This window comes from Durio zibethinus, chromosome 25 (genome assembly GCF_047325235.1).
Source record: "Durio zibethinus cultivar Kanyao isolate XHJ-2024 chromosome 25, ASM4732523v1, whole genome shotgun sequence".
Lineage (NCBI taxonomy): Eukaryota > Viridiplantae > Streptophyta > Magnoliopsida > Malvales > Malvaceae > Durio > Durio zibethinus.
Genome location: NC_143186.1, coordinates 777,429 through 849,517, shown reverse-complemented (window position 1 = coordinate 849,517; position 72,089 = coordinate 777,429). Strand labels below are relative to the sequence as shown.

General features: G+C 32.2%; 2 protein-coding genes across 3 annotated transcripts in view; both read right to left on the bottom strand.

Annotated features, from left to right (window-relative positions):
• The window catches only part of LOC111276097 (nitrobindin heme-binding domain protein), an 8,972-nt gene extending 3,584 nt beyond the window's left edge, over positions 1-5,388 (bottom strand). Inside the window, exons 1-2 of one of the 2 annotated variants that reach the window (XM_022861910.2) lie at positions 4,966-5,388; positions 4,818-4,886 (exon numbers count right to left, since the gene is read on the bottom strand). In XM_022861910.2, coding sequence (XP_022717645.2) covers positions 4,818-4,886; positions 4,966-5,265 — 369 coding nt within the window. In that variant the 5' untranslated portion in view covers positions 5,266-5,388. The remainder of the gene's footprint in view (positions 1-4,817; positions 4,887-4,965) is intronic. The other variant, XM_089754508.1, reaches the window with a different exon arrangement.
• Positions 5,389-50,658: 45,270 nt separating this feature from the next.
• LOC111276660 (lysine-specific demethylase JMJ29-like) lies at positions 50,659-70,370 on the bottom strand. Its single transcript, XM_089754041.1, has 15 exons — positions 69,930-70,370; positions 69,746-69,844; positions 69,547-69,647; positions 69,333-69,432; positions 69,073-69,214; positions 68,692-68,755; positions 67,861-68,596; positions 67,427-67,756; positions 66,146-66,713; positions 65,823-66,013; positions 65,270-65,342; positions 65,103-65,188; positions 64,424-64,548; positions 59,759-59,783; positions 50,659-50,739 (listed from the first exon to the last, which is right to left on the bottom strand). Exons 1-15 carry the CDS (start codon positions 70,272-70,274, stop codon positions 50,659-50,661), a joined length of 3,066 nt encoding a protein of 1,021 aa, XP_089610167.1. The 5' UTR covers positions 70,275-70,370.
• Between the last annotated feature and the right edge of the window lie 1,719 nt (positions 70,371-72,089).

Below are 72,089 nucleotides of genomic sequence, written 5' to 3'. Positions count from 1 at the left end.
GAGAAAATTAGGGGCAACCCAAATTGAGGAAAAGATAAGAAAGGGCCATTTGAAATGGTTTGAACATGTGAAACGTAGGCATATTTATGCACCAATCAGGAGAAATGAGTTTCTGAATTTGGGAAAAACCAAAACTTCTAGAGGTAGACCATGAAAAAAGTAGATGCAAGTAATAAAAAAAGATATGATGATTAAAAAAGTAGATGAAAAAGTTTGTCTGTGACAGAAATGAGCAGCGCAAGAAGACTCAAAACTATGATTTAACATGATTCCATTTTTTGACCTTTCATGCAACCGACCTCAGAGCTATGGGATATAAAGCTTAGTTTGCAGCTGTTATTATGGGATTTAAGATTTAAAGTTTGTTGTTGTTATTGTTATACTATTTTAGCTACTGCATTAATTTTTCTGTTCTGTTTTAAGTTTCGGCATATAGTTTAGGTTCAATTTTCAGTTTCTGCATCTCTAAAATTATTCTGCATTTAATTTAAAGTTTCTGCACTTAGTTAAATTAATAATTCTGCATTAGATTTAAGATACTGCATGGTTAAATTAAATTCTGCATGGTTTCTGTTTGCTGTTTTTAATTCTGCACAGTTAAAGTGGACTATTTTAGGCAATGTTGCAATTTTCGATTTCTGCATATTGTTTCAATTCTGTTTTCAGTTTATGGTTTAAGTTTCAGTTGCTGTTTTAGGTTGTTAATTTGCTATTACATTGCAATTTGTTACTGCATATAGGGTTAAATTAATTTTCTGTTTTCAGCATTAGAATTAATTTTCTGCACTTAGTTTCAAGACTGTTTTTATTTTCTGCATCAATTTAATTTACTGTTTTGCATTGACAGTTTTGGTTTCTGTTTTTACATTTTAATTTCTAGTTGTAAGTGCTGTTTTGTTCGGTTTAAGTGCTGCTTAATTTTAAATTCTGTTTTACATGTTTTTAATTCGGTTATTAGGGCTGTTTGGGTTAGTTAATTATTGTTTTTATTGCTGTTTAAGTTGATTAATTTCATTTTTAATTTACTGTTTTAGTAGTTTAATTTGGCTCTTGCATAATTAGGTAGGTTAAGTTTAACTTCCGATTTTTCTGAATATAGTCTAGGGTGTTCAATTTCGGTAATTAATTTGACTCTTTTACAATCTCTGTAAAAACGAATCTTACTCGCACTATAATTACGTGTCACAATCCGTGCACTTGCGGTCATAATCAACAAGAATGCATTAAATTTGGGAAAATCAGTCAACTTCGATTCCATCATAGAAAGCAAGCATAAAGAAGCACCAAAAGGTGATACAAAGAGGTAAGGCCTAATGAGATAATGCAACACGATCTGTCTAAAACTGAGAATGTTGGGACTGTGGAAATTGAACCAATAAATTGGGAGACTAAAGTGCTTAGTGAAGTGCTACCTAGTTAAGATTCCATTGAATTTATTCTTCCAAATCTAGGAAGCAAGCTCATATCTATCAAAGCGAATGAGGAATCTGGTGAAAAGTTTTCCATTGACTTCATTATCCAATGCGTTTTCAAGAATTTTATGGCACATGAGAAATTTACCATTGATAGTCTATCCATGGTTCTGATCAGGGAAAAAATTCTTATCCTCCAACATTTCAAAAGTCAAGGTTGAAAATCTTAAATAAAAGGAGAACAATGCAAGATGAAAAGAACTTGCACAAGAGATTTAATTACTTAAGATTTAAGTTTGCTACTTTGTTATATTTGTGAGCCTAGTTATAATTCTTATACATATTTGTGATATATTATTTGGATTATCTTCATATTAATTTGGGCTTTTCTTATTTTCCAAGAATTAGGGCAACAAGATTATATGCGGCACTCTACATTCATATTACAATATAGGGTGTAGCCTACTAGCATCTTGCCATATGCAAAGCTAGTCAGCCCCCAACCTCTTCCATGTCCTTTTAAGTTTTGGAGCTTTTTTTTTTTTAATTAAAACCTAAAGCCACCAGAGGAGAGTCCTTGGAGTAGAGTTTTAAGAAGAAAATTGTCATCACCCAAACATGCTTGCTGCGATATATATCTAATGTGAGTGTGATTGTTAAGACCCATATAAGTTTTTTAGTCAATCAATACTAGCAACTTGAGCTTAAGTTTTTAAGGGCAATGTGGTTTAGGCTCGAAAAGTTGTTGGGCTAGTGGTGCTTGGACCCAAGACATTTCAATTAGTATTAGAACATGTGCCAGCCCAATGCAGGCTTCCATAGCACACTGGTGAGATCTTGGTCCTATAGAGTGGGCATTGTCTGCAATTGTGATCTATAGCATTTATAACGTTGTCAAAGATTTTAGTGGCTAGGATTGCAATTTGCCATCCCACATCTCATATGAATGTGATTGTTAAAACCCATATAAGGGTCAAGTCAATCACTACTAGCACCTTGAGCTTAAGGTTTTGACGGCCACATGGTTTTGGCCCCAAAAAAAATGCAGGGCAAGTGGTGCTTGGGCCTTGTTACATATTACCCTTACTCAAGAGAGTAGAAAATTTTCATAGCCTGAACAACCATCTTGAAAAGATTAACTTACTAATAACAACCTAAGGAGAGATAAACACCAAACTAGTTCACAAAATGAAGAATTACATAAGGTAAATGCTAGAGATAAGTTCTAAAGATAAGCACTGATTAGATAAGGACTCCTAGAGCCTATCACTTTATCATTCTAGCCATCTGCATCTACCCACCATGATCCCTACTCTCATGCAAGGCCTTGCAACCACACAACCATCCTGCTAGCAGGTAACATACTTTAAATTATTTTAGTTTCTAGTAGCTTTAGATTATAAATAATTGGGAACTTTAAAATGTTGATACGATATTTCCTTTTCCTTGCTTCTTTATAGTTTCCCTTTTCCCTCTAAGTCTCTCCTGTCCCCCAATTTCCTCTCTTTATTCAACATTAATTCTGTTTCTCTACGTTTTCACTTGTATCCAACATGCTGTTCCAACTATTTCACTATGTTTTCTTTTAATCATTTAATGATGTTTTGAACACAAATGCTAACTGGTCCTCAAAATGGTAAAAGTTGTTCAACATAAATCAATTTTATTTGTTAAAATTGCAATTATCATATATTTTGCAACTGTTTTAATTCCCGTCCAAATACAACCTTTTTGTGCTAGCTTTGAAATCCTAGCAGCTTAGATTTTCCCACCAATGTCATTATTTGTCCTCTCCAAACCAATGCAAACCATATCAAATTAAATTTGGATCCTACTTGGTTTCTATATGTATATGCAATTGATTAAATTTTCTAGCCATCCTTCTCACCCTCATAATTGGTTATAATTATCATCCCTCAAGTGATGCCACAAGCATGAACCATATATATGAACTCCCTGATGACATCCCTTTTTATGGTTAAAATATGTAACCACAAAATTGAGATCATTAGAGAGATCAACTGTGCAACTTAGAAATCAAGCACAGGCTATGTTAATAATTTCATGGCAATAAAATCAAGGAAGGTGGTTAATCTCCACGGCATATAACTCAAAATCAAGTGAAACATGCACATAATTTAGTAGGACAACTATTTTAGATCGAAGGCAATCCCCATGGCAGTTTCAAAAAGGCTAACTGCATAGATAGTGCAACAACCTTGTCAAGAAACTCAAAAAGAGAACTAAATACATTTTATTTGAATAACTTCAGTAAGATTAATTTCAAGTAAATACAAATCATAGGCTGCAAGCAAAGAAAAAAATAAAAAAAAGGGGTAGAACTAATGAATGCAATGAGAAAAGACACCGTTGCTTCCTCCATCAAGGATGAGTATATGGAATTATGGATAACAAATCATGTGCAGCATAGTGGAAACTCATACTTTGTCTAGAAGGATATGTAAGAAATCATCAACCTCATTTTTGAATAAGAAAAGGGGAGACTCTACCTTAAGATTCCATTACATAAGAAGTTATATGGGAACAAGAATCAATAAAGAAATTTTAGCTATTGCTTCTGTTAAGTAATTATATTTTAGCATATTAACTCTCTGTTAGGCTAATGCTTTACCCTTTCCTATTTTTAAGTGCATAGATAGTTCTTGAGTTAGATAAACCTTCAATAAAAAAGAAAGTCCTACTCCATAACTTTTTTTTTTGGAACTATCCTACCCCATAACTTTAATAATCCATTACTTGGAACATTTGACATTGGTAACATATGTTTATACAGAAAAGGTAAAAGGATGGGTATTCTTTGATACACACTCAAACATTCCAAATGACTATTTGTAATATTTCACAAAGCATCTAGTCTGACATGATAAGAGCATCCATAAAAGTACCTAAACCTATGACGGATTAATGAGCACAAAGGAATGTCCCCTGGTTTCAACAGTTCTTTTGTCTCAATCACCAGAAAAGATTGTCAACAAGAAGTGAGGTAAAGGATTAGGAAGACAAAGTTTATCATTGCTGGAACTGACAGACCTTTGGCCGAAATCTAGTTGATTTTATCACCCAGCATTATTCCCCTCTGTGAAATAGTTATTGCAACTAAAAAACAAAGGCCAGCGTGTTAATATGTCTAAGGGGCAGTGCATGTGATGCCAAAGAAGGAGGTTTTCGTTCAAGATTTAGAATTTTCAGCTGCTGAAAATGGCAAGCAATATCTCAACCTACTGCACATAAAACTTGAACCCAGCCTTGCTAAAGAAATTTATTATCCGAAATTGACCAAAAACAAATTCAAGGAAGAAAGGAATAGAGACACAAACAGCACATGTGCCTGAGAATTGACAATGAGTAAAAGGAAAAGATGAATGGGTTTTGTTACAAAATTACCTTGGAAGCATTGGCTACAATCTGGCTTTGAAGCTTGATCACTTTGTCCTCTGCATTGTATGTCCCCTTCTGAAATGGATAAAACATAGAATGAGAGATAAGTGAATGTTAAGGTTAGAAAAAAGGAAGAGCAAAGAGAAGAGAATACAAGAACTTCAGCAAGGCCAGTGCTCTGAGCAATGACAACTTCAATGGAGCCATCAGGTTTGGGACGCCAATAGCCGGTCTCAGAGTGCATGGGCTCACCAGAATTGAGGTTCCAGGTCTTCTGGGAGTAGGCTATGACGGGCTTCCCAGATGCAGAGTGAGAGAAGTGAAGCTCTTCGCCATAGCGGAAGGAGTTGATGGTGGGGTATCCTCCTTCACCTTCCCCTCTCCATCTGCCCAACAAGTAGGACAGCGGCGCAACTGCTGGGTGAATTGTGCAATTCTCCTTCTCCTCATCCATGCCTTTCAAACTCTTTCACTTTTTTTTTTTTTCGGGGGGGGGGGGGGGGGGGGTGTGGTGGGGGGGCTACAGACAGACGAGTGGGTAAATAAAACTATGAAGTTGCTGCTCTACTGCTCTGTTTTGGCGTACATACCACGCCTCCCTTGTTCTTAAGTAATATTAGAGGGTGAAATTCTTAATAAACCCTAAAAAATACTTTTAAAACCTCATTTTTAGTCATCACATCCGCTACTCTAAATTCAATTTTTCATAACACCCTCACATTCCATCCTCTCCCCCCTCACACCCCTCTCAATTCTCTATTCCCTAAAAATTAACCTAAAATCTAACTTAGATTCAAGGGAAATAAAAAAAATCAAGTTATAAAACTTCTAATTAAAAGTAATTCATTTTTTTATTTTAATTTCATTTGATTTTGTCTTTAATTTCAAAAAAATTTGGGTAAAATAGATGCTACAATTCATAGCTTTCAGAAATATATTTCTGAAAGTTCTTCTAAGCTTTTGAAAATAAATTCCAAGGAAACGCATTTTTGAAAAACTATAAAAAGTTTTTGGATATTCATTTTTAGAAACTCTTAAGAAAGCATTTAGTTCATAAAATTTTAGATTTCGAGGTGATACCTAAGAAAAAGTTTGATTTCAAGACTTTGCATTTTAGATTTTTGTTTTGGTTGGGGGAAATCTACATTTGTTAAATCATATATTTTTACCATAATGTCTTTGACAACCTTGAAAAAAATATTTTATTTCGTTTTTAAAAAAAAAACATAACAAATTATGCCTTTTTTACTAAGGTGAATGAAGGATTTTATAGATTTTTATAAAATTAAAATTGTACCAATCACAACGTTTATATATAAAAATACAGTAAGTAATTTGGAATTTGAAAAGATAATATAGGTAATTATGGCGTTTAATTAAATAAAACACCATAATTAAGCTCATTTAAAAATTTAAAATACTTAATTCCCGCGTTTCTTTTAATTAAATGTCATAATTGAGTATTTAAAATTTTTACTTAACTCAATTATGACATTTCTTTTATTAAATGTCATACTTGCCTAATTTGAAAATTTTACATTACTCAATTACATCATTTCTTTTAATTAAACATCATAATTGGCTCTTATTTAAAACCATAAACCTTTTCACTTTCGACCTTTTTATTTATTTTACAACTAAATTTTCAAGTAGCAAATGGAGCGCCAAAACTAGAAAATCACTCTTCACATCAACTAATTGTTGAATTCTCCTTCACCATCACCACTCTTGCCAAATATCACCTAAACCCTCACCATTATATCTCCCTTACTGCCACCACCGTTGTGTAGCGTAACTCTAGTAAGTGTATTGTTTTTTGTTTTTTTCTTTTATTCATGGTTTAATATGTCTGTTTGGATTATTTGTACTATGTTTGCAACATTAATTTTTTCCACATTTGGATTATGTCATTGGATGCTTTGTTCCATATTTCCTGTTGTTGGTTTTATGTGGTTGGATGCTTTATTCTCTTTCCTATACACAACATGTATTCTCAACATGAAGTTTTTTTGTTCCATAGATATATGTTTACATGTTAAGTATATTTGTTGATTATATATGGTTGGATGCTTTGTTCCCTAATTGCAACTTCTATTCACAACATGTAAAATATATTTGTTGACTTGGATTATGTGCTTTATTCGGTGTTATACATGCATAATATATATGTTGATTTGGTTTGTTTGTTAGATGGTAATACTATTATGATCAAAATCATAAGATAGTATGACTTCAGAAAAACATATATCTCCTTTTACTGAAAATGAAAAAGAAGTCTCAAGTGATACATCCACCTTGAAAAAAAAAAATTAAGGGACGTGGTAAATTGCTTAAAGTTACTTAGAAAAAAATTCATGTTGAGTTCAATCAAGATGGGCAGCTTGTGTTAAGTGGAGGTATAAAATTAGCTAGCCATATTGGAGCTATCATCTGGGGACTATATCTATTAACTATCTTAGTTGGAAAAAAGTTATGGATGATAAGAAGGATAATATATGGGATTCAGTTGTGGTAAGTTTTTTCAATGAAATCCAAACTAATTCATTATTTATGGAATGCAAAAATAATGTCTTAAGATGCAAAAATAATGTGTTAAGTTAATTTAATTTAATCTTTTTTATAGGAATTGTTTGATATCCCATCTAAGTATAAGAAGCTTGTGTTGCAATCTACTGGGTTTAAATTTAGAGACTTTAAGAACAAATTAACAACCAAATATATTTTACCTTTTGCTAACAATTCTGATAAGTATTCAAACACTTTTATTATACTTGTGGTTGACTTCTATGAACTTCATTTAATGAAAATTAAAAACTTATATTAATTTATGATTTTAGGAAACATCCAGCTCAGGCACCAAAATACCAAGGTGGAATGTTTGTAAAAAATGAAATATAGGCAAAGATAGAACATATGAGAATGAGCAACTAAACAAATGGCTAAGAAGACTGTAAATTTATTTCATTTTTATATCACGTATACTGCATAGGCTTTTATGTATGAATAAATTTTGTATTTGGTTACTCACCATCATGTTGTATTTCAAGATGAATTTGCTACAAGATATGAATTTGGTGTGCTGCAAATCGATTATGGTGAAGATCTTTTATCCTTGGTTTTAAGATCAAAAGACAAACCTGGTCGTGATTAAGGGGTTAGGAGATTTGTCTCTCCAACACAATATTTCAAGAATCAAATGAAAACCCCGTGCAATAAATAATGTTGAATATAACGCCATAATAGAGCAATAATAGCAACAATTTAATTAGCAACATCAACAACTTATAGCATTAGAGGCAATGTTGGTAGTAATGCAACCTAACATGGCTTGGGGTCAATCTGTTACCAACATCCAACTCAAAAATGAATTCACAGATCAAGTTTTACAACAAACCCCTTCTTCGATAATTACCATTCTGGTTATTTTATATTTTACTTTTTAATTTAATTTATGTTTTTTATTTTGTTACAATAATATTTTATATTTGTTTGTAATAAGATGTTCAGTCTTAGATCATCACACCTGTATAGTCTACCATGAATGCACTTTTCATTTATGCTCGTAAACGTTTATTAGGAGGAGATTGCATTACCATGAGGTCAAGCATGAATTATTGATTAAGGCAGCTAAAGATTGATGCATTTCGTAGGATGAAAAAGATATCAACTGCTAAAATTGTTGCGTATATGAGATTAGCTTATAATTTAATTTAAATATATTTTATGAAAATATTTTCTTATATTGTGTATAACAGTATGATACTGTTGATTTTCATCATACAACTTCTTGTACTAAGGGTTGAAGAAAAAACAATTAACTGATACATACAGATTCATTGACCTAAACTTTATCAATCATGATTCTGGCTCTCTCACTAATTGTACTCATCATGTGAGTCAATCATTGCAAAAATAGTCTTAATATTATCTAATGCCTTATAATTCTAGGTAAGTTCAATTCATAGTAATAATTGGATAATGTATTATATTAAACTTCTATAGTTTTACATGTAATACATTTTAACATTAGTATACATATTATTTTGCAAGAGTCATTGATAGCTTGTTGTAATTAATATGAATACGTTTACTCCTTACTTATCGAACTTTGAAGAAGAAGTGTCAATGCCTAAACTTGAGCTTGCCAATATAATAAAGAGATATTACATTTTACGTATAAATGATCATTTTATTAAAATGTGTTTTTGTATAATTAATAGAATTATGTTTACGAGTTCATTTGTGTTCAATTCTGGGGAATAGCTAAGTTCATAAAAATAAAAAGTTCAAATGGGTGACATTGTCAGTAAATGTAAAATATATTCTTTTAAGCTGAGTTTGTTTAAAAAAATGTTTGATAAGTGACTCAATTCCATTTTCTAGCTCCTTATCAACCAAAACTTATAGAATGTGGATATTATGTCATCTATTTTATGAGAGAGATTGCTATGTATGATCTAATGAGAATACTATACAAGGTTAGTGTAAATACCATATACTAACTAATATATTTCAATTAAACTTATATATAATAATGTAATTTGATTGACATTGAGTGCTTATATTTTGTTAATAGTGAGCAATAAAAGAACGCTTCACATAAGACAAAATTGAATGAAGCCTGTAAAGAATGGTGTGACTACATATCCATATTTGCACATTGAGGATTGAAGATAACTAATAATTGTAAATTTATACAATAGTTTCAAATTATTTGTACTTCATATGAATGTATAGTTGTTAATTTTTATAAAATCATATTTGTTTGAATTAATACCATCTCCAATAGTTTCAATTCAACATTATGATGATAATTTTTTTATACAATTATTCCATTAGAAATTATATCATTCACACACGTATGATTTTTGTTTTATTAATACAAATATGAAAATAATCATATATATAATTAAATATTAAATTTGAATTTAAAGAAATGAATTTATAACTTACCAATCTATTTGCAATAAAAAAACCCCTTTTATACTAATTAAATGAATATAAAAAATACTTAATATATGAATGCTAATAATATGTACTGTGTTCTACATGTGTCCAAGAGAAGGAAAGTCAAAAGATGGGCGATAGGCTTTACATTTGTTTAACTTTTTTCATATATAGTCCTTTCTAAATACATGTGATAGTGCAAAGAAAAACTTTACTTTGTGATTTTCTTTCAACATATACTCATCAGCAACAAGCATTTCATAAGTAAAAAAACCATTGAGTTACATAATTTCATTGAAAAGTGATATTCTTCTATCACTACTCTCGACTTCTTTCTTGAAGAAAGCTGTAATGCTCTCAATTTGACTCATAACCTTATCATATGTAGCTCTTAGATTGCCTAGGTGCTTAACCAATTCAACAATTGGTCCATTTTCACTCTTAGAATGCTTTTTGTCTAACAACATCCTAATGAAGGTCAGAGTAGCTAAACCAATTTCTTCTTCATCTTCTACTATCTTTGTATTTCTTTCATGATAAGGCTTAAACTCTAGAGGGAAGTAAGCATCCTCAACAGCATTCATTACTTTAATGGCATTAGCCGTTATGTCAACTCTTTAACCTATTGCTATGTTAGTTCCAAAAATCACTTTAAAATCATCAAATAAAGAAAAAAGTTTGTTCCTTAATTCTCTAGCATGTGAATAAGTCTACACAAAGGTTAAAGTAAATATGAATCAAATATAATAAATATAAAAGAAATAAATAAGTTAAGCGATTGTTTAATCTTAAATAACTTACCTGAACCCACTAATCAAAAATTAGTTTCTCAGCTGTGGTACATTTGTCTTGACGTTATACCCAAATCCACTTGTATTTTTCATATCACAAATAAAGTGATATTATTTTTTTAATAGCTTGACCCTTGACTTGATGTGAGGGTGGTTTTAAGTTGGGAACTGAGAATGAGTTGCTTTAACATTCTTTCTAGATACCCTAGATATCCAACATAAAATGTTCCATTATCCTTTCTCCATTTAGGATCATCTACCAATGAATGTAGGAATTGAACGAGATATGAATCCTTATCCCTTGTCCATGATTGGTTACCTACTTTTGAGGTTTCTGTTCTTTTTCTTAATGGGTCTCTAACAAATTAAGAAGGATTGACACGAGATAAAGACATGTTTATTTTCTAATCATATGGTTAAACATCATGCAATAATATTAATATAATAAATCAAAAACAAAGAAAGAGTAAAATATTTGATTAGGGCATGAAGTAAACTAATAGACATGGAAAAAAAACAAAAATTATTGAAAACAATTATTATATATTGTACACTTAACAAGAATATATATTAGATAAATATATAATCAACAAAGGTAGAAAACAAATTGTACACTTAACCATATGGTACAAAAATCAATTAAACCAGATAAACATGATAAGAAATAAAAAAAATCTATAATGTCCTTAACTCTAAGATTGCAACCAATTTGTGAACATCTCCTATGCCAGATTGTCTCTAAATTGAGTCCAATAATTAGTTAACTCAACATGCCTAATCAAATCTTGATGTTCAAATTCATCTGATTGGCTACTACTTTTTCTAGCAACATGACCTTAATTAAGGTCAATTATCATCTCAAACTTAATAAAATTATAGAGAATGTAACAAGTAGAAATAATTCTATATTGTGTCTTTATTAAATAAAATGACTTTTCTTTTAAAATTATCCATCTAGCTTTCAATATACCAAAACACTTCTCGATATAATTTTTTACATGAGAATGTATCATATTGAAGTATTCTTATGAGGTCTATGGTTGGAGTCCGGATCTTCAATCATTAAGATGGTATCTTTGACCTCTATAATGTGTCAAAAAATTTCTCTATTTGTGTATCCAACATCATATAAATAGTAATTACTTATTATAGTGGAACAATATTAATACATAAAAAAAATTCTATTTATTAAAGCTAATACCTTCTAGGATCATCAACCAATTCCTACATGTAATAGTATCTTTTAACACTCTGTTATCTGCTAAAAAACTTTTCTATTTTGGTAAAACATAAATGAATTGCATATATAGGGTGCAAACAGCCAGGACATTAGTAGCAATTTCAATTTTTCTAGTCTTGTATCTAGGCCTAGAAAATGCACTACATTGACCTTGATGTATGTCCTATCTAAAGCATCAAAACAACCCTCAAATCATTTTCATCTATTATTTGTTGAATTCTTTAGTTTTTTAAATAACAAGGTATGCAATCTCAAAATAAAATTCAACATAAAATGGAATTACCTACTAATTATCTCTCTAAATCTAGCTACTTAATACTTTATAACCCTATTTTTTGCATGATGAGCATGGATGTGGAGGAAGTTAATAATCAATTATTCTATTGACATATGTCTAGATTCTTATAATCCTTTTTCTCTTTGAAGCAAATGATATAATTTTGCAAAAGTCCTCATGTCTATCTAGTATTATCTATATATTGTCTATCATTTTAAAAAACTATTGCATTTAAGTTTAACTCTCTAATATGTAGCCTATCATAACAGGTTCTAATATAAGATACTATATGTCATTTGTTAAATTTTATTGCAATTAAAGTCACAACAACAATAACTAACAAATGCAACAATGTCTCCATATGGTTCAAATGAAGATAAGCACTACAATCAATTACATCTTCTTTTTTAGTAATAAATAAACCATAACTATTTAGAAAAAAAATTCTCGTTAATGTTGAAAACATAATTAAAAAGCAAATATTTACATATGATAGATTGAATCTATCACACATCTAAAAACAAAACATAAATCATAATATAAAACATATGTGGATGAAGGAGCTGAAATATAAATGAATAACATATTTCATATATCAACATATTTTCAATTAAGATGTAAATGAGATCTAAAAAAATTAAAAAATAAAACATTTGAATGCAACAAATAATGCAAAACACAAAATTAAGTAATAGATTGTAGACACAACCTTTATTGAAAAAATACACAGATAAACTTAACAACACAAAAATTAAATGATAAACGTTGAAGCTGATATTAGTTGAAATAGAAAATTATTTGCTTAGAGCTTTATTATGTTGAAATAAAAATAAAAAAGTGGTCTTTGTTATTGAAAAATGATGATAACATCAATTACGGTATTTCTTATACAGAAACATCTTAATAGTTATTAAAAAGATGTTCTTTTGAATTTGATTAGGCATTACAACATTCATAATATTAGAAATATGGTTTTTGAGAGGGAAGACTTTAAACGAAGAAAAACAGTAATTAAGTTACTCAATTACAACATTTCTATATGGTAAATGCGATAATAAATGCCATGATAGCCACATTTCAAATTCAAAACATATAGTGTCCCAATTCGTATGTTTAAGAAAACATTGTAAAAGCCAGTCACAGAATATATTGAAAAGCTAAAAAAATGTACCAATTATTGCATTTTGTTCAAAAGAAATGTCGTAATTGACTTAAAATAAATTTCAATTTCATTTCCAAATTTACTTTTAAAAAGGGTAACATAAATAGGAGAAATTTTTTATTCAAGTCAAATTTGAAACTCGAGCAAATTTTCACTTGAAATCCTCATATACCACAGTAAAAAGTGGGTTTCTAATTTTGGGACTTTGGCTACTATTAAGAATCAAACATTTTTTCCAAGAATCGAATAACCTTGACCCAAACATATTGAATCAAATACTTACAATCAAGATTTTTAAAGAAAACTTTTAGATTCTCCCGAATCAAATGCCCCATAATCTTAAAGGTTTTCAGATATACATATACGAAAACTTCTAAAGGTTTCTTGAAATGCATGTCTAGAATTTTTTAAGAGTTTTCGAAAATACATATTAAGAGTTTTCGAAAATACATGATAAAAAATCTTTAAAAGTTTTCGAAAATGCATGTCTGAAGTTTTTAAAAGTTTTCAAAAATATATCTCTAGAAACCTTTAAAAATTTAAAAATTTTCGAAACCTTATATCTAGAAACTTAGAAATCTCACAATAAATTTCATATTCCATACATATATCATTATCAATATCATGTATACATTGAATCTTGTATGTTTGTTTTGAGAGATAATGTGTTGATCATCTAATATATGTAAAAACAGATATGACATAAACAAGAAGAGTTGGCATTGGTTGAGGTGGTAGATGTGCTACAATCGATATTTGAAAGTATTTGACTATCTCTGAAAAGAGACAATAAGTCGATAAACATGCAATGAGCTGGTTGTTGATATGTCAAAACAATCGAATGCTCATCCCTCAAGCCTATTATTCATCCCCTAAAGTTATTTCCTAGAAGATTGACAGATACTTCTCTACTTCAGAGCTTCAGCAATCATGTGGTAAAACAAATATGAAATAGCCAAGTATTAAATTTAATGAGACTAATGTTTATTTTTGTTACTTAATGTATGTAAACTTAATAACTAGTTTCTATTTATTATTGTTGTTGTTGTTATAAGAGCGAGATACTTTAAAAGCAATTAACCATAAGGTAAAGTTACAACACTAACCTTTAGATACTTTTCAATAACATATGTGTGAATATTGTTTAGTCGAGATTGCTGCCATTAATCAATTGCACCTACCATTTGTCCAACAATATAATAGTTTCAACATTTGTTAAAAGGTGGCAAGCCGAGACAAATACCTTTCACATACCATTCGATGAGAATACGATCACATAGGATGATGTTCATATAATTCTCCACATACATATCAAGAGGCAATGATATCATTCAAAAGTTGAAGATAAATGATGTAAACAAGTTGTTGATGGGGTTGCTTAGAGCATCAAAGGTTGTGGTAACCAATGAGACTAGAATTTATTATGGTGCATCTGTTAAGTTGCAATAGCTATAGGATATATTTAAAGGTTTTGCTAATAACACTTTTAATCGAGTTGTTAAGTGTGCTACTAAAGCTTTCTTGCTCCATCTTTTAAGGTGTATTGTTGCTAACAACCACAAGTGTACAAGTTGCAAAAGTAGTATGAGTAGGAAATAATTCCAAATATTCTTTCTTTAGGGATTGGGTGATCTATTCTAAGTGTCGATTTTTACGGTTGAAGTATATCTAGTGAAGCTAAAATTTTAATGACCTACTTAATCTAAAATTAATCTAAAAATTATCAAATAATTAAACTTAACTAATCTATGAAAAAGAAAACACCAAATGGGAAACTTACTAAAAATATAAAGTACTAAAAATAACAAGTTACCAAAAATAGTAAGTTGTACACCCTACAATCTATTTCAGCCTAAATTAAACCTTAATTATCATTAACCTAATCTAAGCTACTTGGTATGAATGAAAGCTAATTGCATATAAGAACAAAGGCTAGGTAAGATTAAATTACAAAAACAAAGATTTTAGCTAAACTACACTAAGGCATTGTAAACATGAACATTATCAAATTAACAATTTAAAAGCATAAACCAAAATGTAAATTAATGAAGTTGAGGATTAAAAGTCAAAATTGGGAAGCAACAAGTGAAAACTGAAAAATTAACCTAATTAAATACAAAAGGAAAAATTAGAATCCATTTAACAATTAGCCTAATTGAATTTTTAACATCACCTATCATGCATGAAGCCTCTTAAAACAAAAAGTAAGCATGCAAATGAGATAAGAATGCAACAAGAAATAACTCAAAATAGATTTGATACAGCCTTAAAACTAGGCTACAAAGCTAAAATGAAATGACACAAAATTTCATTCAAACCTTTTGCCGATTACCTAATATATTAAATGCAACTCCTAAAACAATCAGCCTAAACATTAATGCCTGCAACCAAACCTAGACTTAAGATATTCTAAATGAAAATAACATGAAAAGATGCTGGAAATAATGTCTAAACTAGACCAAAAATGCTTGAGCCCCTAAATGAAGCTAGAATGCAACTTATACTACTTGAGCAATTGGAAATGCGAATCTAATGAATTACAACATCAAATTTGACTTAAGCAACTTGAACTAGACTCAAAATGGAACCAAAAACCCATAAGAAACAATAAGCAAATACTGACTCATTTAAATAGAAATTAAAAGTTTAAATCATAACATGAAAATGTAACGTGACTAAGACCTAATAACTAAAATGCCATGAGAATGTCCTAAGACCTAAGTGAACTATAAAAATTAAATGAAAGGCGTAAAACTAGACTTAAAAATGAACTAAAAAGTTTCAATATGACCACTTTTCAAAATGACCAAAAAATGTAAAAAAAATCGAATACAAGTGAAGGTGATAAAAATGACCTAAAACTAAAACCTAATGAGATAAGTACTATAAAAACTAAAATTACTCTTATGCAACTTTAAAACTAAACACACACTTTGAAGTAGACTTGAAAATGGACAAAACTTATGTAGGTGACTAGCTTCAAAAACTACCAAAATGGATAAAAAAAACTAAGTTAAAATATGTAGGAAAATTACATAAAAAATGTATGAATTGATAAAGCTATTACTACACTATTTTATCAAACATGTAACCAACAACCAAGCATTATTCATGTCATATCAAAAGCATAAAAAAATAAATAAATAGCGATTGAAACTAAAAGGCAACAATTAAAAAAATTGGGTAAAAACTTAAAAGGTAAAAACTTAAATGGCAAAATAAAAATAAAGCATTCACAAAAGTTAAGCCTTCGAAGCTTTATGATGGTAGGCCATCAAACTAGCTAGTAAGACCATCCTTTTCAAGCATTTACAAGCTCAAACATAAGAGAAAGGAAGAGGGAAAATAAAAGAAACATAATAGAAATTGTAGTAGACTAAAACAAAAAATTTCATTGCAAATGAAATAAAATAAAAGCTTAAAGAAACCTATTTTTACAAGTTAAAAATAGCTAAAATGGAACGAAGACACCAAGGCAAAGTTAGCAACTTTGCTACTTACTCATGGCATCATACATAAAAAAATGAAAAAAAAATTACAGCATAAATTGTGACTCCTCTATTCTCTCTTTTTTTAATGTCTTATTTAATGTCATAGTCGAGGTCTTCAATCAGCTAATCAAGGGTCCTCATTACTCAATCATAGCTCTTGAAATTTCTAGCTGGTCTTAAAATTTTTCTATTGTTGCTAAAGTGAAAATTGTGACTTCTTTAAGCCATTTCCTCCTTATGTGTGCACGTTAAGTTGGATCAATAGGAGATTTTGATGCCTCCACCTAAGACTCATTGTGGTAGTTTTTTAACTTTTCAAATTAGACATTTTTGAGGTTGTATGGATCTAAAAACTAAATCTAGCAATGTGCTTGCAATGTAGTCCTAATTTGTCCTTCTTGCATTTGTGCCATCTTGTTTGAACCAATATGTTTTTCTAACAATTTTTCTCCATAAAGACACCTCTTTACATGAGACATCCTTTAAAATTTTCAACCACAAACCCTTCCAATTTTATGTAAATCAATAGCATAAAGAATTTCAATAGTTGTTCCTTTCTCAAGTGGTCCCAACTTTGTTTTTTTGTACCTTAGGTCTTTCCTCTTCATCACATGTGAGCTAGCATTCTTATTATTATTTTTTTCATGATTTTTCACTTGGTTTGTTAAATGAGAAGACTTTGGTTGGTCCTTTAATCCATGTTAGTAGCTTTTAATCCTTGTTGTCATGCCTTGTGCACAAATAACACCATCTGATTTTAGTCAAGTAATGTATAAGAGGTTGCAACCATTGTGCTTTCATAATGTATAATTCACCCATTTTTTCTTTAATTTCCTACAATAAAAACATTAAGCAAATTTATGTGGAAAATAGACTTAAACAAGTAAAAGTTAAGAATGAAAATATTATAATTAATCATAAAAGTACTATAATAATTTTATAAAAATAAAATTATCATGTACACTATTATATTGATAATAGTGGAGATAAAATATCAGTAGCGTACTTATATTTATTAAGCAATTTGAGCACCACTAGTACATATGCTTAGGGGCAACTTACCTAATATATTTATGCAGACAGCTTGGTAGAATAAACAAAGTTCAAGTTCATTAGATTGTTGGTTATATTACGCTTCTTCAGGTATGTATATTATGCTAGTTACAGGATTTGTATATTAGTTATATTTGTTTATTTGATTAAAAATAACATATAATTTATGCTTGTTTAACGTAAATGATGTAAGTATGAATTTATGAGCATTTTTCAACAATGGGTTCAATAGCCAACAGAAGATGTTCTGATCATGAGCCTCCTGCTCGATGATGGAAGCCCTATACATAAATTGAAACAACTATGAAAGCAACTTGATGCCTTGCCTTCAACTCAAGTGTGTTGGAACTTAATGAGACATAATGACAACATCACCCATTATCGAAGATTGTTTATTTTTCTAGGTGCATGAAATGCGTGGCTATCATAGAATCATATAATTTTGAGAAGATTTTACAATGATTTGATTACGTACAAATCATTCCTCCAACCCTTTTGGCTCCATATCAATCAATCAAAATGCATCTTTCAGCATGAATGATGCTACATATAACTTTTTGCATCAATGTTAGGAGTGATAGGATATTTATGTTCTGCAAGTTAATAGTAAAGGGCATCAATGTGCTACACCGTATGAGTCTTCACCAAATTATAATGTTTGGCATATATAAATTTCTTATTGACACATTTAGAATCCAGTGCATATATCTAGATTTCAATCTACCCCAATTATTAATAAGCCTACCAATAAATACCATAAGTCATAATTTTAATAGTTATAAGTTATTCAATATTAATTACATGTTTTGGATATTAGTTTTCCTTGTTAATATTTTATAAATAAGCTTGATTGCATTAGCCATTTTTCATAGTGCTATTTTTTATGGATTACATCAAAGAATGGATGTATGCAGAGATGCAGACTTTAAAGCACATGCCATCTTATTTTGGTCATCTACAATGGCCTAACCAAAACATCTATACTAGGTCTAACATTACAGACATCAACTATTAGACCATCTTTAATTTCATCACCCAATCCCCCATGCTCCCCACCCTAAAAACTGATGGCAACATCGCCCAATTTCTAAAACTTTATACTTTTTTCTGAACATACATTTTTGGTACATTACATACGTTATTAAGAATTCATATCTAAAACTTTTCAATTATTTTCGAAATGAATTTTTTAAAATTACAGAACAACACTAGATATATATTCGATAACATAAAGATTTTTTTGAAAATTCATTTCCAAAATCCCAAAGAAATTTCCTATAATTCGTATCCAGTTACATAGATATTTTTGGAAATGAATTTTTCGATACTACACTTATGTTCCAAAAACGCATTTTCAAAATATGTGCATTTAGGGTTAAAATCAACTGACCTAATCATTTGGTTCAAAATTTTCATTGCTGCAAATGTTTTTCTCATATTTACTTATCATTTTGACAATATACAATATATTACATATATATTTTTATAGATTTTAAGTAGGTTTTGAGTGTAGCATTGAATGTTGCAATGAAGAAAAAAGAAAAAAAAAGAAGGGAAAAAAAGAAAATAAAATAAAATAATTAAAAAAGGTGTAAGGAGAATAGAAAGGTAATTCTCTAATGGGTAGTTAAGTAATTTCATTTAAGGTTAAATTTGTAATATAATTGTTGGGGTGTATAAAACAATTGTTGGGTTGTCAATATAACCACCCTATTGATAGATAATGTCAATTTTGTATTTGTGCAATGTTTGTTTTATAATTTTTTAATGTTTAATATGTATAAAATATAAAAATTATTATATTAAATTTGTGTTGATAAACTAGATACAAAAACATATTTTTAATTTATTTTAAATTCATATATATTTTTTGTCAAAACTTTAAATAATATAATTTTATGCTTTTTTTTTCTATCATTTTCTCATTCAAAGTCATTTAAAATTTGTACTTGATAAACACATTTCTCTTATTTGGATTTTAGAATAAAAATATTTTGAGTTTAAATTCTTAAATTAAATTAATTTTTAGGTGTTCATATTCAAATCATTTCTTTAGGTTTGCCAAGTTCTAATTTAAAAAAAAAAAAAAACAGAAAAAGATTTAAAAATTTTTTTCCAACATGTTTAAATGTTTGTCATAAAATTAAAGCATTAGATTAAAAAGAAAGAAAAATGAAAAAAAAAATGAAAAGAAAAGTTATTTTATTAAAGATAGATAAATAATTTATTTACAATTCAACCGAACTTCTATTCTTTGTGCAAATTGAGTCTTATACTTATCGATAATTCTAATCTGAGGTGAAGATATTGATTGAATAGAAAGATGTTGATTAAATTTATTTTTTATTTTTTAAAATATTTAAAATAATAAAAAACCCCTAAATAGATTTTATTTTAAAGAATTTCTAAAATTATAACAAAGAAACAATAATATTTTTATGTTTCAAAAAAAAACTTAAAACTTAAAAGCTTATATTTATTTTTTAAAAAATTTCAAAATTTTTTCAATTTTTTGTAAAATAAAAAAGAAATAGTTTTTTTTTCTTTTAAAATATTAAATATTTATGAATTGTTAAAGAATTTTGAAACTTATAAAAACAAAATTTGTTATTGTCAATAGATTCTAAAAATTACAAAATATATAGTTTTATTATTTTTAAAATTATATGAAATTAAAGAAGAACAAAAAGAGAAAAAAAATTCATTACGCATTTCCTTTTTTTGTTGGTTATTTTCTCTCTTTAAATGCAAATCTAACTAACCAGCGCTATATCGTTGCCAATTGGCCAAATTCAGCCACATCCATTTCCTAATTAATGTCTTTCCCCTCTTCTATTTTTAAAAATATAAAAAAGACACAAAGATGTTTTTAAAAAACTTATAAAAAAATTTTAAAAAAATTAATTCTACTTATTAAAATTTTCTAAAATAATTTTTAAAAATAAAATTTTGAAAAATAAAAAAGAAATAGCTTTTATTATTTTAGAATATTAAATATTATAAAATTTTTAAAGAACTTTGAAAATTATAAAAACCAAAATATTGTTGGTAAAAAATTCTAAAAATTAACAAATATATTATTTTATTATTTTTTAAATTTAGGCCTATTCTTCATTTTTCTCTTACCTATTCTCACTCATTCATTTATTTCTCAATATCTCTCATATTTTAATTTTAATTTTTTTAATTTAAAAAAAAATTTGTATTTATTTTTCAATTCCATATAATTCTTTCAAAAAAATAAACAATATTTTTTGTTTTCAAAATTTTTTAAAGGATCATAAATAATTTCATATTTAGATTTTTTAATTTTAAAAAATAAAGGAATTTTTTCTAATTTTTTGGTATTTTTCAAAAATAAAATATGATTTTAGTTTTTTTAATTTTTTAGAATTTATTAAGTTTAAAAAATAATTTTTACTTTTTTTAAATTTAAAAATACTTTTAAAAAATTCATGTGAGTGCCACATAAATGTGTAGATATATTCAACATCACGTCACTACCGTTCAATATGATGAACATCATATCATCATGAATCAATATTATCGAATGCATATCAACATATTTGATGAAAAAATTATATGATACTAAAGATTTGATCAAGATTAATATTTATAATATGTACATAAAATAAATTTATTCAATTAATAGAAGAAGGACTAAATTTATCATTTGTATGTGTCTTGATGAAAATCATAAAATGTTTAGTTATTTTCTTATTGCTCTTTTTACTATTGGCTTTTCCCTCTTTAAAACAATAAGCAAAAATTTATGTTGGAATGTAAAAGTAAAAGAGATAATGTTAATGAATTAAATCTGTTAAGAGCTTTTTTAGATCCAAAGGGTATATTGGTTATTTCCCTAATTAGAGATTGCTAACAAACAATCAAAGATATTTTTTACTTTTGAGCTAACCTGACATATGCAGTGTCACGTTAGCTTGATTACGTCATTATTCTATCCATAAACCCCTCACCTTCTGTCTATAAATAAGACCATCTAGGTACTATCTATCTTATCTTATTTCTTTCTACTTTCTCTATTTTTCACTCTCCTTCCAACCTCTTATAACTGACCTCAGACTTGAGTGTCAAAGTGCAAGTACAAGGAATACTCCTTACCTTTTCCCTTAACCGCACATTTTTTCTTTTATGATTTTAGCATTTTGACCCTCAATTCAAAGCTCGGAACCAAGATTTCGTGCATCATGTAAAGGGATATACTCCTTAGCCAAGCTAAACAATATGCCATCCAGAAAGAGAGTCATTGACTAAAGAAAGCCAACTATCCCTACTGGAATAAAAACCCACACTAGCTAACTTACAAACCACCTATACCTCCAGTAAGCCTAACGATGGAATAATTTCAAACTTTAAGTGAGATACAAGCCTTCGAGCAAATGCTCCAAGCCATAACCCAGTCATAAACTTTTAAAGTACTCGACTTGGTTACCCCCACAAGGTAACAAGTAAAAAGACAACCAAGCTATGAAGACATTAAGGCCTCCTCAATCTCTCGATAAGAAGAGCTCACTCCACCAACTGACCTTTACCACATCTACATCGACCACCACCTAAAATACAAAACAACCCATCCTTGAACCCCAACAAAACAAGGACCTCGAAGTTTGAATGCAAGCCATGGAGAATGAGGTAAAAGAGAAAGCCTTGGCATTTGAGGATGAGCAAAAATTTCTAGAAACCTCACCCTTCACTAAGAAGATCAATAAGACTATGCCTCCAAAGGGATTCAAAATACCAACCTTAGATACTTACAATGGTACTACTAATCCATTTGATCATTTAGAACTTTATAGAACTAACACAATAATGCATTGAGCAAATAAGGTTATCATGTGTAAAGGTTTACCAACAACACTAAAAAAGGTAGCTTGGTCTTTGTATTGTAGCTTGAAACCAAGGTCCATTACTATTTTCAAAGAGCTTAGCCACTCTTTTCTTTTAAGATTTGTAAGTAGTAAAAGAATCAAGAAAATTGCTCTTAGCTTGATATTTATCTATCAAGGCAGAAATGAGTCTTTAAAAGACTACGATATCCATTTTAACGTAAAAGCTTTACAAGTGAAAGATCTAGAGCAAATGACCATGGTGGCAGCCATTATCAGTGGACTTAATGACAAAGAGTACCACTTAAAACTTATACTATTACTTGGACAGCCAAAGACACTAGTCGATATGCTACTTGTCACAGTAAAAAATATTAATGCTAAAGTTGTAATGAAAATCAATGTGAGAGAGGCTCATCTCCTTTTTCAGCGGTCGAGGTGAGAGAGGCTTATCCCCCTTTTTTAATCAGAAGCAAGACCAAAAAATTTATGATCCTCACTTAAAAAGGAGACAACAAAGGTACCTTAAAGCGAAGAGCTCAAGCAAGTAAAGAAATTACATAGCATTGAATACCTCTAGAAAAATGATTTTGATGGAAATTAAAAAGGACCCCGAGCTTAGATGGTTAAAGCCATTAAAGCATAATACCCGACAAGACTCTAACAAAATATGTGCATTCCACAAGGACTTCAGCCACAACATCAAAACTTATATCAACCTAAAAAATGATATAAAAAGTTTGATCAGAAAAGGTCGACTAGGCAAATTTATGGATAAACTAAGATAGGGTCAAGGCAAGCTAAAGTATAGGAAAAAGAATAAAAAAAAGATCTAAAAAAAAGGTCGAAGGGAAGACCAAAGGGGAATTAAGGTAGAGGAGATAAAAGGAATGATAAAAAGAAAGTGAACCGAACTATAAACAACTAACCCATTATAAGCATCATTAATGTGATAATTAGTCGGAGCTCCATCTAAGCCAAAAGAAAATTTGATAAGAGGATAATTATGGTCATTGGGTTATCAACCAAGAAAGAAAAAATTGGAAAAGCAAAACGATCTCTTTTAGCTCGAAATATTTGAAAGGGATCCAGTTCCATCATAATGATGTAATAGTAGTTATCACAGTAGTGTACAATCATATGGTGAGAAAGATCTTATTTGATAATGAAAGTTCAACTGATGTAATATACTATGCCACCACATTGAAAATGGGCATAAGTGAAGAGATGTTGAAGCCATTTACTATCACTTTGATCAATTTTAAGAATGAGCAGTTGCCAATAAAAGGGACAATTAGGCTACCGATCACATTAGTTACTTATAGTCACTTAATTTTGTTCAAGATATTTTATTGTTTTAATCCGAGCTTATTTTAGTAATAGAGCCTTAATTACCACTTTTCGAGCTCATTACACGATTCATTTTTAAAGACTCTAGTGTAAGGCCTAAATAATGTCTAAAGTGGCTTAACAAAAGGCTTAATCAATGATTTCTTTCTAAAGACCATTAATGGCCCATTATTGGCTATTAAACGAAAATCCAAATAAAGAAAAAATAAAAATGTCACCAAATAAAAGCAAATAAAAACTATATTATATAAAATAGTAAATAGTAAATAGTAAATATAATAATAAAATAGTAATAGAAACAATAAATAATAAAAAATAAAAAGTTGAAAAATAGAAAAAGAAATGGGCTTGATGCAAAAGTAAATGAAAAGCCCAAGTGGCAGAAAAAAAAAAAAACTCAAAGCCTAAAACAAAAAAGAAAGCTATAAGCAAAGCCCAAGATTGACCATAAATCTAAGCATAACTAAGAGTTAAGGCTTTAAAGTATGGGTCATTTTTTGAAAGGTTCATGACATCGCCAAGGGAAGGTTTCATTCGGCTTGTATTGTATGAAGAAATGAAAGCCCAACCAAAAAGCCACGTTAGCCAAAAGCTATGCATGAACACATGGAAAACATGCAAAATGGCTAGAGGTATGAAACAGAAAGAGAGGACATGTAAGGAGGATATGCAAAAGAACTGCTGCTGATGGAGACGTGTAAAACGACATGAAAAAAAAATAAAAGCTAAAAGAAATGGGACAAAACAAAAAAGGAGACATAAAAAATTAGATGGTAACAAAATAGAACCCAAACAACCCTGCCACAAAAACACGAAGTAGAAAAAAAAAGCAAAAATGTGAAGCAAAAGCAAAAATAAAATAAAATAAAATAAAATAACTATGAAGAATAAGAAACTAAAGGCATTCGACAAGAAGGAAAAGAAAAGAAAGAGCAAGCAAAAAAAGCTAAAGAGAAAATCGATGGTAACAGACGAAAGGAAGAAAAGAAAACTGAAATAGAAATATGCTAAAAAAAGCCAGTGAATATGAAAACATACAGCAGTAGCAAGGGGAGACGGGCAAGGAAAAAAACTAAGGCAAAAGAAGAGAAAAAAGGCAAACCAAACGCAAAGAAAAAGAAAAGCGATAAAAAAGAATAAAAAAAAGGTTGAACAATAAGCACTAAGCGCAGCAAAGAAAGAAACAAAAAATGAAAGGAAACTGACTCATAAAAAAAAAAAAAAACCAAAACAAAAGAAAATATGAAGGAAGCAAAAAAATAGAGAAGGAAAAAGCATAAGGTTTCGATCATTTTTTCTTTTCTCTTTGTATTTTTCTTTTTTTTTTCTTCTCTTTTCTGTTATATGTGTTTTGAAGTTTAAAGGCTCTTCATCTCCATGCTGAGTAGAATGGTTCATGTGCATTTCTTTCTCTCTTGCTTCTTCTTGCATATGGTTTATGCTAGAATGACTTTAATTTCCCACTGTTACAAAGCTATTACTTTTTTTTTTGTTTTTTTTCTCTACATATTTATTGTTAGAACTATATGATATATGTTGCTACATATATTAATAGAAGTTTAAGGACACAAGCATTTCATGGTTGCTAGGTATGCTTTTGGGAAGCTTAAGACTATAATTTCTTTTGCTCATATTTGTGGGTCCTAACAGTTTAGGTTGCTTACGTTTAATGGTTTTTTAAGGTAAAGAAAAACCTTCTAATGCTCTCGGATCTCACGATGAAAGAGGGTAGGCTTTTGTTCTAGAAACAAGGGATCCACGAAGCTAACAATAAGTTTTTTCTTTGTTATGCTTTTTGTTTAAAATAAAAGAGAAATCATCATACCAAGAAAACAAATGCTTTTAAATTCCAAGCAAACTTATTTCATGTTGTTTAAGTTTAATTATAATTTAAATTCCATGTATGTTGAATTTCCTTATTTGTTAAGTTTATATGTTTATTTCAATTCAATTTCTCATAGTCTTAGTTTACTTTTGATGCAATTCATTCTCCATACATTTTAAATTTATTAATTCTATAATATTTTAATAATAATAGAAAATAATTAAAAAAAAAGTAACAAAAATCTTAAGATCCCTACCAAGATGTTGGAGGGAATTAAAAATCATATTTTAAAAAATAAATAATAATAATTTCATCTAGATATCAAGAAATTATTAATTAGTAAAAATAAAATAAGAAAGATTAATAAATAATAATAAAATTTTTAATGAAAAGGAAAATAAATACAAACATAAAAATTCATTTTTTAGGAAAATTATAAAAATTGAGTTTGCTCTAAAAGTCTGTTAAAATATTAGAAATTTTTAGGTAGGTTCGTAAATTCCTAAAATGATACTCAAAACCCTAAAATTAAAACCTAAAATTAAAATGAAACTTAAAACCCTAAAATTAAAACCATAAATGAAACCCTAAAATTAAAATCCTAAACAAAACCTTAAAATCCTAAGTGAAACCCAAAACCATAAAACTAAAACATAAAATAAAACCCTAAAACCCTAGTTGAAGCCTTAAATCCTAATGAACTTATTCCGAATGTCTACCTAAATGTCAGAGATTTGTAGAAAAAATTCCAAAAATGAAATCTAAAACCTTAAAATAAAACCCCAAAATTAAAATGAAACTCAAAATCCTAAAATTACAACCCTAAACGAAACCTTAAACTTAAAACAATAAATGAAACCATGAAACCGTAAAACCTTAGGTGAACCTTAACCCTAAAATTAAAACCTAAAATAAAACCTTAAAACCCTAGGTGTATGGGTGTAAATGATACATTAGTACTCGCAAGTTATTCGGGTTCGATTCGAATAAAACTCAAATTTGATTCGATTATTATCGAGTCGAGTTTGAGCTCGAGCAACTCGACTTATCAATCGAGCCGAGTTCGAGTATTTTTATACTCGGCTCGAGTAGCTCACTAGCCTAATTGAGCTTTTATATTTAAATTTTTTTATTATTTTAACCAATAAAATATCTCGAATTCAAGTTTGAGCTCGAACACAAATAATCGAGCTCTTGTCGAATATAAGAATCAAGTTTATTTGAACATATTAATCGAGCTTAATCGAACGAGTTCGAGTAGCTTGATTTCGATCACGAATCAGCTCGAGCTAGGAAAATGAAACTCAATCGAGTTCGAGCTGAGTATCAAGCCTTGAGTTGAGAGCCGAGCTCGACCTCGAGCTGTATCGACTCGACTCGGCTCGATTACACCCCTGCCTAGGTGAAACCCAAAATCCTAAATGAAACCACAAGCAAACCTCGAAACCCCGAAACCCTAATGTAAAACCTAAATTCACTTAAAACCCTAAAATCATCCTAAGATTCAAGGGTTTATATAAAAATCTTTTGTGAAATAATCTGTTCTCGAATGCTGCCTAGATGATGAAGTATTTAAGAAATTTTATTTTATTAAGAATTTTCATATAATTTCATATTTTAAAATAATAAAATTAACATAGAATAAAAATTGAAAAATGAAAAAATGAATTTTAAATACAAAAGGTCATACCTAAACTCTGCCTAGAAGTTGAAAAGTCTAGGTGGTTATTTATATTTAAAGACTTAATTTTAAATTCATATTTTATCGTCATTTAGGACACACATTTACATTCACATTTGCATTGATTACTTATATATATATATATGTTTATTTTTATTTTATGTTTATGGTTAGCTATTTAATTATCTAATTATTGTTTAAAAATTTTTTAATTTCAAAAATAAATAAATAAACAAATTTAAAATAATATTTTAAGGAATATAATTTTTTGTACTCTAGTTAGATATTGGAGACACCAATAATTATTATTTTCAAATAATATTATTTTTATTTTCAAGGAAATGTTGCTGTAAATCTTATATGGAAACGATTATCTTTAAATTCTGCCTTTATGTCAAAGAATTTTAAGATATTTCTTTAATTTATAGATTTTCACAGTATTTCTAAATAAAAATATTTAAGTAATTTTATTTCTTAAAAACGAAGAGAATTATAATTAAATTTCATATAAAAAATAATTTTGTCCGAAGTTATAAATAGCATAAGATTAATTGGTACTAATTTTATAGGAACTGTAAGGATGCTAATCCTTCTGTATACGTAACCGACTCCCAAACCCAATCTTTTTTTTGTTGACCAAAATTGTCTTTTTAGTAAATTTTAAACATGTTATATTGTTTTATTAAAAAGGTAAAAATTTTTTGGGTGACCAATCACACTCTAAAAAAGATTGATGGTGAGTCCTCATGTTTTCATAATTTTTTAATTTTTTATATCTAACAATCGAGTTTCTAGATTGATACGTTATAACAGTACTGAGCCAAAGAGCGTTACCTTGGATATTGAATTTATGGTGGTGGATGTACCTTCAGCCTTTAACATGATCCTAGCTTGACCTAACTAGTCTGTTATGTGGTTAATTAGCTTAGCTCTTCATTTAAAGATTAAATTTTTGACACCGAATAAGGTCAGAAAGGTCATAAAAGACCAGGCCATGGCACATCAATGTTGTATGAAAATGATAAAAGGTAGGACTAGGAAGCAGACTGATAGCTTGGTCAAAATCAAGGAACCAAAGAATAAAAGATGTGACCAATGTGAAGGCCAAAGAAATGGAAGGGCAAAATAACTTTGGTAAGAAGTAGCATGAAGCAAAGACGAGAAAGAAGCGCACCTTTAAGCTGTTCTAAGCTCTTAAGCTCCATAGCTATACATATTACAAACTTTTATAATTTTAAGCAAAATTACAAAGGTTGAGCTTATAAGCCAACGTATACACATTCATGGCAAATAATAGCTGAGCTATTAAGCCGGCAAACCTATATACTTGTGAAATAGAACTAAGCTCTTAAGCCAATCAAAGAAAATTTGAAATGAAATTATAAATTTTGATCAAACTCTACATTTCTGCTAAGTTGTTTTATTGATAACCAATTAATTATAACGTCAGGATTTATCATTCTTGCAAAAAATAATCCCGACCAACCAAGTAAAAAGAAATCATTGATCAAATACTTGAAATTGACAACAACTGACCTGAACCAACAGAAGACCTCATCTCTGTACCGTTCTAAGAGAATAATTTTGAAAAGTGTGAACAAATTAGGGCAAAACTTCACCATAAAGAACAATTAATTCGACTATTAAGAAATAATGCCGACCTATTTGCATGGGGCCTATCTAATATGCCAAGTATAGATCCCGATGTGATGGTCTACACATTAACCTGACCATAAAACCAGTTCGACAAAAAAAAAAGGACCACTGCCCCAAAAAAGCAAAAAATAATGGAAGAAAAGGTCAGTAAATTATCAAAAGCAGGGTTCATCGGGAAGCATACTACCTTAATCAGATTACCAATGTAGTCATGGTGAAAAAGTATAATGAAAATTCAAGAATGTTTATCGATTTTACCGACCTCAATAGAGCCTATCCAAAAGATAGCTTTTCTCTACCCAACATAAACTGACTAGTTGATGACAGTGCCAAACATGGCCTGCTCAATTTCATGGATGCTTACTAAAGCTACAATTAGATCAAGATGCTCAAAGAAGATGAGAAAAAATAGCCTTCATAATAAAGAAAGGTTTGTATCATTACAAGGTCATGCCCTTTGACCTAAAAAACACAAAAGCAACCTACCAGAGGCTGGTTAATAAGATTTTCAAATATCAAATCGATAAATATATGGAGTTGTATGTAGATGGCATGATAATGAAGAGAAAACCATGGCTGAACACCTGAAAAATCTAAAAAGAACTTCAATACCTTGAAAAAATACAACATAAGACTCAATCCAAGCAAATGCACTTTTAACATCACATTAGGTAAGTTTTTTGGCTATATGATCAGCAAAAGGAGAATAAAAGCAAACCCTAAAAAGGTCTAAGCTATTTTGGAAATGAAAGCACCAACCTTAGTCAAAGAGGTGCAAAGGTTAACAAATAGAATCATTGCTTTGAATAGATTTATGTTTAGGTCGACCAAATGATGTCTACCATTTTTTAAAATTTTCAAGAATATCTCAGACTTTAAATAGACACCATAATGTTAGAAAGCTTTTGAAGAGTTTAAACAAATTTTCTCATCTTTACCTATTTTATCAAAGCTGAAATTAGGCAATATACTCTATCTATACCTTACCTTGACCAACCAGGCTATCAATTTGATTTTAGTCAAAAAAGAAGAAGAAAGGTAAAGGCCAGTGTATTTTGTAAGTAAAGTGTTGATAAGGTCAAAAATAAACTATGTCAAAATAGAAAAAATGGCCTATGTAGTAGTCATATTTGTCAAAAAATATAGGTCATACTTTCAAACCTACACAATTAATGTCTTGACGAACCAATCACTTAGGAAAATTTTGCAAAAGCCAAAATTATCAAGAAGACTAAATAAGTTTATAATTAAACTTAATAAATATGACCTACACATACTTTTCAGATCGATCCTAAAATCATAAATGTTAGCAGATTTTATCATCGAATACACCATAACTCAAGTCGATGAATAACCTAAGAAAGCTGATAAATTAAAAAAAAATATGAAAACTTTTTGTTAATGGGTCAGCCACCAGCCAAAGAAGCACAGTCAACCTAATTTTGATAAGTCTAAAAAATCTACAATTTCAATATGCCTTAAAGTTCAAGTTTAGACTTCAAATCACAAGGTTAAATATGAGGCCCTAATAGCTAGCCTAAGATTAGCAGCCAAGCTGAATGTAAAAAGCATCATTTTATACAGTGACTCATACCTAGTTTTTGACTAAATATACAATGAGTTTAGAGCTAGAGAACAAGGGATAAAGAAATACTTAGAAAAGGCACTAACCTTCTTGGTTACATTCTCTATGATGAAAATAAGAAAAATATCGATGTTAGAAAACACACTAGCCGATTCATTACCTAAACTATAGCCTCAAGAATGATGACAAAAAATGCAACTCAGGTTTTAGTGGAAGAGCTAATAGAGAAGAGCATCGAAGAAAAACTAGTTGACCATATTGAAAAGAAAAAAATCATAGATGACATAGATGAAAGCATATCTAACAACGAAAGAATTACCTAAGGACAAGCCCTAAGCTAAAGCTCTAATGAGAAAAGCTTCAGATATACCATGATCAATGAAAAACTATACAAAAGATCTTTTAGTTTACCTTACCCGAACTTTATGGATAAAGAAAAGGCAAACTATGAACTTAAAGAAATGTATGAGGAAATATGTGAAAACCATCTCGGACCTCAACCACTTACTTATAGGGTACTAACACAAGGCTACTATTGGCCAACTATCATAAATAATGTAACCAACCTGGTAAAAAGACATGACAATGCTAAGGGTATACACACTTACAACACCTCTCATCCATTGAAATAATTTTCGCCATCAACCTTTAGCCTTTCATGCAATGGGGAATGGACGTCCTCTGCCCATTCACCTTAGCCACAAGGTAAAAAAGATTTGTAATAGTAACATTTAACTATTTCACAAAATAACTCAAAATCGAGACCATAGCCACAACTATAGAAGCTCAGGTTGAAAATTTTATCTAAAATAATATAGTATGTAGATTTGGTCTACCCTAATCCATAATAACAAATAATAAAAATCAATTTGACAACCTGAGGTTTAAGGAATGGCGTGCCAATCTTTACATTAATTTGAGATTCGCCTCAGTTGCCCATCATTAGTCTAATGGATAGGCTGAGGTAGCTAACAAAACTATATTAGAAACTCTCAAGAAGAAGCTAAATGAATCCAAAGATAAATAGGTCAATGAACTACCCTGTGTACTATGAGCCCTCAGAACTACAACCAAAGTCCTTATTATAGAGATGCCATTTCATCTACCAAAGGCTATTGTGCCTATAGAGATCAAACTTTTAAGTTTACAAGTCAATCTCAAATCAAACGAGGGGAACGAAAAAGCCTTGAGGGTTAATTCAGATTTGACCAAAAAATAAAAAGATATAGCTCTAGCCAGAATAGTAGCCTACAATAGAAAGTAGCTAACTTTTATAATAAAAGGGTCTGACGTAAAAATATAAAAAAAGACAAGCTAATGCTTAGAAAGGTAGAAGCTTCAAGAGTTGACAATTGAGGTGAAAAATTGGCCCTAAACTAGGAGCGTCCTTACATTGTAAAAGGGGTCGTACATGACGCAACCTACAGATTGAAAGATTAACCATTCCAAGGACATGGAATACGGATAAACTTAAATTTTATTACCAATGAAAAATGTAAAGCCAAGCTCAAACTTATAATTTTGAATAATACTTGTTGAACAAAAAGTTCCAATCATTAACCACATCTAGTATCAGTCGAGCTGATGGGTTGCTCGACCTTTAACTTTAGCTAAATTTTTATTTAACCTCGAAGAACATATTTCTTAACCAAGTTGGCACTTGAATAATTAAATCCAATTTATTAGATTAGATTTTCAAAGTTAGTACCTTTAAGTCAGTTTATTAAATTTAGTAAGCTAATCTCATTATCTTATCTAAGCTGAAACTTTGATCATATCTTTGAACTAAACTATAAGATAAAAAAAACATAAAGGCAAAGCTAAAACTTTGAGCAAAAAATATTTGTATTCATTATAGAATTGTAGTCAAGTGATTACAAAAAATAAACTAATAGAAACTTTGTTGAGTAATTCTTTACATGCTATGACATGATAAAAGTTTGTAGAGTGATCTAATAATAGGTCCCTATAAAAAAAACCTGACCTTCCATTTGAACAAAAATAAACAAAAAAAAAAGATAAACAAAAATTAAAAAATTAATTTTTTTATTCTTCTTTTCTTCCATATTCAATAATGGCAGCAACCCCCTCTTTTCCTCTTTGTTTTTTAGCCATAGGCTCAAGATTGTCTTTAAGCTTAACATCAGCACAGTGTCTTCATCTTCATCATCACCACCATTTTCATCATTTTTATCTACTGACCTCAATGGTAACTTAGACTTGATGTTGTCCATGTTGATGTTAAGGAGATTAATTCTAGAATGAAAAAACCTCACCTCATCCAATGCCAAATCAAACACCTTATGGATGTTCTTTATGGCAAAAGTGGTCTATAAGTCATAATAAGTCTTGGACACCATGAAATCTTTCATTACCTACTCCTTAATCTCTTCTTTAATATTCTTTTTAGCCTCGAGTTTTAACCTTAGCCTTGCTATTTTAGCTTATGTCTCATTAAGCTTCTACTTAAACTGATGCTGAAAAAACTTAGCTTGGGCTTTTTGAACATATGCCTCCTTCAAATGAGCAACAAAGTCATCACATTTTATTTTGAACCTTTCATTCTCATACTTAAGCTTAACTTTTTGGGTTTTCAATTTAGAGATGGTGTCATTGCTCTTATAAAGGTTCTTAGCATACCTTTTCAGGTCTTGCTTAGTCTTATGATAGTAAACCAGAGCCCTATATGTGCTAAGTAAACCCTGACTGGTTGAATGAAAAAAATAGGCAGAAAGGCTTTCAAACACTACAAAAAAGAAAAATCAAGCTTAGACTTTGACAAATAATGAAATGCATAAGGCAAAAAAATTGAGCTAAAAGATGTACCCTTCTTGGGAATGGCAACCTTCATGAACTTCCTAGTCACCTCGAGGTTTTTGAAAGGGCTTTATGGATTTGTACTCCAAATTGATAAAGAAATGCTCCAAGGTGGTATGAATGGGTTATAGTTCAATCACTAATGTAAAGGAAAAGGCCTTAACCTTCTACCTTTTAGGAGGTAAGACCTCTCAACCTGTTTTTACCTTTTACTTTTACTTGCCCTTGGTAGCAATAAAAGCCTAAGCTATAGAGCTTGATGATTAAGAAACAAGTAGGTCAATTATTTTTATGCTTCCCCTATAAGGAGCTCCAAATTGGATGGTTATTTTTTCCCTTCTTCGACCTCAGTGTATGTGAGAATCGGGTGAAGTTAAACTTTTTCAAGAAAGACATATCTACAAAATGAGCTAAATGTTAGAAAAAATTTACAAAAGTAAATACTCTACAAAGTTATCTCAAAACTACCCTAATATTTGGTCTTTTTTACTACATCAGAAGATGTCAGCTCATGGGCATTAATAACTAACTTTTTCATATGAGTGAATTCTAAAATCTTACCCAAGCATTTAGCTTGGTTAGTGTCAAATGAGCCAAATTATTTTCAAAAATGTCAAGCTTATTCATTATCTCCGATGCCCAAGGCTTTCTTTGATCATTAGTCCTTTCCACGTAAAGGAAAAGCAACTTTTAGCTTTTTATTGAACTTTAACAATTCGAGAAATTTTTCTTGGCTAGCCAAGTTGCAACATACAGCCAGTTCTTATCATGAAGGTGTTTTTTAATTAAAAAAATTCCCTAAATCAATCCTTGATAATCGGCATTATCACCATGTATCCTTTCTTTAGAATATCAACATTAACCGTCAAAGATCGAGCAAGATGAGTAGCGCACATGTTAAAACAATTCTCAAGATTAGTCCTACAATTCAAGCCCTCCATCTCATCTTAAAAGATTGAACCTAAGCTACAAGAAATGTAAAAATCAATATGAGCTAACTCCTTTAAGTTTGAAGAAAACTCTTCTTACTTTTCACCCTCTCCTTAGCTTGGTTGAACCCCTCTCCTTGCTTCTTGTTAGAATATTTCTCAAATTTAAAATTTTCATCTTCAGAAGACTCAAATTCAAAATTTTCATCTTCAGAAGACTCAAATTCTAGAGAAGCAAGATTTCGCATCCAAGTAATAACTAAGACCACCATAATGTCAAAGGAATGAAAAGAAGGGCAAAAAGATTCCTCAAACAAAGAAAAAAAGTCATAGATAAGAATGGAGACTGACTTGATAGGTTTTGAAGAAGCAGTAAAAAGAATAAAATGGGGTTTAAAAAAAGAAAGATAGCAAAAAAAAAAAAAGGTCAACAAAAAGAGCTAAATTGACCTCAAACATAAGAGCTAGAGAGTTTTTTATATCAAAATCAATTACAACTACGAGTTCATCTATCCCATAAGAGACACGCTTTCTCTTAGTGTGAGCACTATCTATGACTCTTTTCTACTATTCTTTCATTATTAGGTTCAACTAAAAAGCAAACATAGAATAATCCATTCCTATAATAAAAAAAAAGACCAAATCATCAATCACTCGAACTTCAAGCTAACCTCCTCATAGTTCCATTTTATAGTTTCCAACAACGCTCTCTCCTAAATCAAAAGAAGACATTATAAAAAACAAAGAAAAAATGTACCGAGTAAAAAAAAAAAAAGATTGACTAAAAAAAGATAAAAAGTTTTAGGTTGAGCAAATTAGGTCAGTTTAAGAGCAAAAAGGCTATAAAAGTAAAAAAAAAATGAAGGCCTCATAAAGCTTTTTATATAGCCAATGTAGAGATTAGATGAATGCTTCAAATCGTGCCACATGTCTCAAACTTTTCAAAAGAACAACCTTTCGCCTTTCTAGCTTTGGCTTTTTATTGCCCAAATTACTCTCTCATCATCAAATGTGATTTTCAAATAGCAGAAGGGCAAATTGCTCACTCCACCTATTTGAACCAATTAAACTAGTCAAAAAACCCAAGCTAGACTAGCCAAATAAGCCAAATACTAAGCCAACCATGTATTAAACTAGAAAAACAAATTCCAACACCAAATAAAACACAAGCCTCACATCGACACACACCATATCAGACACAGAAGTCAAGACAGCAATTGCTCATAAGCTTACTTGGTCTAACGTCGACTTACTGATTACACTAGCCTTTTTGTACTCATTTTTAGTGTAATTTAATTTATATTTTAGCTTGTTCATTAGAATTTTTAGTAAAATTGCTCCTAAATGCACATTTTTCCCATATGTAGGTAAAAATGGAGAAAATGAAAAATTTCAGTGCAAATTGTGAACATGGCCTAAAACTAGTGTCATTAAGTTAAATTGCTTTTAAGGGAGTTTTCTTGAACCTTTCTACCATAAATTTTTTTGACATTATTTCTAGCATTTTTCTAATGATTTGATTGTTAAATTTGCTCATGGAATACTTGAATTTTTGTTGCAAAAAATGAAAACATACATACTTGCAAGAGGCTTAACAAGGAAAAGATGGTGCACTAGTGGCTTGGAATGTAACCTTCATTTACATGAGAATTGGGCATCACATTTTGCCATTCAAAAAAAGACTTCAAGAGGTGATGACATGGTATATTGGAAAGCTTTCATTGTTCATAACTTGGACTTTTTAGAAGTGGCAAAATGTATAAGGAAGGCTTGCAATTGAGAAAGAACAAAAAAGCCTACAAACAGCTATGCACCAAGTGCAAAAGCAAGGAGGAAAGAATTCTTTAGAAGCTCAACTCATTGTAGATATTTTAGATAAACTTTTTGGGGCTCCATTCACCACTGACCTACCTATAAATAAGAATGAAGCCAGCCATTTTAGGGAGGCTTTAGCTTAGGATTTTATTTTTCTTGTTCTTTAATATTTGTACTTTCATTTATTATATTTTATTTTCTTCGCAACTAGCCTTTGATCTTCATGTTTTTCTATTGATTTTAATTGCACTTTTATATTTTCATAAGTATTTTTTAGTGTTCTTTATGATTTTGGCAATGAAACTTGCAAATTTTATTGATTTCTAGCTCAAATCTACTAATTTTTTTATTGATACACCAATCTATTTTTGAATCTACAAGTTCTAACCTACCTATAATTTTGTTTATAACATCTAATTCAAATTTTACTTGTTTTTACTCTTTTCATAGTTTTCGAATCCAATTAGCTACAGCATATTAAAAATTCAACCTCAAACTCAAGCCATAATGTTTCATATCAAGCTTGAAAGATTTGTTTAGATGCAAGTGATAGGTGCAAGTCATAAGTGATAATCAAGTTTGGTGTGTAACTGATCTCTCCTTGGCAGGTTGTTTGCCTTGTTTTCACTCCAAATCCTTAGTTTTACTTGTTTACTTGTTAATTCTTACTTGATTTAGTTTATTTCTTTACATTTCATTGTTGTTTGGATCATTTTCTATGATAATGTTCTGATTTTTTTAGATTCTGCTCCTGTTTTGAAGTTGAGTTTGTTGAGCTGATTTTTTTGTTGAATCATGTTATTTTCTTGTTGATTTAGGTAGTTAACTCATAAATTTAGGTTTTTCTAGCTTAGATGAAGTTCATTTTGGTGTATAATTATAAACAAAATTTTTGGTTAATTTTTTATATGATCTGTTTTTTTCAAAATTGTGTGATATTTAAAATTTTAGTTCAATGAGCCAAAATTTCTTATTTTTGATGCAATTTCCTTGTTGAATCATGTAATAAACTTGTTGATTGAGCTTGCTTTAGCTCAATTTTAGTTCATTCTTTCTAAAAAATTTTAGGTCTAATTTTTTTCTCATTTGAATTGGTAAATACCGTTATGAACTCAATTTCAATTTTGACTTTTTCTAGTTAATTCTTTGCACTTTCTTTTCAATATTGTTCTTCATATTAGGTTTTCACGTTGCTCCTTTAATGTTCTCTTAATTTCCTCTAGATTTTTAGTTTAAAGTTTGGTTTCTAGATTTACAACTACTTTCGATTTTTCAAACTTTTGCTTGGATTGTACAATATTCTTCCATTACTTGCATTGAAATTTTGTTGTTATTTTAGAGCATTAATTTTTTTTATTTATTTCAAGTTTGATTTCTTGAAATTTGTTAACATTTAGAATTAGGTTTGATTCTTGGAGCCATAGTTTTCCTATTATAGCTTTATATTTTCAGTTTCACAAGTTTTGCAAGTTTAGTTGCATTTTGCATTTTCATTACTTCAATTTTACTTCAAATTTGTTTTTACCTTGATTTAGGTACTATATTTTACATTATATAGCATTTATTTTTTTTTGTTCTTGTTCATTTTCATTTACTTAGTTTTATATTTTTTGTACTTTATTCACTTTTATTTTTATAATTAATTTTCATGCTTTTTTTTATCAAATCAACTTTAGAATGGTATAAAGATAATAGGTACTTAGCTTAGGAATGTCTTTAACTAATCTTAGTGTGATCTTCATCTAAACTTTTATAGTCTCTATTATTACTTGAATGACCTGTGTGCATACAGAGTTTCCCTAATCACCTACCCCAATGTAAGACCACTCACCTCGATAACCTTAGGACAGACAAATTAAATGTATAATCCAAAACTCATGCTCAAGGTCAAGCTTGACACCATCGATCACATATTAGATTGATGCATACCAGATTGGACAACTCCACACTCTACAGTTTGATACTTAAACTGCTCGATGGGGGGATAAAATGTTAAGGGTATTTTTAGGTTCAAAGGGTAAATTAGTCATTTCTCTCATTAAAAACTATCAATAGACAGCCAATGGCATTTTTTACTTTTAGGCTAATCTGAGATGTATGTGCCACACAGTTCTACTACGTCACCATTCTACCCCACAAACCCCTCACCATTTACATGCAAATAAAACCATCCTAGTATTATATATCTTATCTTACTTTCTTCTAGTTTTTCTATTTTTCACTCTTTTTCTAACCTCCTATAACCGACCTCCGACTGGAGTGTTGGAGTGTAAACATACGGAACACTCATCCCCTTTGCCCTTAACTACTCTTTTTTTTTTTGTGATTTCAAGATTTTGACCCTCAACTCGGAGCTCGGAACCAATAAAATCCTTAAATGAATCATTTTATTTAAACAATTATATTTGAATTTGCTTTTTTAAAGCTATTTACTCTTTTTTTTTTAACCAAATGGTAGAAAGCAAGTAGGATAATAACATTGAAATTATGAAATTGGTTTTGCTTGATATGATCTAGCAATGCAAAGGCAAAAAATGGGTGGATGATTTTCTTTACTCATGCTTGATAAGAAAGTATAGTGATAGAAGAGAAAAAAAAAGCTATTGCTATTTTTATCCATATCCATGCCAACAAAAATTGATTCTCTTTTATTCAAGAGAGTATGAAAAGAAAAAAAAATGTTGCAAATTTACAATGTTGTCCACATCCATTTCCAAATTTGGTTTTTTTATCTAGGGATAGCAAAATAATCCATATTCGATAGGTTTCGATCCATCTCAATTTGATAAGGACAATTTTTTTTAATCATGATCAAGTTGAAGGCGAGTTTAAAGGTACTCCACCCTAACCCACCTAAGATATATATATATATAAATATACTATTATTTATTTAATTTTACATTTATATATGTATATATATTAATAAAAATATTACTTAATACCTTAATTTAAAATATAAATTTAATAAAAATACGATAAATACCCCATTTGTGGGGATTTTTTAAGCATTTTTTTATTCTCAAGTTCCAAAACATATTATTGAATTTTTAGTCCATTAATTGGCTAATAGTGCTTGATAGAAGTTTTAAACCCAATCCATTTAGGGTTATTTTCACTTTTTTTATTTATATTATCTTTTTTAGTTTTTATTTTTTATTTATTTTATTATATTATTTATTTGTGTTTGAAAAAAAATTTTTAAAAAAATTTAAAAATTGAAAATTAGAAGAATCTAAAAAAAAAGAATTTTTTTGACATTAAATCCCTTGCAAATTGAAACTCCAATATCAAAAAATTCTCAAGCAACAACAAATGTCTTTGATTTGAAATTCTTTTTGAAAGAGAATTTTCTTTAGATTTGGAGTAATTCCCTATAAAATCAACATAACTTTCAGCAACAAAAAAAAATACACATGATTTCTAGCAAGGACATTCGCTTGTCAATAATAATTACAACAGATGCAATGATAATTCCACTAGAAGTTAAAAAAAAATTTTGACAAAATCAAACACCAGTAGGAAAAGCTAAGTAACAAACATAGAAATTTGAGCAAATAATTTCGAAAAACAATTCAATAAAAAAAACTAATTTAAAATCCTTTTACCGAATTTCACAAACATAGGCAGAAAACATTTAAGCAAAAGCAAGAATTTTTTAGGTTTGGGATTAAGGATTGTTTTTAGGGGTTTAGTAGTTTATAATTAGGTTATAAGTAAAAGAAGGAACGATGGGATGATTTTTAGGAATATTTAGGGCATTTGTTGGCAACAGACAATAAAAAGAAATGGTGGAACAGCAAACTTTTAGACTTATATCTAAGGGGAATTGAAAGAGGATTTTGAATAATCCAATTTGAAAGAGATAAAGAAGACATTGAAATAAGCTTGAGGATCATATTTAGAGATAAACTAACATTGGTAGCGATAGCCAACAACAAAAAGTAGTAGCGACATCAACGACAACATGACTTCTAGGTTCATTTAAATTTTTAGGTTGGGTTCCTAAAATCTAGAGAGAAGGCATTTATACTAAGTATAAAATTACTCCTTTTTTAGAGATTGAAGAGTAGGAATTTTTGACTCGTTCCTTGACCCACGCGTAAATCCACATGTAAATCAAGTTTGTATGGGTTATCCTAATCATGTGTGGGACATTAGTCTAAGGCATTCCTTAGTTCATCGCCTATGTATTCCCTGACATATCCTGCCAATCTTCTATTTCCATAATAGGCTTTATCACCTTAATACTCTCCACCATCATTACTAGACCTTCAAGCTCCATATCATGTGCCACCATAACAAAATTCTTCATCATAGTGCCATTCTTTTTCACATTACTTTCCATCATCATAATAGTCACTACCACCTCCTCCATAAAAAGAGAAACCATCCCATAAGAAGACATTCATCAAATGGCTTAAAAATCAAACTAACCTCTTTTAAACCCACGTTACCATTTTGAGAAGTGTTAATAAACCAAAACACTTAAGTTGGATGGGTACTGAGGAGTACACATTAAAAGATGACTTGAATATGGGAGGTATAGTGTGGTTTGATAATGATGACATAAAGGAGTCTATTGCGGTAGATTTGCCAAAACTTACAAAGGTTGTGAAAGAAAAAAGTGTAGAAGCAAAAGGCAATTCTATGGCAAAAGAATTTAATAATGATGAACCATTTAGAAAGTTGAGACAGAGAATAGCATTTAAGAAAAAGTTAAGCATGATATTCGATTCATACAATTTCCAGAATTCTTTGCAAATTAATTACCCGATTGTATGTAAATGGATAAGGTAAAGGAATATGTTGTTAAAGGCAAGCTTTTAGAACCATTCTTTTTTTAATCTACTATTAAACTTAAAGATAAGAATGAACTCACTTGTCTAACAACCTTTTCATTTGTTGTTATTATGCCTGAATCTTTTGACACCAAATTCTTTGACCTTTCTCAAGATAGAATATCCATAGAGGAAAACATGAATGATAAAAATTTTGGAAAGGATGGATCTATTCCTTGCATAAAATTCAAGGTCAAACAAAAGTTCTACTAAAAAAAAAAATTAAGCCTTATAAGATACACTTGTTTTTTCCTTTGTTCTTTGAGAATCTATTTATGATGATTTAAAAATGCATCTATTTGAAAACCTACTATTCAAAGATAATGATGAGGGTTATTTACCTTTACCACTAGACACAACTCTTGTTGAGCTAAAACCTATACCATCTATGAATGATTTTTTCATTAAAGACCCTAAATCTCTATTTTTCATTATGGTAACTCTTTCATTGGTATTGAAGCCAATGACCACCTTTAGTAATATATACTACAATATACTTAGAAAATTCATAAAGGTATGATATAAATCTACCATTTATGATATAAATCTACCATTAAACACCATATCCATTTGGTGCAAAGAAAGAGAATAAAGTGGGTAGATTTCGAAACTAGTTATGGTGTAATTCTCTAACATAGGCTAAAATCAAGCTATTAACTTTAAACAAGTATTTCTTAGGAGGTTACCCAAGTGTTTAAAATTTCATATTCTTAGCTTTTCAAATGTTTATGTTTTCTCTATTTTGTAGTTATTTTCTTTATTTTGTAGGTAGCAATAAAGGTGGCAATTATGAGCTTCAATGACATATCTTAGAGATAAGGAGTTTCCTTTACCCTTATGCACTTTAATTCTTTTTGTTTACATATTAAGGACAATAAGTTTTTCAAGTTTAGGGTTATAGAAAATTTTACTCAAATTTTACCAAAATTTTTAAAAAATTTTCATATTATGTGCTTAAAATGCTTTTGCTTAAATCATTATTATGCTTTCTTTGATTAATTCTTCATAATCTAATGATAGGTAGATATTGATAATGAATATAGCCTTTGTAAAAGATTAGGTATTGTGTGAAATATGGGATGATTCCTTTGAATTAGTAACTTTTTATTTACGAGTTTTCATTTGTAAGTTGTATTTTGATCATTGAATTACATTTTCTTATTTAGTGCATGATTATGTGAATATGAAACTTTTTTCGTTGGACTTTAAGGTAGTATATCATGTTCTAAAATTTGTTGGATCATCTTTCCAGGCTAAATCCCAAATGACATATGATCAAAGAAATGATATAAGTCGTCTTTAAATTGATTGAGCCTCTCAAGCCAACCTTGATATAATTCTTCCACAGCCATCATTTTTTAGCCTAATACTACTTTTTTTTGTTATGAAACCACTTATGAAACCAAGCATTGATTTATAGTCCCTATCTTTTGGTTCTTTACCCTATGTGCATTAGGACATTCATGCTTCATGTTTGAGCTATGCATCATTTAAAAGGAAGGTGAAGCTTGGAAAAAGAATAAAACAAAAGAAGAAAAAAAGAAAAGAAAAACAAAGAAAACAAAACAAAAGTGAAGAAAAAAAAATAAAGTAGTAAACAAAGAAAGAAAAAGGAATATGCAAAATATAAAGTTTGGAGGTGATTTTTTTGAAAAGAAACTTCTTCTCCCTTGAAAGCTTTTATTAAATGATCTCAGAAAAGTAATGCATAGTTAGTGTTTTTCAGCCTACAATGTCTTTTAGCATACCTTGAGCCTAAACTTACATTAAAAGCTTATTAAAGTCCTAAAGAATCCTTAGTTGTGTGTTTATCTACATTATTGATGCTTTGTTATCAAATTTCATGTTTTGGATAATCATCACTAGATTCTATGTAATGAAATGAAAGAAATGTGACTTGCAATGGAACTTTAATTAGGAAGAAGTTTATTCTAGGATGATTTCTTATAGATTAGCCAATACTTATGATTTTTCTTTGGTTATATTTGTATTAATGATGAATTTTGTGTTGAATAGATCACTGAAAGTACGTAATGATTCTTGCTTAATCTTATTTTACTTGAAGACAAGAAAAAAACTACATTTGGAGATGACTCATTGCATAATAAAAAGAATCTATTAGAGGGCATATAGTTCATAGATTCTTAGATTTTGGGAAAAAAAAGTGATATTAAAGAAGAATGCATAATTCCTGGATTTTGTTGACTTAAAGAATGTAAGGCTTTTGTATTTTAACTTAAAGGAATGTAAGATTATCTAATAAAATCTTTTACTATATTATCCTAAATGACAAGTAAATAACATGTGACATTCATAACACCTTATAAACAGTTATATATATTACCTATTTATTTATTTACCATGTTAAATTATTTATTTATTTACCTATTTAATAAGTAAATAATTTATTTAATATTTATGAAATTAATAAATAATTACAATAGTAAACTAAACCTTATATCTCATAACTTTTGGGTCGGTTGTATTAAAGACCAAAAAAGAAATCATATTAGGTTGTAATTTTGAATCCTTTTTAGTCATTCATTTTAATTAAAAAAACTTTTTCATTTACTTGCTTAACTTTTATATCATTTCTTATTACTTGCATTTATATTTTTCATCATCTACCTTTGGAAGTTTTGATCTTTCCTCAATCTAGAAGCTCATTTCTCCTAATTGGTGCACGAATAGGCTTAAGTTTCATATGTCCAAACCATCTCAAACAGCTCTTTTATTTTTTCCCTTAATTCGAAATACCCTTAATTTTTTTCAAATCTCTTCATTTCTGATTTTATCTTTTCTAGTCTCACCACACATCCATCTAAGCATCATCATCTCAGCTACATTCAATTTCTTCTCATGTTATTTCTTAACAACCTAACACTCAGTTTCATATAACAATTCAAGCCTTACAGTTGTTTTATACAACTTTGTCTTTAACTTTAAAGGCATGTTGTGATTACATAACACATCCGACGCACTTTGCCATCTGACCCATCCTACTCAAATCCTATGGTTTACATCCTTTTCTAAGCATCGCTCTAAATAATTGATCCCAAATATCGAAAATGACTCCTCTTTGGTTCTACCTCACCATCAAACTTAATCACAATAGCACTTACTTTCCTATGATTACTAAACTTATATTTTATATATTCAGCTTTAGATCTACTCAATTTAAAGCCTCAAAACTCCAATGTATACTCCATCTTTCTAATTTCGCATTAAATCATCACTGATTTTGGCAACTAAGACTATATCATTGGCCAATAACATACACCATGACACCTTGTCTTCGATATGTCCAATAAGCTCATCCATAACTAATACAAAAAGAAATGAAATTAGTGTTAAACCTTGCTACAATTTTGAGGTAATAGGAGAGGTATCAATCACACCCTTAAGCATCCTCACATTCATTTCAACTCCATCATACGTATCTTTAACTATTTTAATGTACTTTAAAGGAACTCATTTCTTCATTAAAGCCCACCAAAGTACTTTTCAAAAAACTCTATCTTATGTTTTCTCTAAATTAATAAATATCATATGTAGATTTTTTTTTTTCACTTGAAAACCCTCCAACCAAAACCTTAATAGATGAATTACCTCTGTTGTGAACTGTCCTAACATAAACCCAAATTGGTTTTAGAAAATAATGATATCATGTCGCAACCTATATTCAATTACTCTCTCTTAAAGCTTCATAGTATGACTCATACATTTTATTCCTCAATAGTTCGAATAATTTTGTATATAACCTTTATTTTTGTCTAAAGGCACTATACAAGAATAAATAATTACAATTATTAAAATACATTTTGATTTTTTTGCCTTGTTGAGTTTTTTTAATGTCAAAGCTACATTTTTCTGAACAAAAATATAATCTTTAGTTTAAAAATAACACTTTTATTCTTAAAACTGTAATCTTTTTTAAAACTTAAAAGTTTTTTTTTTAAAATTTATATAATATATTTTCAACAAAGAGTATATTTTTAATCTTAAAAACGCAATCTTTGTTGAAACACAAGAAGTAATAAAAATATTTTTTTATTTAACATGTTAAATTATTTATTTATTTACTTATTTAACATGTAAATGATTTATGTAATATTATGAAATAAATAAATAATTATAAGTTACTAAATATACTTTTTGATTTTTTACTGTGTTTATTTTTTTTTAATGTAAAATATTACACTTTTTGAAGAAAAACATAGGCTTTATACTAAATATTACGTTTTTGTTTTAAAAACAAACCCAAAAGCTAAAAGAAAAAAACTTAATTTTTTATAATATATTTTCAACAAATATTACATGTTTAATCTTAAAAATGTAAGTTTTGTTAAAACCTAAAAAGTAGTAAAAATAAATGTTTTATTTATTTAACATGTTAAATTATTTATTTATCTATTTATTTAACATGTAAATGACTTATTTAATATTTATGAAATTAATAAATAATTACAAATTACTAAAAATACTTTTTTATTTTTTTTGCCTTATTGAGTTTTTTTTTAATGTAAAAGATTTTTTTTTTAAGAAAAATGTAATTTTTCGTATAACTATGTTTTTCTTCCAAAAACGTAATCTTTTATCATTTAAAGACTACGTTTTTCTTCAAAAAAATGTAATCTTGATACCAAAGACTACATTTTTCTCTTAAAAATATAGCTTTTACTGAAATCCAAGAGTGAAAAGAAAAAAATAATTTTTTATATTATATTTTTAACAAAAGTTACGTTTTTAATCTTTGTTGAAAACCAATAAGTAATAAAAATAAATGTTTTATTTATTTAACATGTAAATGATTGATTTAATATTTACAAAATTAACAAATAATTAAAAATTGTTAAAAATACTTTTTGGTTTTTTGCCTTATCGAGTTTTTTTTAATGTAAGAGACTACCTTTTTTTTTTCAAGAAAAATGTAATCTTAAGTATAAAAGTACCTTTTTTTTAAGTAAAGCGTAGTCTTTTATTATTTAAAAATTACGTTGTTCTAAAAAAAAATCATAGTATTTATTTAAAGACTATGTTTTTATTTAAAAATTTTAATTTTTGTTAAAACCCAAGAGTTAAAAGAAAAAATAAATTTTTTTATAATATTTTTTTCAATAAAAACTACATTTTTAATTTTAAAAATGTAGTTTTTATTGAAACCTAAAAAGTAATAAAAATAATTTTTTTATTTATTTAACATGCTAAATTTTTTATCTATCTACTTATTTAAAATGTAAATGATTAATTTAATATTTATGAAATTAATAAACCCAAAAAGTAATAAAACTAAATTTTTTTATAATATATTTTCAACAAATACTATATTTTAAATCTAAAAATAATAGTCTATGGTGAAATTATAGAATTTTGAAAAATAAGTTTTGTCAAACTTCTATATTTTCAAGATTGAAGTTATAGAATTTTAAAAAATAATTTTTTAATAAATTAAAACTAAAAAATTTAATTATAATCCATAAATGAGTTTAACATATTTTAATTTCAAATAATTTAATATTATTTAAAAAATATACATATGTTAGTAATTATTATATTTTTATTGAATAAATTCCAATCAAATACAAAAACTAAATACAAATTTAATCCTAATGAGTAAAAACTCAATACAAATAAAAACTAAATTAATTTTGTATTTTCTAAAAAATAAAATTTAAATATGATCATTGCTAAGTGTCAAAAAATGATATTTGGAATGCTTTGTGCGTGTCAATCTGGATCTCAATCTATCATGCTACTTCTTTGATATTGAAAAGTGAAATACACTATAAAAACCATTTACCAATGGCAAAAGTGAGATAAATTTTGCATTCAATTAAGAATCTTAAAAACTTTAGGGAAACAAGAGTTTATGATTCATGGTTATTTTCCCTCTTCTTGATACTATTGAAAATCTTAAAAAACTTAGAGAATTACATTATCATAACCAAACTTAGAAATCACATTACAAAAAGTAAGATTCTAGGAAGTAATCTTACTTTCCCCAAACTAAATGTCACCTTAGAATCTTTTTATTTGGAAAAATTCACTTGTCATTTAAATAATTGTAAGATGATCTCTTATATAACATTTTATTCCCAAATATATGCACAACTCTTTAAACTTCATAAAAAAACTTTTGCTATTTTAATATGGTTCGTACCAAAATTATCATGTCATCTTCATATTTTCTAATGATGACATCTTGTTGAATTTATTATGAACATATTTAAATATATCATATTTTATATGATATCTTAAATCAAAAGTTTTGTTTTCAAATGTTATTATCATTTCTTAAGAGTTTGAATTCAATTAAGAATTGAACTAATTTGCATACTTTTGGAATTTATAACCTTTAAGCTTATTCTATATACACATTTTTAAATTAATTCACCAAATTAGAAACATATGAATTTTTATTTTTTGATAAATTTTCATTAATGCAATAAACATTCTTTTTTGTACCCACAATATTATGGTGCATATAATTATTCCATATTATGCAAATTCTCAAAACATTTTGGCTAAATTCTTTGTTCATAGTGTTATCAACTAAATGAAACTTCATTTGCAACTTTATTGGCTTGTACTAAAAAGATTATATTTAGTAACATATTAATTATATATCAATCATTAAAGGTTTTATTATTTTAAGCTTCTCATTAAATTTATTGAAATTTATTTTTAAGATAGAATTTGAAAATAATCAAATTCACCTCCATTTGCATTATTATTTACACTTGAGTTAACAAAATTTAATTCACTCAACCCAATAGGTTGGTGGAAAGGATTGTTACAATATAGTGATAATTTGATAAAGATGACTAGCCAAGTTGGATCATATCTAAATAAAACCAGTTTTATAAAGCTAATAAATCATTGTTTTTGGATAAATCTTAATATTAAAGAATATATAAATTATTTAAAAGGATAATTCAAGAATACAATTAAGATAAATGTCCATTTCCATCATTTTAAAAGATTCATCACATCTAAAGGTGACAAACGGACAAATAGAATTGGTTTTGGTTGGGCTATTTTAGGTTGGATCATTTGAGATTAAAAAAAAATCGAATCAGTTTAAATTCAAATCAAGTTGGATTCAAATAAAAGAAAATTAAATCATTTCAAGTTCATGACATTTTAAGATAAGTCAATTTGGGTTCAAATCATTTCAATTTTAAATATTTTGGATTTGACCCTCAATTTAATTAGGGTTTAACATTTTGATTATTCATATTTAATTTGTTAACTTTTAAAATCAAATCAATATAATTAAAATTATATTTATTCATTTATCTATTAAATATAGTGATCTTATAGTATATAAGTATTAGTATTAAAATTAGTTGTATTAAACAAATACATTTTTTAAGTTATTTTATGAACAAAATTATAAAGAAAAATTATATAGTATAATTTGTATATACAATTATACTTATATTGCTTTTATTATACATAAAATTAACAATCAAAATCAAATGTTTTAACTTAAAAATTAAAACTAAACTAACCACTTAAAAATATATTGTGTCATGTCATGTCATATCATATCAATAGTCAATAAATAATTATACCATCTTCATTTTTTATTTTACGATCTTTCTATTTGCTATTCAAAAAAATCAATTATTTAAATTAAATTAATAATATTCCTAAATAATTTTGATATTTTAGATTATTTTAAGCTTTAAGATTACACGACTATGCAAATTAAGTAATCAACACTAATAGTACTCTTTTTAATATTATCATATTCTTTAGCGATTCTTTAATGGTAAATCTTCTTGAAATTATCTACTTATTTGCTCATTTTTAATTCATTAATAATGAGCAATGTGAATGAATATAATTGTATAAAACATCAACATGAATCACTAATAACAATCTAAAAATTAATTCATGAAATATTAAAAATAAATACTAAATATTAATTAATAAAAAAATCATTAATAAATTTTTAACAAAATTAATTTTATACTATTAACAAATTATTTTTAAATTATTTAACTTTAACATTTTAATTTTATTATTCTACCTCCAAAATATATTTTATTTAAATTTAATAACTAATTTTTAGATTTTTTACTTATTAATAAATATTAATAAATTAATAAAAATTTATACATAAAACTAAATTAATTAATTGATCACCTTTTTATCTTCTAATATTTTTCCCTTTCAAAAATAAAAATATAAAATTTCAATGAAAACCAAAACAATTCTCCAATTTAATTCTAATAGTAAATTTAAATTAATTCATTTTAAATTCAAAATAATTTATTTTCAAATCAATTCAAAATAAAATCAATTTAAATTTAAATTGCTGACATTTTTAATAAAATCACGATGATCAACTTTGAAATCATATCCATCGAGCAAACTTTTGAAGTGAAATTAACTAATAACTATTGCCACCTCTAATCACATTCATACTCCCATATATAAAATAAATTATAGATTATAAATTTATGAGTCCCTCTAATAAATACCTTTTGCATATGTTTATAGTTTAGATAACTAAAATAAATATCATTTCAAAACTTTAAAAGAACACATCTTATTACTTACCCTTTATCACCCTTAACTTTACAACATTCAGTTTCTTCACTTTTTCAAGCTTTCATAATCGATGATTGTAATAAATATATAAGTGAAACTTTTTTAAACTTTGTACAAAATCAAAATCCGATATTAGATATGGGATTAAGCAAATAATAATCACTTTTTTATTAGTCTATTTATTTAATTTAGAATGTATTGCTACCAACTGTCTAACTAATAGTCCATATTTTCTGAAAAAAAAAAAACTAATAATCCATATTCCATAAAAATCATAAAATACATACATACATACACACACACACACACACACACACGTGAAACAGGTGTAAATAATAAGTTGAAGGACAATGATGGTAAGTAAAAAAAAAACCCTAATGGTTGATGTTAAGGGAATGCTAAGTGTGTATGAAGCTGCCTATATGTTATTAAGGAAGAGCTTAAAGAAATGAGACCCTACTTCACTTTAATCGAATACTATCACATGGTGATTTTTCCATGCGTTTTAAGGAATGAAGATCCTATGGATGCAAAAAGATGCTTCTTGTATTTGTTATTCGACTAATGAACAACTATGCCACAGAGCTGGAATGTACCTACGTTGGAGTTGCATACAAAACTTCCACTTTTGATCAAATGATAACAATATCATAGCAATCACGGGGTTAGTCAAAAATTATGCATTAAATGAGTAAATATCTATGAAGATATAATTTAATTTGCACTTCAATTTCCATCAGAACATAGAGTTTGCACAAACACTGAGGTCCTTACCAAAACCAATGACAACTTTCAGACAAACAAAAAGAACAGATCACGTCTGAAAGTTTCTTTTTTTTTTCAAATGAGAGTGCAACTAGATGTCCTTTGAGTTAGTTTGAATAATTTATAATACCTGCCATTGTTGCTGTCAAGATTATAATATATAAACAAAAGATACCACGAAAAGTTGAAAGTTTTTAAAAGATGGGATTAAGAGACTCATGCAGTGAGCTTCTCCAATTCCTCCACGGCAAAGCCCAAAGCATGAAGTATCATTTTCTTCACCTGCTTTACATAAAGCTAAGATCAAAGACCATTCCATTTACAAAAGAATACAATACACACTGCAAGTTTTCATATTTGATATATTTGGTAACTATTGTTACTGGTTATACTTGATTTTTTTTATCGGTTTTTAGTATTACTTTATTGAGAGTAAAGGAAGATTTTCTTCTTAATTATTAAATTTGGACTGGTTTGCTATTAATGGATTTGACAAAATAAGTTAATCCCTTTGTATATTTAGTAAGATTAAAATTATTGGTTACTATATAACTGCACCAACACTTTATATCAGGCAAGAAATGTAAGGTAAAAGCTCCAAATGTCTGAAGAACATAACATAATATAATCACATTGCAGGCCCTAGGTTTTAGATTTTGAGGTGACTTCTCTCACAGTCTCCTGTCTTCTTTGTAATTCAATTAGACAATAACCAAATCCTAAAACCATAACTTTTGTTCGGCCATTTAACCTTGAAAGTTATTTAGGCATGGGGAAACCAAGATCATGTGGTAAATACTTTTATCTTGTTTACATATATTGTGTTTTAACTTCCTAACTAATCTTTTAAGTTGGGGTTTCTGCAATTTTCAGAAATTTATCTTCATTTTTGACAAATAAATTCTTCATCCAAAGATGATAAAATATTAAAAAAGAAGCTCTAATTCTATAGCCATGAGATCAAACTCTTTTTACTATCTCTGACAAAGGAAACTAATTTTTGTCTATCTTTCATTTGTTAATTTATTTTATATACATGTAATAATTCCATTTGTTTCATACGAGCAGAGGTTAGAGACATCATTTCTTTCTTCTTTTAGATGGTTGTACTTCTAACTGATTTTTGTTTGCTGTAGATGTTTGTTCTGTTTACTTATTTGTTCTATGGTGACGATTCTTTTTTTTCCTTGCAAAAGAGTTAGAATCTGTTTGCAATTGCATATATGTATGGCTTGACAGCTTTTTTTTTTTTCATATTTCTACTGCCATGAATACTTTTAGAGTTGGCAAAAGCAGTTTTCATCCTTGGTACCCTAATCTTATCATGAGGAAGCTACATCAATTAAGGCCTTGCTGTGTGTACATGTGTTCTCAAAGCTAAATTAGTTCAGTTCATAGTATCCATGGTTTTTATAGCAGTAGGTTATTTCTGGTCATTGGATCATGTCAAAAATATTCTTTCATGCAGCAATTTATACTAGCCACAGATAGTAAGGAATTTCCCTTTTGTGATATATATTGTCAGAAAACCTTTCACAACCATACTATTATATCCTGACTAATCTTATAAATATTAAACCTGGAAAGGACTTTAAAATTTATAATGCACAGCTTGAACAAGTTTCTTAGTCTATTTTATTTTTGCCTTTATTTTTCCACATTCTGAGTATCCCATTTTAAAAATTACTTTCTAATCAGGAAGCAAATTTTATTGAAATGAAGCTATACGGGAAGAAATTAACAGTTAAGGACTTAGTTTAGCTTGGTTGCTTTATAAAATTTCCTCATTTCCCCGTTTAATTTGCTGTCCATTTGCTGCGGATTACTGCAGCTGCCTGAAATTTCTGTTCTTTTCTTTGTAGTTGGTTCTTTCAAGTTTCATAAGTTTGATTGCTATGGATTATTTTATATATAATTTGAATTCCTCCGAAAATTTTATTATGAAGCTTTTTGGGTATTCAAAATTAAATTATGAATAACAGCTTAGCTTGCTCTTATCAGTATAACTGCTTGTCCTAATTTATCCATGTAAGTATTTGTTATGACTTGAGTGCTTGAGACTCTGAGTTATAGAAAATGCATTATTTTACATGATCTCACTCTTTCGGCATTTCTGAGGATTCTTGGCCTAGATTCAGGAATCTGAAAGAAACACGTTTAATCTTTTGGATGAAACAAAGATATTTTATTTACAATGTGTTCCTTTTTGTAGGATATGGAGCGGTGGAAAAAATCTTTGAATGTATTTTATTGTATTTTGTTTTGTTTTACATTGAAGTGATTAATAGGATTGTGATATAGTTATATTCATAAAGCATTGATGCAGTGATAGAGTGAATGAATCAGGAAGAGTAATATTTCCGAATACTAGTAGCAGTGCAGGATTTTGTTGTCCAACTTGCTAATACTTGGATGATATTTAAGCATCATCCTTGACTAATTTGATTCACTCATTATAATTATTAAATCTTTTGTGACTTGCCTTCTATCTACAGAAAGATGGCCAGCATTTGATTGATTCCCAAGCTACAACCATCCTAATTTGTCTCATATACATGCTCTTGTATGGCATGTCTGTTTTGCTGTTACTTGGTGTGGCATGGCGGGAGGCTGCACCTAAATTGTCTCAACTGTTTAGTATGGCAAGTTCTATAGATTGTGTGCTCTACAGGATATAATTCTTGCGAGCCTCTTAGATTATTTCCAGTGCTTTGGATGGATCGGCCAACTTCGTGGCAAATTCAGGCTAGAGGGTAAGTTAACTTTTCCATTTGGATTTGCTATGTTACAAGTTGTGGCTGATCAAATGATTTCCGGGTAGTATGCATTTGATATGGATATACCACCAAAATATGAATATGAAGCATGTGATAGAGGTTAAGATGCACTCCTTTCACAGAAAGGTATTTTATAGAATTAGAATAATTTTACACACTCGAGGCGCTAAAAGCCTAGAACCCTTATATTGCCTGCGGCACAAGGTGCATAAAAAGCACTCCCCTAAGTGAAGTAATGTGCAATATGTATGTGGGTGTAAACCCAAAATAAGCTTAACATATATAATTCTATTAATAAACTCTAAAGAGTGGTCCACTTTTATCCTAAAAAACGTGCAAAATTTCCTTTTTTCTTTCTCTTTTATTTTTTTTTGACAATATGCACTATTTCATTACAGTCCCCAATATGTTGTTGAATACTCAAACATTAAGAAGAAGAGAGTTTGATATTGCCCCTTGTTTTCTGTTAAAAGTAAAGTTAATGAAAAAGAATAAAAGAAATGCAAGAGAACTTCAATCAGGCAGGCTTTTTTTGTGCCAAGTGCTTTATAAAAAAAGTGTGCTTAATGAAATGTGCCTCGTTCCTCGCTCAAAAGGGTCTGAGCCCTTTTTGTTGTGTGGCGCTGCACCTTAGCGCTAAGGCATGAGCCTTGACAACGTTGCTTTGGACTTGTGACATTGATTCTACCATTTGGAACTAGAAAGGGGGTTTGTGTTACTACAATTTGACAAACATATGTGGTGATGAAAAAACCTATTGAATTGTTTTCCTTTTAACCTTTTTAGAACCATAGCAAGAATGGTTAGTTAGCCTAGAGCATGTGTCACGCCTTGGGCGGGCGCGCTAGGCACATCAGGCAAACCAGCAGGCGAGCCAGAGGTTGAGGCCCGCAGACCAGGCTTGCTGGCGAGTATCTGTGCACAAAGCCTAGTAAACGAGCTCAGAACGCCCGCCCGACTTGCAGGCCAGCCCGTGAGACTAAGGCTTGGCATACAAGCTGCCCGCACCACATCCAGAAGGGCCCAAGGTGCTGGACACACAAGGGAAGCTTCTGGAAGTAGGCAGGAGCATCCTGGCAGATTTGATTGACCCTAAAAATCAGGAGTTAGCATCCTGATTGAATGTAATCTGTATAATCCCATGATTTTAGCCTTTATTCTAGGGATAAGCCATTATAGTTTGAGCCTCAACTATAAATAGAGGGCTGCTCCACCCTCATTTGTACACCATCAAACACTTCTGTTTCAATTAATACAAGAGCATTTCCAGAATTCTGTCTTCTTATCCTGTTTCTCTTTAACTTGCGTAATCAACCCTTCCCATTGTTCTAGTGCCCGCACGCTTGTGTTTTAGGCTAACTTAGGCATAAAGGAGGAGATTCCAAGCCTAAGGCCGCACGGATTCTGAGTCTAAAGTCGGAGCCCGTGACAGTTGGTATCAGAGCAAATTCGATTCTGTGTGTTTGTGTTGTGCAGGTTAGATCGTGATTGAGGAGATGGCATCCCAAAGCGACGTTGCTAGCCAACAACCAGAGGCCCAGGAGCATGGGCGTGGAAGAGGCAAGAAAGCCGATTCGAGAGATATCTGATCTACCATAGACGGTAGGCTGGCCAAGGTGGAGGTGACCATGGGCGACATGGGGGAGAAGCTTGAGGAAGTAGAGACTCACATTGCATGTTTTAGGCTAACTTAGGCATAAAGGAGGAGATTCCAAGCCTAAGGCCGCACGGATTCTGAGTCTAAAGTCGGAGCCCTTGACAATTGGTATCAGAGCAAGTTCGATTCTGCGTGTTTGTGTTGTGTAGGTTAGATCGTGATTGAGGAGATGGTATCCCAAAGCGACGTTGCTAGCCAACAACCAGAGGCCCAGGAGCATGGGCGTGGAAGAGGCAAGAAAACCGATTCGAGAGATATCTGGTCTACCATAGACGGTAGGCTGGCCAAGGTGGAGGTGACCATGGGCGACATGAGGGAGAAGCTTTAGGAAGTAGAGACTCACATTGCATCGCTAGACTCCATAGGGGAGGAGATCCAAAGCCTGGATGCGGTCACCCGAAAGAATGAATCCTTGGAGTCGAAAGTGCTGACTTTGCGATATGGCATGGAGGCCATGCGCCAGCGGATGGAAGAGCTTACCAGTGAGCTCGTTACTTGCAAGACTGCCATTGGGAATGGCATGTTTGCTGGAGTGTCCAAATCCAGATTGGATGTCCCCAAGCCTAAGGAGTTCAAGGGGACTAGGGCGGCCAAGAAAGTAGACAACTACCTTTAGGGTATGGAGCAGTACTTCCAGGCCACGGGCATGCAAGACGAGGCGATAAAGGTAAGCACCGCTGCTCTGTATCTCACTAATGTAGCCTTATTATGGTAGAGGCACAGGTGTGATGATGTCAGGCGTGGGAGCGCCAAGATTGGAACTCGGGCAGAGTTCCAAAAGGAGTTCAGAGAACAATTTTACCCGTAGTATGCCGATGATTAGGCGCGGGCAAAGTTGCGCAGGCTGAGCCAACAAGGAGACATAAGAGAGTATGTCCAAAAATTCTTTGAATTGATGCTACAGATCTCGGATCTAGGCGAGAAGGACGCCTTATTTGCTTTCATGGATGGGCTGAAGCCGTGGGTGAAGCATGAGCTACAAAGGACAGGAGTTCATGACTTCGCTAAAGCCATGACTACTGCCGAGGCCTTGATAGAGTTCAAGCCTCTGAACAAGTTCGAGTCTTCCAAGCCCAAGGGTAAAGGCAGGGACGATAGGGACCGGAAGAAACAGTCTAAGGGGAAGAACCGTGACCGGGAGTCCAAGGATGGAGACCAAGACTGTTCAACCAAGGATGGCGAAAGGAAGCCACCAGCAGGCAAGTGGAAAGCAAAAGGGGATCGAGAGCCACTAACATGCTACCTATGTGGAAGGAGCCACATAACGCGCAATTGCCCGCAGAAGGGCAAGCTGGCTACTGTAGACAAGGAGTCTGACGAGGAGCCAGAGTCAGGGGCAGCAAAGCTTGGGTCGTTGGTGCTCAATGCTGTCCAGAGTAAAGGGAGCCACAAGCCAAAGGGCTTGATGTTTGCGGATCTGATGGTTACGGGTCAGAAGGTGAGCGCACTGGTGGACACAAATACCTCACATCTTTTTATTTCAGGTGATGGAGCCCGAAAGCTCAGACTGAAGGTGCAAAAAGGGACTGGTACCATTAAGACGGTGAACTCCAAGGAAGTTCCAACCATTGGAGTAGCACGGGGAGTGGAGTTGCAGCTTGGAGATTGGAAAGGCAAGGAGACCATTGAGGTAATACCCCTTGACGACTATGAGTTTGTGATTGGGTTGGATTTCCTTGTTCGGATTAACGCCTTTCTTGTGCCTTTTGCCGATTGTGTTTGCTTCTTGGATGCGCGGTGCCAATGCCTAGTGCCATTGAGGAGAAGGTCTGGAGTTGGGTCGCGGGTGGTGTCAGCCATCCAATTTGCCAAGGCGGTAAGCAGACAAAAAGACACCTTCTTGGTAGCCCTGAAATATGATGAGCCAAAGGAGAAGGAGACCAAGTCACCCTTGGAGGTGCTAAAGATACTGAAGACATTTAATGATGTGATGCCCGCAAAGCTGCCTAGCAAGCTACCACCTAAGAGGGAGGTGGACCACAAGATTGAGCTGGTGTCTGAGGCCAAGCCACCAGTTAGAGCCCCTTACCGAATGTCTCCACCAGAGTTGGAGGAGTTGAGAAGGCAGCTCAAAGAGTTGGTTGATGCTGGCTTCATCAGGCCATCGAAAGCACCATATGGTGCACCGATTTTATTCCAGCACAAACATCTTGCGGAATTTGATTTCCAGATGGAGTACAAGCCAAGACAGGCGAACCTAGTGGCAGACGCCTCGAGCAGAAAGGCTAACCTTGCTGCCATTAGCCAACCAGAGAGGTCACTGGTGCCGCGCATCAAGGAGGGACTTGTACATGATCCTACAACCAAGGCTTTGATGGAGTACGCCCAACAAGGTAAGACTAGGCGATTTTGGTTGCAGGGTGGCTTGCTGTACACCAAGGGCAGTAGACTATTTGTGCCGCAGCACGGGAAGCTCCGCAAGGAAGTTTTGCAAGAATGTCATGATTCAAGGTGGGCTAGACACCCAGGAGTGAGCCGCACCTTGGCGCTGATCGAGGACCGGTACTACTGGCCGCACATGAGGGACGATGTGGAGGCCTATGTGAAGACTTTTCTTGTGTGCCAACAAGACAAGGTAGAGCTCAAGAAACCAGGGGGTCTCTTAGAGCCATTGCCAGTGCCAGAACGACTATGAGAGAGTGTTTCTCTGGACTTTATAGTCGGTCTACCCAAAGCAGAAGGGTTTGGAAGCATCATGGTAATGGTGGACAGGTTTTCCAAGAATGGAATCTTCATTCCAGCAACCAAGGAGTGCCCAACCGAAGAGACAGCTCGATTGTTCTTGAAGAACATGGTTAAGTACTGAGGAGTGCCGAAGACCATTGTTAGTGATCGGGACAAGCGTTTCATACGCAGGTTCTGGACTGAGTTGTTCAAGCTGTTAGGGTCAGACTTAAACTTTTCCACCAACATGCATCCGCAGACCGATGGGCAGATAGAACGAGTGAATGGACTATTGGAGGTCTACCTCAGGCACTATGTGAATGCCATACAAAAGGGACTGGCCAAAGCTGCTAGATATTGCGCAGTTTTCCTACAACTTGCAAATGAGCGAGGCAACGAACCAAAGCCCATTTGAGGTTGTGACACGGCAACAACCACTAACACCCGGTTCGATTGCTGCAGGTTATACAAGGCCGAATCCAGCAGCATACAAGTTTGTCAAGGCATGGCAGAAGCAAACTGACTTGGCCAGAGTTTGTCTACACAAGGCGGCCAAGAGGTCGAAGAAGTGGGCAGACCAGAATAGGCGAGATGTGCAGTTCCAGGTTGGAGACTTGGTGTTGGTGAAGCTGCATCCCATTGTGCGCCATAAAGGGCTGCACAAAGGCCTAGTCCGGAGGTATGAGGGACCTTTCCAAGTAGTCAAGAGGGTAGGCAAGGTTGCCTACAAGCTGGATATGCCACCCAAGCCAAGGGTACACCCGATGTTCCATGTGAGCATGCTCAAGCCGTTCCATGAGGATGAGGGAGATCCAAGATGGGCAGAGTCAAAGCGTGCACCATTGGGAGCAAAGGCCTCATATGAGAAAGAGGTCCACAGCATCATGGCTGACCGGGAGGTGAGACGAAAGAACTATCAACCAAGACATGAGTAATTGATGCGCTGAAAGGGACTTCCAGACAGTGAGGCGAGCTGGGAACCAGCAGATGACTTATGGCAGTTCGGGGACCAGATCAGGCAATACCATGCAGAAGACACAACGAGGGCGTTGCACAATCAAGTGGGGGAGAATGTCACGCCCTGGGCGAACGCGCCAGGCACATCAGGCAAACCAGCAGGCGAGCCAGAGGTTGAGGCCCACAAATCAGGCGTGCTGGTGGGTATCTGTGCGCAAAGCCTAGTAAACGACCTCAGAACACCCGCCCGACTTGCAGGACAGCCCATGAGACCAAGGCTTGGCATACAAGCTGCCCGCATCACATCTAGAAGGGCCCAAGGTGCTGGACACGCAAGGTAAGCTTCTGGAAGCAGGCAGGAGCATCCTGGCATATTTGGTTGACCCTGAAAATTAGGAGTTAGCATTTTGATTGAATGTAATCTGTATAATCCCATGATTTTAGCCTTTATTCTAAGGATATGCCATTAAGTTGTAGCTGGAGCCTCAACTATAAATAAAGGGCTGTTCCAACCTCATTTGTACACCATCAAACACTTCTGTTTCAATGAATACAAGAGCATTTCCAAAATTCTATCTTTTTATCCTGTTTCTCTTTAACTTACGTAATCAGCCCTTCCCATTGTTCTAGTGCCCGCACGCTTGTGTTTTAGGCTGACTTAGGCATAAAGGAAGAGATTCCAAGCCTAAGGCCGCACGGATTCTGAGTCTAAGGTCGGAGCCCGTGACAGTTGGTATCAGAGCAAGTTCGATTCTGCGTGTTTGTGTTGTGCAGGTTAAATCGTGAATGAGGAGATGGCATCCCAAAGCGACGTTGCTAGCCAACAACCAAAGGCCCAGGAGCATGGGCGTGGAAGAGGCAAGAAAGCCGATTCGAGAGATATCTGGTCTACCATAGACGGTAGGCTGGCCAAGGTGAAGGTGACCATGGGCGACATGGGGAGAAGCTTGAGGAAGTAGAGACTCACATTGCATCGCTAGACTCCATGGGGGAGGAAATCCAAAGTGAGCTAGAAGCTACTCTCAACAAAGGCCTGGATACGGTCACCCGAAAGAATGAATACTTGGAGGCGGAAATGCTGACTTTGCGAGATGGCATGGAGGCCATGCGCCAGCGGATGGAAGAGCTTACCAGTGAGCTCGTTACTTGCAAGACTGCCATTGGGAATGGCATGTTTGCTGGAGTGTCCAAATCCAGATTGGATGTCCCCAAGCCTAAGGAGTTCAAGGGGACTAGGGCGGCCAAGAAAGTAGACAACTACCTTTAGGGTATGGAGCAGTACTTTCAGGCCACGGGCATGCAAGACGAGGCAATAAAGGTAAGCACCGCTGCTATGTATCTCACTAATGTAGCCTTATTATGGTAGAGGCATAGGTGTGATGATGTCAGGCGTGGGAGCGCCAAGATTGGAACTCGGGCAAAGTTTTAAAAGGAGTTCAGAGAACAATTTTACCCGGAGTATGCCGATGATGAGGCGCGGGCAAAGTTGCGCAGGCTGAGCCAGCAAGGAGACATAAGGGAGTATGTCCAAAAATTCTTTGAATTGATGCTACAGATCTCGGATCTAGGCGAGAAGGACGCCTTATTTGCTTTCATGGATGGGCTGAAGCCGTGGGTGAAGCATGAGCTACAAAGGACAGGAGTTCATGATTTCGCTAAAGCCATGACTACTGTCGAGGCCTTGATAGAGTTTCAGCCTCTGAACAAGTTCGAGTCTTCCAAGCCCAAGGGTAAGGGCAGGGACGATAGGGACCGGAAGAAGCAGTCCAAGGGGAAAGACCGTGACCGGGAGTCCAAGGATGGAGACCGAGACCGTTCAACCAAGGATGGCGAGAGGAAGCCACCAGCAGGCAAGTGGAAAGCAAAAGGGACCGAGAGCCACTAGCATGCTACCTATGTGGAGGGAGCCACATAGCGCGCAATTACCCACAAAAGGGCAAGCTCGCTGTTGTAGACAAGGAGTCTGACGAAGAGCTAGAGTCAGAGGTAGCAAAGCTTAGGTCGTTGGTGCTCAATGCTGTCCAGAGTAAGGGGAGCCGCAAGCCAAAAGGCTTGATGTTTGCGGATCTGATGGTTACGGGTCAGAAGGTGAGCGCACTGGTGGACACAAGTGCTTCACATCTTTTTATTTCAGGTGATGGAAACAGGAAGCTCGGACTGAAAGTGCAGAAAAAGACTGGTACCATTAAGACGATGAACTCCAAGGAAGTTTCAGCCATTGGAGTAGCATGGGGAATGGAGTTGCAGCTTGGAGACTGGAAAGGCAAGGAGACCATTGAGGTAATACCCCTTGACAACTATGAGTATGTGATTGGGTTGGATATCCTTGTTCGGATTAACGCCCTCCTTATGCCTTTTGCCGATTGTGTTTGCATCTTGGATGCACGGTGCCAATGCCTAGTGCCATTGAGGAAAAGGTCTGGAGTTGGGTCGCGGGTGGTGTCAACAATCCAATTTGCCAAAGCGGTAAGCAGACAAGAAGACACCTTTTTGGCAACCCTAAAATATGATGAGCCAAGGGAGAAGAAGACCGCGTCACCCTTGGAGGTGCTAAAGGTGCTGAAGACCTTTAGTGATGTGATGCCCACAAAGCTGCCTAGCAAGCTACCACCTAAAAGGGAGGTGGACCACAAGATTGAGCTGGTGTCTGAGGCCAAGCCACCAGCTAAAGCCCCTTACCGAATGTCTCCACCAAAGTTAGAGGAGTTGAGGAAGCAGCTCAAAGAGTTAGTTGATGCTGGCTTCATCAGGCCATCGAAGGCACCATATGGTGCACCGGTTCTATTCCAGCACAAACATCTTGCGGAATTTGATTTTCAGATGGAGTACAAGCCAAGACAGGCGAACCTAGTGGCAGACGCCCTGAGCAGAAAGGCTAACCTTGCTGCCATTAGCCAACCAGAAGGGTCACTGGTGCCACGCATCAAGGAGGGACTTGCACATGATCCTACAGCCAAGGCTTTGATGGAGTACGCCCAGCAAGGTAAGACTAAGCGATTTTGGTTGCAGGATGGCTTGCTGTACACCAGGGGCAATAGACTATTTGTGCCGCAACACGGGAAGCTCCGCAAGGAAGTTTTGCAAGAATGTCATGATTCAAGGTGGGCTGGACACCCAGGAGTGAGCCGCACCTTGGCGCTGATCGAGGACCGATACTACTGGCCGCACATGAGGGACGATGTGGAGGCCTATGTGAAGACTTTTCTTGTGTGCCAACAGGACAAGGTAGAGCTCAAGAAACCAGAGGGTCTCTTGGAGCCATTGCCAGTGCCAGAGCGACCATGGGAGAGTGTTTCTCTGGACTTTATAATCGGTCTACCCAAAGCAGAAGGGTTTGGAAGCATCATGGTAGTGGTGGACAGGTTTTCCAAGAATGGAATCTTTATTCCAGCAACCAAGGAGTGTCCAGCCGAGGAGGCAGCTCGATTGTTCTTGAAGAACATGGTTAAGTACTAGGGAGTGCTGAGGACCATTGTTAGTGATCGGGACGGGCGTTTCACGGGCAGGTTCTGGACTGAGTTGTTCAAGCTTTTAGGATCAAACTTGAACTTTTCCACCAGCATGCATCCGCAGACCGATGGGCAGACAGACCGAGTGAATGGACTATTGGAGGTCTACCTCAGGCACTATGTGAGTGCCACATAAAGGGACTGGCCAAAGCTGCTAGATATTGCATAGTTTTCCTACAACTTGCAAAGGAGCGAGGCAACGAACCAAAGCCCATTTGAGGTTGTGACAGGGCAACAACCACTAACACTCGATTCGATTGCTGCAGGTTATACAGGGCCAAATCCAATAACATACAAGTTTGCCAAGGCATGGCAAGAGCAAACTGACTTGGCCAGAGTTTGTCTACACAAGGTGGCCAAGAGGTCGAAGAAGTGGACAGACCAGAATAGGCGGGATGTGTAGTTCCAGGTTGGAGACTTGGTGTTGGTGAAGCTGCATCCCATTGTGCGCCACAGGGGGCTGCACAAAAGCCTAGTCCGGAGGTATGAGGGACCTTTCCGAGTAGTCAAGAGGGTAGGCAAGGTTGCCTACAAGCTGGATATGCCACCCAAGCCGAGGGTATACCCGGTGTTCCATGTGAGCATGCTCAAGCCATTCCATGAGGATGAGAGAGATCCAGGACGGGCAGAGTCAAAACGTGCACCATTGGGAGCAATGGCCTCATATGAGAAGGAGGTCCACAGCATCATGGCTGACTGAGAGGTGAGACAAAAGAACTATCAACCAAGACATAAGTACTTGGTGCGCTGGAAGGGACTTCCAGACAGTGAGGCGAGCTGGGAACCAGCAGATGACTTATGGCAGTTCGGGGACCAAATCAAGCAGTAACATGCAGAAGACGCAACGAAGGCTTTGCGCAATCAGGTGGGGAAGAATGTCACGCCCTGGGCGGGCGCGCCAGGCACATCAGGCAGACCAGCAAGCGAGCCAGAGGTTGAGACCCGCAAACCAAGCATGCCGATGGGTATCTGTGCTCAAAGCCTAATAAACGAGCTCAGAACGCCCGCCCGACTTGCAAGCCAGCCCATGAGACCAAGGCCTGGCATACAAGCTGCCCGCACCACGTCCAAAAGAGCCCAAGGTGCTGGACACGCAAGGGAAGCTTCTAGAAGCAGGCAGAAGCATCCTGACAGATTTGGTTGATCCTGAAAATCAAGAGTTAGCATCCTGATTGAATGTAATCTGTATAATCCCATGATTTTAGCCTTTATTCTAGGGATATGCCATTAAATTGTAACTGGAGCCTCAACTATAAATAGAAGACTACTCCACCCTCATTTGTACACCATCAAACACTTCTATTTCAGTGAATACAAGAGCATTTCCAAAATTCTATCTTCTTATCCTGTTTCTCTTTAACTTGCGTAATCAGCCCTTCCCATTGTTCTAATGCCCGCACACTTGTGTTTTAGGTTGACTTAGGCATAAAGGAGGAGATTCCAAGCCTAAGGCCGCATGGATTCTGAGTCTAAGGTCGGAACCCGTGACACCACTTGTCACGAGTCGAGACTCAAGCTCTGAACCCGCGCAACTCCGAGACCCGGGTATTCACCCTTCCGACATCCCAGATCAGCCTTCCTGTCACGATTCACACCCTTGTGAGATATTGTTCGCTCTGGCCTCGCCTAGCCTCATGGTTTTATCCTACAAAAAGCACCTCACAAGACAAAGGTGATATAAATCCTTATATACCCCAATGACCCTCCTATTATGTTAAATGTGAGATTCAAGACTCTTCTTTAGGTCCGTAACACATGCATATGGAGGAAAAAGGTATAAATAATTGGCCAAATTTTTTATGCTAAGCACTCTGAAATTTTACATTGGATAATTCTAGTATGGTCAGGGGGGGGGGATGTCCTTTCATTTCTTATATTTTTGTTTGCATGGCATTTTTCAGAATATTGCAGAAGATAAGAATGGTCACAGCTCGGTGATCCTTTACCTCCTTGTTCCAAATCAATTTCCTATCCTATGAAGTATGTTTATGCACATTTATTGGTCAAGGATGCTTTTTAAAACTTTATTTTCTTTTAATTTTATGTTTATTATCAAGAACAAAACTAAGGATTGAATTTCAATTTGATTCTTGTTCATAAAATTGTAGGTTTTGAATTGTATTTTTTATAATTAGCTTTCAATCATTAATATTATAAGAAAAATGATATCACTATTTGAGGATGATTGAAGTCATTGAAGATTGCCATTTTAGGGACATCACTCATCCTCAAAGATCAGTATTTGGAGATGATAGTCATCCCCAAAAATAACAATCAGTCCTTGCCACTTTTAGGGATCACAATTATACTTAAAAGCTTTGAGGCCTAGAACCACTTGGGGAAAAATTGAAAATGAGGTCTAACAGAAGTTGCTTCAAGGGCAAAAGATAATTGAACAAAATACGGTTACGAAATAATTTACCTCTAGTTTATCCTCTTTAGCCCTATGCTTATGCGGAAGAACCCAAAACTCCTCAGTCAAACGGATGCATTCATAAATATTTTCAGGAGACACAAAGTCAAGAGCAACCTTTATGCATGACTGCAAGTGGCATAAAATAAATAATCAAGAAAATAGTAACAAAATGATGCAGAAGGATGTAGTCAGACTGAAACTCTTACCAAGTGTATAATACATCAGCATACAAAATTTTGTGTGAGAGAGACAGTTTAACTATAACATAAATGATAACTTAAAATTGCATTCGTCTCTATCAACAAATAATCACTACTCTATTTTGCAATTTTTAGCAGGTGCATAATAGTCCAGAGAGTAGTATGAATCATGCAATGAATCTAATGACTCCAAGAATTATCACACAAACCAGCAGCATGCTTCCCAGAAGACAAGATTAGAAACAAAAGTAAAAAGCATGAATTTGAAAATTCATAAGTAAACAAAAAGAAATAGAATATCATTATGCTTAACAAAACAGGAGCAACAATTGTCCATGCCACAAGCTCAAAATACTGTGTCAATAACCTTAAGAACACTTTTTAGACACATTCACTGATTGATTTTATATTTAAATCTTAAGATCAAAGCTATGTTATTGTCATCTCTGTATTAAAAGGAAAACGTAAGAATTTACATGCCTTGAGATTTCTCACTTGATGAGGACAACCAGCTGGTATAAAGACCGCTTCTCCAAGTTTCTGCACAATGGTCCAAGGCTCAACTCCTGCAAAGAAGCATTTAATTTTTTTATGAAAGAAAAAGGAAATGATCGACACAACTGAGCAACATCAAACAAAGTGCTGACCAAACTCCTCCTTCAGCTTTCTCTTATGATGCATCGTCAGGTAGAAAGTTTGATCATGAATCGGGTGCACAACCTGTCACATAAATTCATTTCCATTCATACCCATCATAGATCACAAACCATTATTCTTAAAGATAAGAGCACATAATACGACTATAAGGTTAAACATGGAATGACCTTTTGCTTACCATTCATCAAATACAACAATAACAACAATAACAACAACAACAACAACAACCCAAGCTTTATATCCCATAACTCTAGGGTTACCCTTACCATTCATCCAAAAAAAAAAAACCTATTTATTATTTAATTTTAGGATTTAATTAAGCTATAATCAAGCATTCCAGAAAGTCAATTATGCAACACATTCAATAGAAATGACTGGTTCCCAGCAATCCAAATTTTTACTAGACCTTCACCTGAAATTTTCATGTATGAAAAAGGTATAGCCAAAAAGGCGTTTAATAAAACTGAGATTAAATCACCACTGGGACACCAAAAACATGTCAATGTGCACAAGCACATACACTATTTGTGACAAGCTAGCTACCTGATCAACTGGAGAGCCATAAACATGCCTGAATTCCCTATAGTGCTTCCTAACGAATTCCTCAAGTTTGGGTACATCTTGCCTATGAAAAATGTCCCAAACAGCCCCGCCTCCAGATGCTTCCATTGCATCATAAACACATCCAGAATCACCACCTACAGCATCTTTACGAAAAGCATCTATAGCATTTTCTGTTGAACCAGAACAGAAACAAAATGAGCAAATGTTAGTTTTCATACCATGAAGGCATTATTGGGAAAAAAAATAAAATTAAAAAAAAAAAAGAGAATGATAAGAATGCATCATTCAGAAAGAAGAATCACCAGAATGAGCCTCATCCATTTTCCCATTTCTTTCATCGACTTTAGATTCCTCTTCATTTTGTAGCAACAATGAAGTTCGACAAGATTTCACTTTCTTCTTTCTAGTTTTTCTTTTCCTCTTTGGAGACTTCACAGCTTCAACCATTACATCAACTTGCTCTTCCACCCTCAAACAAGAATCTTTGTCAGTGCCATTAAGAGAATGCATATTTGAAAATGAAGTCTCACTAGTACGAGCCTCATCAATTCTCCTGTTGCTTTTTTTATCCAATTTAAATTCCTCTTCATCTTGAAACTCGGAAGATTTCATCAGTAGTTTATACACTGAATCTGAACTTGAACATGATTCGACTTTCTGCTTGCTAGTTTGATGTTTCCTCTTCGAAGGCTTCACAGCTTTCATAAAAAAATCTACATCTACCTGCTCTTTCAAAGGCAAATAAGAATCCTTGTCAATGCCATATAGCTCTATTTGATCTTGTTTTATATGCCTCCTTTTCAAAATTCCAATATCAGCAAGCTGTTCAGAGGTAAGAGTCACATCTACTGTGTGCATCAAAACATTCACCTGAGTTATACAAAAGTAATTACATAGTTACATATTCATATAAGCAGCATGATTCAAATTTAAAAAGACATGAAAGCAGCAAGTATAATAACTAATTCAATCCCAGTAACAGCATTGATTAACAAAATGTAAACTCCATTCAGAATAATCCAACCAATCTTCAATGCTCATGTTCAAGTAATCATCACTTTTTTTGGTAAATATGAAAGACAAATGGGCTTGGCCTGCAGAATAGGAGGGAACCCTCTCTCTTGCCATAAACTCCAATCATCCCTCCCTAAGATTCATACCTAAGCCTTCCAATTTATGAGTTTCAAGTTCTAACTGTTGGGTTGTCCCCTAAGGGTTTCATTGTTCTTAGTTCATAATAAATTTAAACATTTGTGAGAGTTTAAATAAATGAAGTTGCAAGCTAAAGGCTAATTTTCTTTCCCATGTGGACAATTCAAACTCACAAACTGTTTCACGGCTAAAGATTTCATAGCTAGGTGAAAGATCTTATATTTTAGTGAAATGGCAAATAACTAAATAAACATAAAACTTAAAACTGTTACCAAAATTAAAAAAGAAAAATCTTAAATTCCTAAAAGTAGTTAAAAATTAGGATATAAAGCTTGATGTTTCCAAAGATATGACAAACCACCAAATCTCCAATAATAATACTTCTCAAATGAACCACTCAGCAAGCTACAACATAAACTGAATCTGCATACCGCATCTGACATGTCATAATGAAGCTTTGTAACTGAGTCTCCACGTCCAAGCTCTTCAACAAATCCATAAGCTATAAATGTTTTAGGACCAAGGTCAGGCTTCAAACTGTTTGCAGGCAACTTTGCTGCAACATTGAGGATGCCAGAGAAAGGATTTGTGTATTCCAAAAATGGCAAGGCACTGACAAATTCTGCACAATGGCGTGGTAAGAGCTCCTCAAAGAGATCAGATGGGGGCCAATCTTTTAGCTTCAGCAACTGAGGCCAACTGTTACTATGTGCACAACCCTTTAAATACCCTAGGAAAAATTTATGAATATTTAGTTCAACCTGCATTTTAAGAATGTATTAGCATCAATATTACCCTGAAAATAAAACTAAAAGGACAAAAACGTAATGATCATTAAAACAAATAGTAACTCAAAAGAACTTACTTCACACAAGTCAAGACAATCAATTGCTCTCACATTAACATTTGAGGAATCTTTCTTATTTGATACATCACGGAATGCACGCCACATTACCATTGGCTCCCAGCTTAAGCCAGAGGTTGATTCAAGAACATTTCTAACAAGCACTGGCTCTCCCTTAATCCAATGCCAACGAAAATGCTCTAGATTCCCCTGTTTTATGTCCTTTGCTGAAGGAGAATACAAGTAGTTTTTACTACAGTATTCCTGAGATTCTGATAACCGCATTGCCTCATTCACAACACCAATCTCATTATCAAGTTTGAGACAAGAACAATGTCCTGTCAAGGTTCCAAGTGCTTCCTCAAGTTTATGGAATTTAACTAATCTATTAGCTTTGATATTCAACATTGAAACCCAATCGGATGGCAACATGCATTTCAACTCTAAGCGCTCATGTCCACAACCACCCAATCTTTCTACTGGACAGGGGATGTCATCATTTCCGTTTACTTGCCACTTAGATAGTAGCCCGATACGTTTCCTAGAGCTTGTCTTGTTCTTTTTCTTATCTAACAATAAAGGTAGATGTTCTCCTCCATGCAAGTAAGCTTCTCCTCTGTTAACATATCTTTGTACCATTTTATCTCCACCTCTCAAGCATTTACCCCGAATTTCCGAGCAACAAGTAAGGCAAAGCTCATATGAACATTTTGGGCAAACTCTATGGAGATCAACTATCGAAGTTTTGCAATTATTGCTGCCATAAAACAGGTAATACAAGCTAATTTTGACAGATACACAGAAAAACTAATTTGAAAATGAATTTCTAACTATATTAAGAATAGAACCCACCAATATAAACGTTCATAATCATCAGAAACAGCCTGAAGCACCTCTATCTCTGATGACCGTAATCCTGCCCCAACATTCATCACTTAACAAACAATCAAGAAAGGAAAGAAGTTTTGCTTATATGCAAAGGGGAATGCATGCATTTTTTTAAACACTTATCTGTCTAGTCCATCTTTATTTCTTATATGACAGTCATATTACGAGTTATCCAGAATTATATAAACATGTAAACTTTCCGATATGTATGCCTCAATCTGAATGATGATTCCAAGCATGAAAACCTTGACAATAGAAAGTGAAAATCAACTACTTCACTAACACATTCTTTGCATAACTACATGGGCAGGTAATGATGAAAATCCACTGTTATACAGTTCATACCTTGGATCATGGCTTCGAGCTCTATTTCCTTCATTTGCTCCTCATTAAATTGTTTCAGGAAAGGGTACAACAATGAGATAAGATACTTCAAGTGTTTAATTCTTTCATCTTTATCCAATGGCATTCCAGAGTTTTTGACATCCTATAGAATGAGTAAGAAGAACCCACCATTAGTCATTTCAAAAAAAAAACACACACACACAAGAAATAATAAAATGTAGTAAGAAGAAAAATAATATAACAATGCTGTGAATACTAACCTTCATTAGTTCATTAGAACGCAAACATGGTTTGCAATTACAAGTTTTACGACAAAATGGGCATGACTCTGCTATTGCTTCCTCTGAAGATTGTGGATACCTATATTCAAAAGTTGAAGGCATAGAATCATTACTTGATTAGTGACAATGAACACTCAATTAAAATTTCTTTTACAAAAAGCTTTTGTATGTGAAATACAAATGAAGTGAGTACCATGTTTTGATGCATGAATAACAGAAGTGTTTACGTCGACACTTTAGGCAGCGTAGCACTCTGATTTTGAACCTATGGCACTGATGGCAATAACCTCCATTCTTTTGGTAACCCTTGCCCTTGTCAAATAAAACCAAAGCAATGCCCTCAATTGGATATGATAGTTAATAAGGTGAATCCTTTAACGTCAAAGCCAAACAAGTAAACTCACAATGGGGATATCTTCAGCTAAGACATTGCCAGTCCTCGTCTTCCCTAAAAAGGACTCATTTTGGCCACCGTTTCCATCTTCCTTTCCCTGTTAACATTAAAAAAACAAACATTTAGAAAAATAATAATAATAATAATAATAATAATAACAACAACAGAACACGTAAACCCACATTGCGTTTGGGGCCATTCTCTTGTTTCTCCTGTGAGAACTTGGCACTCCTCCTAGTCCTTCGTGACCAAGGCTCAACTTCTTCATCATTTCCATGTTGGCCTCCCTTCCTCTTGTCCTTATTCTGTGGATTCGTTGTTCCAGGGCTTTGCTTCCTAAGGTTATTCTGACGGTGTTTTAAGCGGAGAAAATGCAATTCACAATACTTTTGATGGTGGACCCTCCAGCGGTTACAGCGCCACCTACTTCCGTTTCTTGCGCACCGTAGCTGTTCCGGAGGTGCTATAAACGGTACCATTTCATCGTTCCAGAACGACTCTTCTCCCACTAACTCTCCTTCTTTCATGCTTTTCTTCTCTTCCACTCTTCACACACGAAACGAAAGACGAGATCACTGTCTCTTTGGCTGCCTCTTCAGTCTTTACCTTAGTTGCTATAAATGCAACGCATGGGCAGGCTTTTATTTTTTCCGTCTTTGGAATATGGAGGAAAGACGAGATGTGATGTGATACGCTGACATAGCGTGGCAGGTAAGAAAAGAAAGTAAAACCAGTTTTCCTTTTCTTCTTTTTCAATCAAATTACTTGAAAATATTAATATTTCCCTCCAAACTAAAGATTTAATTTTAAATTTACCTCTAACAAATGTTTTTCCCACGTTTAAATTTAAGTATTAAAAAAATAACTAACGAAGAAAGAATTTTGGATCAATTTACATATTATTAAAATTAATATTTAAAAATTATGAGTTCAAAATAATTTATATGTTTAATATTATCTCCGATCAAAATAAATATTAAAAAAAAGGTTTAATAACAGATTAAAAAAATAATAAGGAAGGAATTATATAAAATGCAAATTGACTTTTTATTTTGTTAAATAATAAATATTAGTCTTAAATTAAGCATTATTCTAAAATAAAAAAAAACTTTTAAGTATATTTTTAAATTAAATGTACTTAAAATTTATTTTATTTCTTAAACCAAAAGTTTGTTTTAAAATTTATTTATTTCAAAGATTATTTACCAGCAAACTTTTTTGGGCAATTTTAGGTGAGAGCATGAATAAGTTTTTTTTTTTATTTTTTTTTTTACTTTAATTTATTATAAAGTATAAACATGGAACTATTTATTGTATTATTATTTTGAAATTCCAACATCAGTTTACTTCTATGAAAAATGTTCTCACTTGTCACCAAACGAGGAGGCACACAATTGAGTGAAATTCTTTAAAAAAAAAAAAAGGAAATTGTCATTTCTCACCTGGTAGCCAATTAAAAGCAAGAGATTAATTAGATAGAAATAAAAGAAGTTGAAGCTAATATGGTTGATGTCGTGGAAAGAAGAAGAAGAAGAAGAAGAAGAAGAAGAAGAAGATGTTGCCATTGAAAAATCAGGGAATGAGGTATTATTATAATCATATGTTAGCATGGAATTTGAATCATCAAATATTGTTCAAAAATGTTATAATAAGTATGCAAGATTCACAAGTTTTGGTACGTATAAAATTAAATTACATTTATAGATAAAAAATTTACTTATTCATGGGAAGGTGTATGGGCAAAATATACTTGAAGAAAGAAGACAAAGCTTATGCAGCATCATATGAAACAAGAGAAAATTGTAAGGCAATGCTTCTATTATCCAAAACAGGAGAGAGAAAATGGACTGTTTCTCAATTTAGTGCAAATATACTTATATGCTAGTTCTGTCGAAGAGCACATTATTTGTTCATACACATAGAGAGTATCAACAAAAATTCAAAGAGATTTTATGGATGTTTTTAATGAATCTGGTATTCATTCACGTAAGATAGTTTTTGTTTAATTCATGAATCTAGTGGGATTGGTAATTTTAATATAATTGAGTTTGATATTTTTAATTCTTAAGTTAGAAGACAAAAGCAATAAAAGAAATTAGATTTTCAAATAATGTTGATTATTTTCATGATTGCCAATAAAAAAAAATCCATGTTTACGATCCAAATTGATATTGATGATTGCTTTACAAATTATTTTGGATAGATGCAAGACCTTGAATGGCTTATAATCATTTTAGAGATGCGGTGGCCTTTGATCATACTTATTTAATAAATTATTATAGAGTGGCTTTTGCTCATTTTGTTAAAGAAAAATTTATTTGGTTATTGAAAACTTGTCTTAA

Excerpts from the sequence above, each read along its gene's own strand:
- LOC111276660 (XM_089754041.1), bottom strand. The coding sequence starts at position 70,274 with ATGAAAGAAGGAGAGTTAGTGGGAGAAGAGTCGTTCTGGAACGATGAA. Across the intron at positions 68,756-69,072 it reads GCTCGAAGCCATGATCCAAG|GATTACGGTCATCAGAGATA; the intron begins GTATGAACTGTA and ends ATGTTGGGGCAG. Across the intron at positions 65,343-65,822 it reads ATGGCTCTCCAGTTGATCAG|GTTGTGCACCCGATTCATGA; the intron begins GTAGCTAGCTTG and ends TTTATGTGACAG.